Consider the following 72,089-nt stretch of genomic DNA (forward strand, 5'->3'; position numbering starts at 1 on the left):
CTGAAACTCTCTATCACTCTCTATCACTCTCTGACACTCTCTGACACTCTCTATCACTCTCTGACACTCTCTATCACTCTCTGACAATCTCTGACACTCACTATCACTCACTATCACTCTCGGACACTCTCTGACACTCTCTATCACTCTCTATCACTCTCTATCACTCTCTGACACTCTCTGACACTCTCTATTACTCTCTATCACTCTCTGACACTCTCAGACACTCTCTGACACTCTCTATCACTCTCTATCACTCTCTGACACTCTCAGACACGCTCTGACACTCTCTATCACTCTCTATCACTCTCTGACACTCTCTGACATTCACTATCACTCTCTGACACTCTCTGACACTCTCTGACACTCTCTATCACTCTCTATCACTCGCTGACACTCTCTGACACTCTCTATCACTCTCTATCACTCTCTGACACTGTCAGACACTCTCTGACACTCTCTGAAACTCTCTATCACTCTCTACACTCTCTGACACTCTCTGACACTCTCTGACACTCACTATCACTCTCAGACACTCTCTGACACTCTCTGACACTCTCTATCACTCTCTATCACTCTCTGACACTCTCTGACACTCTCTATCACTCCCTATCACTCTCTATCACTCTCTGACACTCTCTGACACTCTCTATCACTCTCTGACACTCTCTATCACTCTCTGATACTCTCTGACACTCACTATCACTCTCTGACACACTCTGACACTCTCTGACACTCTCTATCACTCTCTATCACTCTCTGACACTCTCTGACACTCTCTATCACTCTCTATCACTCTCTGACACTCTCAGACACTCTCTGACACTCTCTATCACTCTCTATCACTCTCTGACACTCTCTGACACTCTCTATCACTCTCTGACACTCTCTATCACTCTCTATCACTCTCTGACACACTCTGACACTCACTGTCACTCACTGACACTCTCTGACACTCTCTGACACTCTCTATCACTCTCTATCACTCTCTGACACTCTCTGACACTCTCTATCACTCTCTATCACTCTCTATCACTCTCTGACACTCACTATCACTCTCTGACACTCTCTGACACTCTCTGACACTCTCTGACACTCACTATCACTCTCTGACACTCTCTGACACTCTCTGACACTCTCTATCACTCTCTATCACTCTCTGACACTCTCTGACACTCTCTGACACTCTCTATCACTCTCTAACTCTTTCAGACACTCTCTGACACTCTCTGAAACTCTCTATCACTCTCTGACACTCTCTGACACACTCTATCACACTCTGACACTCTCAGACACTCTCTGACACTCTTTAACACTCTCTGAAACACTTCTATCACTCTCTATCACTCTCTGACACTCTCTGACACTCTCTGACACTCTCTATCACTCTCTGCCTCTCTCAGACACTCTTTGACACTCTCTGAATCTCTCTATCACTCTCTATCACTCTCTGACACTCTCTATCACTCTCTGACACTCTCTGACACACTCTATCACTCTCTGACACTCTCAGACACTCTCTGACACTCTTTAACACTCTCTGAAACACTTCTATCACTCTCTATCACTCTCTGACACTCTCTGACACTCTCTGACACTCTCTATCACTCTCTGCCTCTCTCAGACACTCTCTGACTCTCTCTGAATCTCTCTATCACTCTCTGACACTCTCAGACACTCTCTGACACTCTCTGACAGTCTCTGAAACTCTCTATCACTCTCTATCACTCTCTGACACTCTCTGACACTCTCAGACACTCTCTGACACTCTCTGAAACTCTCTATCACTCTCTATCACTCTCTGACACTCTCTGACACTCTCTATCACTCTCTGACAATCTCAGACACTCTCTGCCACTCTCTGACAGTCTCTGAAACGCTCTATCACTCTCTATCACTCTCTGACACTCTCAGACACTCTCTGACACTCTCTGACACTCTCTGAAACTCTCTATCACACTCTATCACTCTCTGACACTCTCTGACACTCTCTGACACTCTCTATCACTCGCTGACACTCTCAGACACTCACTATCACTCTCTGACACTCTCTGAGAATCTCTGGCACTCTCAGACACTCACTATCACTCTCTGACACTCACTGACACTCTCTGACACTCTCTATCACTCTCTATCACTCTCTGACACTCTCAGACACTCTCTGACACTCTCTCAAACTCTCTAACACTCTCTATCACTCTCTGACACCCTCTGACACTCTCAGACACTCTCTGACACACTCTGACATTCTCTGAAACTCTCTCTCACTCTCTATCACTCTCTAACACTCTCTGACACTCTCTGACACTCTCAGACACTCTCTGACACTCTCTATCACTCTCTATCACTCTCTGACACTCTCTGACACTCTCTGACACTCTCTATCACTCTCTGACACTCTCTGAAACTCTCTGACACTCTCTATCACTCTCTGACACTCTCTGACACTCTCTGACACTGTCTGAAACTCTCTATCACTCTCTATCACTCTCTGACACACTCTGACACTCTCAGACACTCTCTGACACACTCTGACATTCTCTGACTCTCTCTCTCACTCTCTATCACTCTCTAACACTCTCTGACACTCTCTGACACTCTCTATCACTCTCTATCACTCTCTGACACACTTCAGACACTCTTTGACACTCTCTGAAACTCTCTATCACTCTCTGACACTCTCTGACCCTCTCTGACACTCTCTGAAACTCTCTATCACTCTCTGACACTCTCTGACACTCTTTGAAACTCATTATCACTCTCTATCACTCTCTGACACTCTCTAACACTCTCTGACACTCACTATCACTCTCTGAAACTGTCTGACACTCTCTGTCACTCTCTATCACTCTCTGACACTCTCTGACACTCTCTATCACTCTCTATCACTCTCTGACACTCTCAGACACTCTCAGACACTCTCTGACACTCTCTGAAACTCTCTATCGCACTCTATCACTCTCTGACACTCTCAGACACTCACTATCACTCTCTGACACTCTGTGACACTCTCTGAAACTCTCTATCACTCTCTATCACTCTCTGACACTCTCTGACACTCTCTATCACTCTCTGAAACTCTCTATCACTCTCTATCACTCTCTGACACTCTCTGACACTCTCTGACAGTCTCTATCACTCCCTATCGCTCTCTGACACTCTCTATCACTCTCTATCACCCTCCATCACTCTCTGACACTCTCTGAAACTCTCAGACACTCTCTGAAACTCTCTATCACTCTCTATCACTCTCTATCACTCTCTATCACTCTCTGACACTCTCTGACACTCACTATCACTCTCTGACACTCTCTGACACTCTCTATCACTCTCTATCACTCTCTATCACTCTCTGACACTCTCTGACTCTCTCTATCACTCTCTATCACTCTCTGACACTCTCAGACACTCTCTGACACTCTCTGAAAGTCTCTATCACTCTCTATCACTCTCTGACACTCTCTGACACTCACTATCACTCTCTGACACTCTCTGACACTCTCTGACACTCTCTATCACTCTCTGACACTCTCTGACACTCTCTATCACTCTCTGACACTCTCAGACACTCTCTGAAATTCTCTATCACTCTATATCACTCTCTGACATTCTCTGACACTCTCTGACACTCACTATCACTCTCTGACACTCCCTGACACTCTCTGACACTCTCTATCAATCTCTATCACTAGCTGACACTCTCAGACATTCACTATCACTCTCTTAAACTCCATATCACTCTGTATCACTCTCTGACACTCTCTGACACTCACTATCACTCTCTGACACTCTCTGACACTCTCTATCACACTCTATCACTCTCTGACACTCGCAGACACTCTCTGACACTCTCTGAAACTCTCTATCACTCTCTGTCACTCTCTGACACTTTATGACACTCACTATCACTCTCTGACACTCTCTGACACTCTCTGACACCCTCTATCACTCTCTATCACTCTCTGACACTCTCTGACACTGTCTGTCACTCTCTGACACTCTCAGACACTCTCTGACACTCTCTGATACTCTCTATCACTCTCTATCACTCTCTGACACTCTCTGACACTCTCTATCACTCTCTGACACTCTCTATCACTCTCTGATACTCTCTGACACTCACTATCACTCTCTGACACTCTCTGACACTCTCTGACACTCTCTATCACTCTCTATCACTCTCAGACACTCTCTATCACTCTCTATCACTCTCTGACACTCTCAGACACTCTCTGACACTCTCTATCACTCTCTATCACTCTCTGACACTCTCTGACACTCTCTATCACTCTCTGACACTCTCTATCACTCTCTATCACTCTCTGACACTCTCTGACACTCACTATCACTCTCTGACAATCTCTGACACTCTCTATCACTCTCTATCACTCTCTGACACTCTCTGACACTCTCTATCACTCTCTATCACTCTCTGACACTCTCAGACACTCTCTGACACTCTCTGAAACTCTCTATCACTCTCTATCACTCTCTGACACTCTCTGACACTCTCTGACACTCACTATCACTCTCTGACACTCTCTGACACTCTCTGACACTCTATCACTCTCTATCACTCTCTGACACTCTCTGACACTCTCTATCACTCTCTGACACTCTCAGGCACTCTCTGACACTCTCTGAAACTCTCTATCACTCTCTATCACTCTCTGACACTCTCTGACACTCTTTATCACTCTCTGACACTCTCTATCACTCTCTGACACTCTCTGACACTCACTATCACTCTCTGACACTCTCTGACACTCTCTGACACTCTCTATCACTATCTATCACTCTCTGACACTCTCTGACACTCTCTATCACTCTCTATCACTCTCTGACACTCTCAGACACTCTCTGACTCTCTCTATCACTCTCTATCACTCTCTGACACTCTCTGACACTCTCCATCACTCTCTGACACTCTCTATCACTCTCTATCACTCTCTGACACTCTCTGACACTCACTATCACTCTCTGACACTCTCTGACACTCTCTGACACTCTCTATCACTCTCTATCAATCTCTGACACTCTCTGACACTCTCTATCACTCTCTATCACTCTCTGACACTCTCTGACACTCACTATCACTCTCTGACACTCTCTGACACTCTCTGACACTCTCTATCACTCTCTATCACTCTCTGACACTCTCAGACACTCTCTGACACTCTCTGAAACTCTCTATCACTCTCTATCACTCTCTGACACTCTCTGACACTCTCTATCACTCTCTGACACTCTCAGACACTCTCTGACACTCTTTAACACTCTCTGAAACACTTCTATCACTCTCTATCACTCTCTGACACTCTCTGACACTCTCTGACACTCTCTATCACTCTCTATCACTCTCTGACACTCTCTGACACTCTCTATCACTCTCTGACACTCTCAGACACTCTCTGACACTCTCTGAAACTCTCTATCACTCTCTATCACTCTCTGACACTCTCTGACACTCTCCATCACTCTCTGACACTCTCTATCACTCTCTGACACTCTCTGACACTCACTATCACTCTCTGACACTCTCTGACACTCTCTGACACTCTCTATCACTCTCTATCACTCTCTGACACTCTCTGACACTCTCTATCACTCTCTATCACTCTCTGACACTCTCTGACACTCTCTATCACTCTCTGACACTCTCTATCACTCTCTATCACTCTCTGACACTCTCTGACACTCACTATCACTCTCTGACACTCTCTGACACTCTCTGACACTCTCTATCACACTCTATCACTCTCTGACACTCTCTGACACTCTCTATCACTCTCTATCACTCTCTGACAATCTCAGACACTCTCTGACACTCTCTGAAACTCTCTATCACTCTCTATCACTCTCTGACACTCTCTGACACTCTCTGACACTCACTATCACTCTCTGACACTCTCTGACTCTCTCTGACACTCTCTATCACTCTCTATCACTCTCTGACACTCTCTATCACTCTCTGACACTCTCAGACACTCTCTGACACTCTCTGAAACTCTCTATCACTCTCTATCACTCCCTGACACTCTCTGACACTCTCTATCACTCTCTGACACTCTCTATCACTCTCTGACACTCTCTGACACTCACTATCACTCTCTGACACTCTCTGACTCTCTCTGACACTCTCTATCTCTCTCTATCACTCTCTGACACTCTCAGACACTCTCTGACACTCTCTGAAACTCTCTATCACTCTCTATCACTCTCTGACACTCTCTGACACTCACTATCACTCTCTGAAACTCTCTATCACTCTCTATCACTCCCTGACACTCTCTGACACTCTCTATCACTCTCTGACACTCTCTATCACTCTCTGACACTCTCCGACACTCACTATCACTCTCTGACACTCTCTGACATTTTCTATCACTCTCTATCACTCTCTGACACTCTCAGACACTCTCTGACACTCTCTGAAACTCTCTATCACTCTCTATCACTCTCTGACACTCTCTGACACTCTCTGACACTCACTATCACTCTCTGACACTCTCTGACTCTCTCTGACACTCTCTATCGCTCTCTATCACTCTCTGACACTCTCTATCACTCTCTGACAATCTCAGACACTCTCTGACACTCTCTATCACTCTCTATCACTCTCTGACACTCTCAGACACTCTCTGACACTCTCTGAAACTCTCTATTACTCTCTATCACTCTCTGACACTCTCTGACACTCTCTATCACTCTCTGACACTCTCTATCACTCTCTGACACTCTCTGACACTCACTATCACTCTCTGACACTCTCTGACACTCTCTGACACTCTCTATCACTCTCTATCACTCTCTGACACTCTCTGACACTCACTATCACTCTCTGACACTCTCTGACACTCTCTGACACTCTCTATCACACTCTATCACTCTCTGACACTCTCTGACACTCTCTATCACTCTCTATCACTCTCTGACACTCTCAGACACTCTCTGACACTCTCTGAAACTCTCTATCACTCTCTATCACTCTCTGACACTCTCTGACACTCTCTGACACTCACTATCACTCTCTGACACTCTCTGACTCTCTCTGACACTCTCTATCACTCTCTATCACTCTCTGACACTCTCTATCACTCTCTGACACTCTCAGACACTCTCTGACACTCTCTGAAACTCTCTATCACTCTCTATCACTCCCTGACACTCTCTGACACTCTCTATCACTCTCTGACACTCTCTATCACTCTCTGACACTCTCTGACACTCACTATCACTCTCTGACACTCTCTGACTCTCTCTGACACTCTCTATCTCTCTCTATCACTCTCTGACACTCTCAGACACTCTCTGACACTCTCTGAAACTCTCTATCACTCTCTATCACTCTCTGACACTCTCTGACACTCACTATCACTCTCTGACACTCTCTGACACTCTCTGACACTCTCTATCACTCTCTGACACACTCAGACACTCTCTGACACTCTCTATCACACTCTATCACTCTCTGACACTCTCTGACACTCTCTATCACTCTCTATCACTCTCTGACACTCTCAGACACTCTCTGACACTCTCTGAAACTCTCTATCACTCTCTATCACTCTCTGACACTCTCTGACACTCTCTGACACTCACTATCACTCTCTGACACTCTCTGACTCTCTCTGACACTCTCTATCACTCTCTATCACTCTCTGACACTCTCTATCACTCTCTATCACTCTCAGACACTCTCTGACACTCTCTGACACTCTCTGAAACTCTCTCTCAGTCTCAGACACTCTCTGACACTCTCTGACACTCTCTGACACTCTCTATCACTCTCTGACACTCTCAGACACTCTCAGACACTCTCTGACACCCTCTGAAACTCTCTCTCAGTCTCTATCACTCTCTGACACTCTCTGACACTCTCTGACACTCACTATCACTCTCTGACACTCTCTGACACTCTCTGACACTCTCTGACACTCTCTGTCACTCGCTGACACTCTCTGACACTCTCTGACACTCTCTATCACTCTCTGACACTCTCAGACACTCTCTGAAAATCTCTATCACTCTCTATCCCTCTCTGACACTCTCTGACACTCTCTATCACTCTCTGACACTCTCTGACACTCGCTATCACTCTCTGACACTCTCTGACACTCTCTGACACTCTCTATCACTCTCTATCACTCTCTGACACTCTCTGACACTCTCTGACACTCTCTATCACTCTCTGACACTCTCAGACACTCTCTGACACTCTCTATCACTCTCTATCACTCTCTGACACTCTCTGACACTCTCTATCACTCTCTGACACTCTCTATCACTCTCTGACACTCTCTGACACTCACAATCACTCTCTGACACTCTCTATCACTCTCTATCACTCTCTGACACTCTCTGACACTCTCTGACACTCTCTATCACTCTCTGACACTCTCAGACACTCTCTGACACTCTCTATCACTCTCTATCACTCTCTGACACTCTCTGACACTCTCTATCACTCTCTGACACTCTCAGACACTCTCTGACACTCTCTGAAACTCTCTATCACTCTCTATCACTCTCTGACACTCTCTGACACTCTCTGACACTCACTATCACTCTCTGACACTCTCTGACACTCTCTGACACTCTCTATCACTCTCTATCACTCTCTGACACTCTCTGACACTCTCTATCACTCTCTGACACTCTCAGACACTCTCTGACACTCTTTAACACTCTCTGAAACACTTCTATCACTCTCTATCACTCTCTGACACTCTCTGACACTCTCTGACACTCTCTATCACTCTCTATCACTCTCTGACACTCTCTGACACTCTCTATCACTCTCTGACACTCTCTATCACTCTCTGACACTCTCTATCACTCTCTGACACTCTCTGACACTCACTATCACTCTCTGACACTCTCTGACACTCTCTGACACTCTCTATCACTCTCTATCACTCTCTGACACTCTCTGACACTGTCTGAAACTCTCTATCACTCTCTATCACTCTCTGACACTCTCTGACACTCTCTGACACTCACTATCACTCTCTGACACTCTCTGACACTCTCTGACACTCTCTATCACTCTCTATCACTCTCTGACACTCTCTGACACTCTCTATCACTCTCTGACACTCTCAGACACTCTCTGACACTCTCTGAAACTCTCTATTACTCTCTATCACTCTCTGACACTCTCTGACACTCTCTATCACTCTCTGACACTCTCTGACACTCTTTAACACTCTCTGAAACACTTCTATCACTCTCTATCACTCTCTGACACTCTCTGACACTCTCTGACACTCTCTATCACTCTCTATCACTCTCTGACACTCTCTATCACTCTCTGACACTCTCTATCACTCTCTGACACTCTCTATCACTCTCTGACACTCACTATCACTCTCTGACACTCTCTGACACTCTCTATCACTCTCTGACACTCTCTGACACTCTCTATCACTCTCTATCACTCTCTGACACTCTCCGACACTCTCTGACACTCTCTATCACTCTCTATCACTCTGTGACAGTCTCTGACACTCTCTATCACTCTCTGACACTCTCTATCACTCTCTATCACTCTCTGACACTCTCTGACACTCACTATCACTCTCTGACACTCTCTGACACTCTCTGACACTCTCTATCACTCTCTATCACTCTCTGACACTCTCTGAAACTCTCTATCACTCTCTGTCACACTCTGACACTCTCAGGCACTCTCTGACACTCTCTGAAACTCTCTCTCACTCTCTATCACTCTCTGACACTCTCTGACACTCTCTGACACTCACTATCACTTTCTGACGCTCTCTGACACTCTCTGACACTCTCTATCACTCTCTATCACTCTCTGACACTCTCTGACACACTCTATCACTCTCTGACACTCTCAGACACTCTCTGACACTCTCTGAAATTCTCTATCTCTCTCTATCACTCTCTGACACTCTCTGACACTCTCTATCACTCTCTGACACTCTCTGACACTCACTATCACTCTCTGACACTCTCTGACACTCTCTGACACTCTCTATCACTCTCTATCACTCTCTGACACTCTCTGACACTCTCTATCACTCTCTATCACTCTCTGACACTCTCAGACACTCTCTGACACTCTCTATCACTCTCTGACACTCTCTGACACTCTCTATCACTCTCTGACACTCTCTATCACTCTCTATCACTCTCTGACACTCTCTGACACTCTCTATCACTCTCTATCACTCTCTGACACTCTCAGACACTCTCTGACACTCTCTGAAACTCTCTCTCACTCTCTATCACTCTCTGACACTCTCTGACACTCTCTATCACTCTCTGACACTCTCTGACACTCTCTGACACTCTCTATCACTCTCTGACACTCTCATATACTCTCTGACACTCTCTGAAACTCTCTATCACTCTCTATCACTCTCTGACACTCTCTGACACTCTCTATCACTCTCTGACACTCTCTGACACTCACTATCACTCTCTGACACTCTCTGACACTCTCTGACACTCTCTATCACTCTCTATCACTCCCTGACACTCTCTGACACTCTATATCACTCTCTGACACTCTCAGACACTCTCTGACACTCTCTATCACTCTCTATCACTCTCTGACACTCTCTGACACTCTCTATCACTCTCTGACACTCTCTATCAATCTCTATCACTCTCTGACACTCTCTGACACTCACTATCACTTTCTGACACTCTCTGACACTCTCTGACACTCTCTATCACTCTCTATCACTCTCTGACACTCTCTGACACTCTCTATCACTCTCTGAAACTCTCTGAAACTCTCTATCACTCTCTATCACTCTCTGACACTCTCTGACACTCTCTGACACTCTCTGACACTCAGTATCACTCTCTGACACTCCCTGACACTCTCTGACACTCTCTATCACTCTCTATCACTCTCTGACACTCTCTGACACTCTCTATCACTCTCTGACACTCTCAGACACTCTCTGACACTCTCTGAAACTCTCTATCACTCTCTATCACTCTCTGACACTCTCTGACACTCTCTATCACTCTCTGACACTCTCAGACAATCTCTGACACTCTTTAACACTCTCTGAAACACTTCTATCACTCTCTATCACTCTCTGACACTCTCTGACACTCTCTGACACTCTCTATCACTCTCTATCACTCTCTGACACTCTCTGACACTCTCTATCACTCTCTGACACTCTCTATCACTCTCTGACACTCTCTATCACTCTCTGACACTCTCTGACACTCACTATGACTCTCTGACACTCTCTGACACTCTCTGACACTCTCTATCAGTGTCTATCACTCTCTGACACTCTCAGACACTCTCAGACACTCTCTGACACCCTCTGAAACTCTCTCTCAGTCTCTATCACTCTCTGACACTCTCTGACACTCTCTGACACTCACTATCACTCTCTGACACTCTCTGACACTCTCTGACACTCTCTGACACTCTCTGTCACTCGCTGACACTCTCTGACACTCTCTGACACTCTCTATCACTCTCTGACACTCTCAGACACTCTCTGAAACTCTCTATCACTCTCTATCCCTCTCTGACACTCTCTGACACTCTCTATCACTCTCTGAAACTCTCTGACACTCACTATCACTCTCTGACACTCTCTGACACTCTCTGACACTCTCTATCACTCTCTATCACTCTCTGACACTCTCTGACACTCTCTATCACTCTCTGACACTCTCAGACACTCTCTGACACTCTCTATCACTCTCTATCACTCTCTGACACTCTCTGACACTCTTTATCACTCTCTGACACTCTCTATCACTCTCTGACACTCTCTGACACTCACAATCACTCTCTGACACTCTCTATCACTCTCTATCACTCTCTGACACTCTCTGACACTCTCTGACACTCTCTATCACTCTCTGACACTCTCAGACACTCTCTGACACTCTCTATCACTCTCTATCACTCTCTGACACTCTCTGACACTCTCTATCACTCTCTGACACTCTCAGACACTCTCTGACACTCTCTGAAACTCTCTATCACTCTCTATCACTCTCTGACACTCTCTGACACTCTCTGACACTCACTATCACTCTCTGACACTCTCTGACACTCTCTGACACTCTCTATCACTCTCTATCACTCTCTGACACTCTCTGACACTCTCTATCACTCTCTGACACTCTCAGACACTCTCTGACACTCTCTGAAACTCTCTATCAGACTCTATCACTCTATGACACTCTCTAACACTCTCTGACACTCTCAGACACTCTCTGACACTCTTTAACACTCTCTGAAACACTTCTATCACTCTCTATCACTCTCTGACACTCTCTGACACTCTCTGACACTCTCTATCACTCTCTATCACTCTCTGACACTCTCTGACACTCTCTATCACTCTCTGACACTCTCTATCACTCTCTGACACTCTCTATCACTCTCTGACACTCTCTGACACTCACTATCACTCTCTGACACTCTCTGACACTCTCTGACACTCTCTATCACTCTCTATCACTCTCTGACACTCTCTGACACTGTCTGAAACTCTCTATCACTCTCTATCACTCTCTGACACTCTCTGACACTCTCTGACACTCACTCTCACTCTCTGACACTCTCTGACACTCTCTGACACTCTCTATCACTCTCTATCACTCTCTGACACTCTCTGACACTCTCTATCACTCTCTGACACTCTCAGACACTCTCTGACACTCTCTGAAACTCTCTATTACTCTCTATCACTCTCTGACACTCTCTGACACTCTCTATCACTCTCTGACACTCTCAGACACTCTCTGACACTCTTTAACACTCTCTGAAACACTTCTATCACTCTCTATCACTCTCTGACACTCTCTGACACTCTCTGACACTCTCTATCACTCTCTATCACTCTCTGACACTCTCTATCACTCTCTGACACTCTCTATCACTCTCTGACACTCTCTATCACTCTCTGACACTCACTATCACTCTCTGACACTCTCTGACACTCTCTATCACTCTCTGACACTCTCTGACACTCTCTATCACTCTCTATCACTCTCTGACACTCTCAGACACTCTCTGACACTCTATATCACTCTCTATCACTCTGTGACAGTCTCTGACACTCTCTATCACTCTCTGACACTCTCTATCACTCTCTATCACTCTCTGACACTCTCTGACACTCACTATCACTCTCTGACACTCTCTGACACTCTCTGACACTCTCTATCACTCTCTATCACTCTCTGACACTCTCTATCACTCTCTGTCACACTCTGACACTCTCAGGCACTCTCTGACACTCTCTGAAACTCTCTCTCACTCTCTATCACTCTCTGACACTCTCTGACACTCTCTGACACTCACTATCACTCTCTGACGCTCTCTGACACTCTCTGACACTCTCTATCACTCTCTATCACTCTCTGACACTCTCTGACACACTCTATCACTCTCTGACACTCTCAGACACTCTCTGACACTCTCTGAAATTCTCTATCTCTCTCTATCACTCTCTGACACTCTCTGACACTCTCTATCACTCTCTGACACTCTCTGACACTCACTATCACTCTCTGACACTCTCTGACACTCTCTGACACTCTCTATCACTCTCTATCACTCTCTGACACTCTCTGACACTCTCTATCACTCTCTATCACTCTCTGACACTCTCAGACACTCTCTGACACTCTCTATCACTCTCTGACACTCTCTGACACTCTCTATCACTCTCTGACACTCTCTATCACTCTCTATCACTCTCTGACACTCTCTGACACTCTCTATCACTCTCTATCACTCTCTGACACTCTCAGACACTCTCTGACACTCTCTGAAACTCTCTCTCACTCTCTATCACTCTCTGACACTCTCTGACACTCTCTATCACTCTCTGACACTCTCTGACACTCTCTGACACTCTCTATCACTCTCTGACACTCTCATATACTCTCTGACACTCTCTGAAACTCTCTATCACTCTCTATCACTCTCTGACACTCTCTGACACTCTCTATCACTCTCTGACACTCTCTGACACTCACTATCACTCTCTGACACTCTCTGACACTCTCTGACACTCTCTATCACTCTCTATCACTCCCTGACACTCTCTGACACTCTCTGACACTCTATATCACTCTCTGACACTCTCAGACACTCTCTGACACTCTCTATCACTCTCTATCACTCTCTGACACTCTCTGACACTCTCTATCACTCTCTGACACTCTCTATCACTCTCTATCACTCTCTGACACTCTCTGACACTCACTATCACTTTCTGACACTCTCTGACACTCTCTGACACTCTCTATCACTCTCTATCACTCTCTGACACTCTCTGACACTCTCTATCACTCTCTATCACTCTCTATCACTCTCTGACACTCTCAGACACTCTCTGACACTCTCTGAAACTCTCTATCACTCTCTATCACTCACTGACACTCTCTGACACTCTCTGACACTCACTATCACTCTCTGACACTCCCTGACACTCTCTGACACTCTCTATCACTCTCTATCACTCTCTGACACTCTCTGACACTCTCTATCACTCTCTGACACTCTCAGACACTCTCTGACACTCTCTGAAACTCTCTATCACTCTCTATCACTCTCTGACACTCTCTGACACTCTCTATCACTCTCTGACACTCTCAGACAATTTCTGACACTCTTTAACACTCTCTGAAACACTTCTATCACTCTCTATCACTCTCTGACACTCTCTGACACTCTCTGACACTCTCTATCACTCTCTATCACTCTCTGACACTCTCTGACACTCTCTATCACTCTCTGACACTCTCTATCACTCTCTGACACTCTCTATCACTCTCTGACACTCTCTGACACTCACTATGACTCTCTGACACTCTCTATCAGTGTCTATCAATCTCTGACACTCTCTGACACTCTCTGAAACTCTCTATCACTCTCTATCACTCTCTGACACTCTCTGACACTCTCTGACACTCACTATCACTCTCTGACACTCTCTGACACTCTCTGACACTCTCTATCACTATCTATCACTCTCTGACACTCTCTGACACTCTCTATCACTCTCTGACACTCTCAGACACTCTCTGACACTCTCTGAAACTCTCTATCACTCTCTATCACTCTCTGACACTCTCTGACACTCTCTATCAATCTCTGACACACTCAGACACTCTCTGACACTCTTTAACACTCTCTGAAACACTTCTATCACTCTCTATCACTCTCTGACACTCTCTGACACTCTCTGACACTCTCTATCACTCTCTAACACTCTCTGACACTCTCTATCACTCTCTGACACTCTCTATCACTCTCTGACACACTCTGACACTCACTATCACTCTCTGACACTCTCTGACACTCTCTGACACTCTCTGACACTCTCTGGCACTCTCTATCACTCTCTGTCACTCTCTGACACTCTCAGACACTCTCTGACACTCTCTGACACTCTCTATCACTCTCTATCACTCTGTGACACTCTCTGACACTCTCTATCACTCTCTGACACTCTCTATCACTCTCTATCACTCTCTGACACTCTCTGACACTCACTATCACTCTCTGACACTCTCTGACACTCTCTGACACTCTCTATCACTCTCTGTCACTCTCTGACACTCTCTGACACTCTCTATCACTCTCTATCACACTCTGACACTCTCAGGCACTCTCTGACACTCTCTGAAACTCTCTCTCACTCTCTATCACTCTCTGACACTCTCTGACACTCACTATCACTCTCTGACACTCTCTGACACTCTCTGACACTCTCTATCACCCTCTATCACTCTCTGACACTCTCAGACACTCTCTGACACTCTCTGAAACTCTCTATCACTCTCTATCACTCTCTGACACTCTCTGACACTCTCTATCACTCTCTGACACTCTCTGACACTCACTATCACTCTCTGACACTCTCTGACACTCTCTGACACTCTCTGACACTCTCTATCACTCTATTACTCTCTGACACTCTCTGACACTCTCTATCACTCTCTATCACTCTCTGACACTCTCTGACACTCTCTATCACTCTCTGACACTCTCTATCACTCTCTATCACTCTCTGACACTCTCTGACACTCACTATCACTCTCTGACACTCTCTGACACTCTCTGACACTCTCTATCACTCTTTATCACTCTCTGACACTCTCTGACACTCTCTATCACTCTCTATCACTCTCTGACACTCTCAGACACTCTCTGACACTCTCTGAAACTCTCTATCAGTCTATATCACTCTCTGACACTCTCTGACACTCTCTGACACTCACTATCACTCTCTGACACTCTCTGACACTCTCTATCACTCTCTGACACTCTCTGACACTCTCTGACACTCTCTGACACTCACTATCACTCTCTGACACACTCTGACACTCTCTATCACTCTCTGACACTCTCTGACACTCTCTGACACTCTCTATCACTCTCTGACACTCTCAGACACTCTCAGACACTCTCTGACATCCTCTGAAACTCTCTCTCAGTCTCTATCACTCTCTGACACTCTCTGACACTCTCTGACACTCACTATCACTCTCTGACACTCTCTGACACTCTCTGACACTCTCTGACACTCTCTGTCACTCGCTGACACTCTCTGACACTCTCTGACACTCTCTATCACTCTCTGACACTCTCAGACACTCTCTGAAACTCTCTATCACTCTCTATCACTCTCTGACACTCTCTGACACTCTCTATCACTCTCTGACACTCTCTGACACTCACTATCACTCTCTGACACTCTCTGACACTCTCTGACACTCTCTATCACTCTCTATCACTCTCTGACACTCTCTGACACTCTCTGACACTTTCTATCACTCTCTGAGACACTCTCAGACACTCTCTGACACTCTCTATCACTCTCTATCACTCTCTGACACTCTCTGACACTCTCTATCACTCTCTGACACTCTCTATCACTCTCTGACACTCTCTGACACTCACTATCACTTTCTGACACTCTCTATCACTCTCTGACACTCTATCACTCTCTATCACTCTCTGACACTCTCAGACACTCTCTGACACTCTCTGAAACTCTCTATCACTCTCAATCACTCTCTGACAATCTCTGACACTCTCTGACACTCACTATCACTCTCTGACACTCTCTGACACTCTCTGACACTCTCTATCACTCTCTATCACTCTCTGACACTCTCTGACACTCTCTATCAATCTCTGACACACTCAGACACTCTCTGACACTCTTTAACACTCTCTGAAACACTTCTATCACTCTCTATCACTCTCTGACACTCTCTGACACTCTCTGACACTCTCTATCACTCTCTAACACTCTCTGACACTCTCTATCACTCTCTGACACTCTCTATCACTCTCTGACACACTCTGACACTCACTATCACTCTCTGACACTCTCTGACACTCTCTGACACTCTCTGACACTCTCTGGCACTCTCTATCACTCTCTGTCACTCTCTGACACTCTCAGACACTCACTGACACTCTCTGACACTCTCTATCACTCTCTATCACTCTGTGACACTCTCTGACACTCTCTATCACTCTCTGACACTCTCTATCACTCTCTATCACTCTCTGACACTCTCTGACACTCACTATCACTCTCTGACACTCTCTGACACTCTCTGACACTCTCTATCACTCTCTGTCACTCTCTGACACTCTCTGACACTCTCTATCACTCTCTATCACACTCTGACACTCTCAGGCACTCTCTGACACTCTCTGAAACTCTCTCTCACTCTCTATCACTCTCTGACACTCTCTGACACTCACTATCACTCTCTGACACTCTCTGACACTCTCTGACACTCTCTATCACCCTCTATCACTCTCTGACACTCTCAGACACTCTCTGACACTCTCTGAAACTCTCTATCACTCTCTATCACTCTCTGACACTCTCTGACACTCTCTATCACTCTCTGACACTCTCTGACACTCACTATCACTCTCTGACACTCTCTGACACTCTCTGACACTCTCTGACACTCTCTATCACTCTATTACTCTCTGACACTCTCTGACACTCTCTATCACTCTCTATCACTCTCTGACACTCTCTGACACTCTCTATCACTCTCTGACACTCTCTATCACTCTCTATCACTCTCTGACACTCTCTGACACTCACTATCACTCTCTGACACTCTCTGACTCTCTCTGACACTCTCTATCACTCTTTATCACTCTCTGACACTCTCTGACACTCTCTATCACTCTCTATCACTCTCTGACACTCTCAGACACTCTCTGACACTCTCTGAAACTCTCTATCAGTCTATATCACTCTCTGACACTCTCTGACACTCTCTGACACTCACTATCACTCTCTGACACTCTCTGACACTCTCTATCACTCTCTGACACTCTCTGACACTCTCTGACACTCTCTGACACTCACTATCACTCTCTGACACACTCTGACACTCTCTATCACTCTCTGACACTCTCTGACACTCTCTGACACTCTCTATCACTCTCTGACACTGTCAGACACTCTCAGACACTCTCTGACACCCTCTGAAACTCTCTCTCAGTCTCTATCACTCTCTGACACTCTCTGACACTCTCTGACACTCACTATCACTCTCTGACACTCTCTGACACTCTCTGACACTCTCTGACACTCTCTGTCACTCGCTGACACTCTCTGACACTCTCTGACACTCTCTATCACTCTCTGACACTCTCAGACACTCTCTGAAACTCTCTATCACTCTCTATCACTCTCTGACACTCTCTGACACTCTCTATCACTCTCTGACACTCTCTGACACTCACTATCACTCTCTGACACTCTCTGACACTCTCTGACACTCTCTATCACTCTCTATCACTCTCTGACACTCTCTGACACTCTCTGACACTCTCTATCACTCTCTGACACTCTCAGACACTCTCTGACACTCTCTATCACTCTCTATCACTCTCTGACACTCTCTGACACTCTCTATCACTCTCTGACACTCTCTATCACTCTCTGACACTCTCTGACACTCACTATCACTTTCTGACACTCTCTATCACTCTCTGACACTCTATCACTCTCTATCACTCTCTGACACTCTCAGACACTCTCTGACACTTTCTGAAACTCTCTATCACTCTCTATCACTCTCTGACAATCTCTGACACTCTCTGACACTCACTATCACTCTCTGACACTCTCTGACACTCTCTGACACTCTCTATCACTCTCTATCACTCTCTGACACTCTCTGACACTCTCTATCACTCTCTGACAGTCTCAGACACTCTCTGACACTCTCTGAAACTCTCTATCACACTCTATCACTCTATGACACTCTCTGACACTCTCTGACACTCTCAGACACTCTCTGACACTCTTTAACACTCTCTGAAACACTTCTATCACTCTCTATCACTCTCTGACACTCTCTGACACTCTCTGACACTCTCTATCACTCTCTATCACTCTCTGACACTCTCTGACACTCTCTATCACTCTCTGACACTCTCTATCACTCTCTGACACTCTCTATCACTCTCTGACACTCTCTGACACTCACTATCACTCTCTGACACTCTCTGACACTCTCTGACACTCTCTATCACTCTCTATCACTCTCTGACACTCTCTGACACTGTCTGAAACTCTCTATCACTCTCTATCACTCTCTGACACTCTCTGACACTCTCTGACACTCACTATCACTCTCTGACACTCTCTGACACTCTCTGACACTCTCTATCACTCTCTATCACTCTCTGACACTCTCTGACACTCTCTATCACTCTCTGACACTCTCAGACACTCTCTGACACTCTCTGAAACTCTCTATCACTCTCTATCACTCTCTGACACTCTCTGACACTCTCTATCACTCTCTGACACTCTCAGACACTCTCTGACACGCTTTAACACTCTCTGAAACACTTCTATCACTCTCTATCACTCTCTGACACTCTCTGACACTCTCTGACACTCTCTATCACTCTCTATCACTCTCTGACACTCTCTATCACTCTCTGACACTCTCTATCACTCTCTGACACTCTCTATCACTCTCTGACACTCTCTGACACTCACTATCACTCTCTGACACTTTCTGACACTCTCTGACACTCTCTATCACTCTCTGACACTCTCTGACACTCTCTATCACTCTCTATCACTCTCTGACACTCTCAGACACTCTCTGACACTCTCTATCACTCTCTATCACTCTGTGACAGTCTCTGACACTCTCTATCACTCTCTGACACTCTCTATCACTCTCTATCACTCTCTGACACTCTCTGACACTCACTATCACTCTCTGACACTCTCTGACACTCTCTGACACTCTCTATCACTCTCTATCACTCTCTGACACTCTCTGAAACTCTCTATCACTCTCTGTCACACTCTGACACTCTCAGGCACTCTCTGACACTCTCTGAAACTCTCTCTCACTCTCTATCACTCTCTGACACTCTCTGACACTCACTATCACTCTCTGACGCTCTCTGACACTCTCTGACACTCTCTATCACTCTCTATCACTCTCTGACACTCTCTGACACACTCGATCACTCTCTGACACTCTCAGACACTCTCTGACACTCTCTGAAATTCTCTATCTCTCTCTATCACTCTCTGACACTCTCTGACACTCTCTGACACTCACTATCACTCTCTGACACTCTCTGACACTCTCTGACACTCTCTATCACTCTCTATCACTCTCTGACACTCTCTATCACTCTCTATCACTCTCTGACACTCTCAGACACTCTCTGACACTCTCTATCACTCTCTGACACTCTCTGACACTCTCTATCACTCTCTGACACTCTCTATCACTCTCTATCACTCTCTGACACTCTCTGACAATCTCTATCACTCTCTATCACTCTCTGACACTCTCAGACACTCTCTGACACTCTCTGAAACTCTCTCTCACTCTCTATCACTCTCTGACACTCTCTGACACTCTCTGACACTCACTATCACTCTCTGACACTCTCTGACACTCTCTGACACTCTCTATCACTCTCTGACACTCTCAGATACTCTCTGACACTCTCTGAAACTCTCTATCACTCTCTATCACTCTCTGACACTCTCTGACACTCTCTATCACTCTCTGACACTCTCTGACACTCACTATCACTCTCTGACACTCTCTGACACTCTCTATCACTCTCTATCACTCTCTGACACTCTCTGACACTCTATATCACTCTCTGACACTCTCAGACACTCTCTGACACTCTCTATCACTCTCTATCACTCTCTGACACTCTCTGACACTCTCTATCACTCTCTGACACTCTCTATCACTCTCTATCACTCTCTGACACTCTCTGACACTCACTATCACTTTCTGACACTCTCTGACACTCTCTGACACTCTCTATCACTCTCTGACACTCTCTGACACTCTCTATCACTCTCTATCACTCTCTATCACTCTCTGACACTCTCAGACACTCTCTGACACTCTCTGAAACTCTCTATCACTCTCTATCACTCTCTGACACTCTCTGACACTCTCTGACACTCTCTGACACTCACTATCACTCTCTGACACTCTCTGACACTCTCTGACACTCTCTATCACTCTCTATCACTCTCTGACACTCTCTGACACTCTCTATCACTCTCTGACACTCTCAGACACTCTCTGACACTCTCTGAAACTCTCTATCACTCTCTATCACTCTCTGACACTCTCTGACACTCTCTATCACTCTCTGACACTCTCAGACACTCTCTGACACTCTTTAACACTCTCTGAAACACTTCTATCACTCTCTATCACTCTCTGACACTCTCTGACACTCTCTGACACTCTCTATCACTCTCTATCACTCTCTGACACTCTCTGACACTCTCTATCACTCTCTGACACTCTCTATCACTCTCTGACACTCTCTGACACTCACTATCACTCTCTGACACTCTCTGACACTCTCTGACACTCTCTATCACTCTCTATCACTCTCTGACACTCTCTGACACTCTCTGAAACTCTCTATCACGCTCTATCACTCTCTGACACTCTCTGACACTCTCTGACACTCACTATCACTCTCTGACACTCTCTGACACTCTCTGACACTCTCTATCACTATCTATCACTCTCTGACACTCTCTGACACTCTCTATCACTCTCTGACACTCTCAGACACTCTCTGACACTCTCTGAAACTCTCTATCACTCTCTATCACTCTCTGACACTCTCTGACACTCTCTATCACTCTCTGACACTCTCTATCACTCTCTGACACTCTCTATCACTCTCTGACACTCTCTGACACTCACTATCACTCTCTGACACTCTCTGACACTCTCTGACACTCTCTATCACTCTCTATCACTCTCTGACACTCTCTGACACTGTCTGAAACTCTCTATCACTCTCTATCACTCTCTGACACTCTCTGACACTCTCTGACACTCACTATCACTCTCTGACACTCTCTGACACTCTCTGACACTCTCTATCACTCTCTATCACTCTCTGACACTCTCTGACACTCTCTATCACTCTCTGACACTCTCAGACACTCTCTGACACTCTCTGAAACTCTCTATCACTCTCTATCACTCTCTGACACTCTCTGACACTCTCTATCACTCTCTGACACTCTCAGACACTCTCTGACACTCTTTAACACTCTCTGAAACACTTCTATCACTCTCTATCACTCTCTGACACTCTCTGACACTCTCTGACACTCTCTATCACTCTCTATCACTCTCTGACACTCTCTATCACTCTCTGACACTCTCTATCACTCTCTGACACTCTCTATCACTCTCTGACACTCTCTATCACTCTCTGACACTCTCTGACACTCACTATCACTCTCTGACACTTTCTGACACTCTCTGACACTCTCTATCACTCTCTGACACTCTCTGACACTCTCTATCACTCTCTATCACTCTCTGACACTCTCAGACACTCTCTGACACTCTCTATCACTCTCTATCACTCTGTGACAGTCTCTGACACTCTCTATCACTCTCTGACACTCTCTATCACTCTCTATCACTCTCTGACACTCTCTGAAACTCACTATCACTCTCTGACACTCTCTGACACTCTCTGACACTCTCTATCACTCTCTATCACTCTCTGACACTCTCTGAAACTCTCTATCACTCTCTGTCACACTCTGACACTCTCAGGCACTCTCTGACACTCTCTGAAACTCTCTCTCACTCTCTATCACTCTCTGACACTCTCTGACACTCACTATCACTCTCTGACGCTCTCTGACACTCTCTGACACTCTCTATCACTCTCTATCACTCTCTGACACTCTCTGACACACTCGATCACTCTCTGACACTCTCAGACACTCTCTGACACTCTCTGAAATTCTCTATCTCTCTCTATCACTCTCTGACACTCTCTGACACTCTCTATCACTCTCTGACACTCTCTGACACTCACTATCACTCTCTGACACTCTCTGACACTCTCTGACACTCTCTATCACTCTCTATCACTCTCTGACACTCTCTATCACTCTCTATCACTCTCTGACACTCTCAGACACTCTCTCTCACTCTCTATCACTCTCTGACACTCTCTGACACTCTCTATCACTCTCTGACACTCTCTATCACTCTCTATCACTCTCTGACACTCTCTATCACTCTCTGACACTCTCAGATACTCTCTGACACTCTCTGAAACTCTCTATCACTCTCTATCACTCTCTGACACTCTCTGACACTCTCTATCACTCTCTGACACTCTCTGACACTCACTATCACTCTCTGACACTCTCTGACACTCTCTATCACTCTCTATCACTCTCTGACACTCTCTGACACTCTATATCACTCTCTGACACTCTCAGACACTCTCTGACACTCTCTATCACTCTCTATCACTCTCTGACACTCTCTGACACTCTCTATCACTCTCTGACACTCTCTATCACTCTCTATCACTCTCTGACACTCTCTGACACTCACTATCACTTTCTGACACTCTCTGACACTCTCTGACACTCTCTATCACTCTCTATCACTCTCTGACACTCTCTATCACTCTCTGACACTCTCAGACACTCTCTGACACTCTCTGAAACTCTCTATCACTCTCTATCACTCTCTGACACTCTCTGACACTCTCTGACACTCTCTGACACTCACTATCACTCTCTGACACTCTCTGACACTCTCTGACACTCTCTAGCACTCTCTATCACTCTCTGACACTCTCTGACACTCTCTATCACTCTCTGACACTCTCAGACACTCTCTGACACTCTCTGAAACTCTCTATCACTCTCTATCACTCTCTGACACTCTCTGACACTCTCTATCACTCTCTGACACTCTCAGACACTCTCTGACACTCTTTAACACTCTCTGAAACACTTCTATCACTCTCTATCACTCTCTGACACTCTCTGACACTCTCTGACACTCTCTATCACTCTCTATCACTCTCTGACACTCTCTGACACTCTCTATCACTCTCTGACACTCTCTATCACTCTCTGACACTCTCTGACACTCACTATCACTCTCTGACACTCTCTGACACTCTCTGACACTCTCTATCACTCTCTATCACTCTCTGACACTCTCTGACACTCTCTGAAACTCTCTATCACGCTCTATCACTCTCTGACACTCTCTGACACTCTCTGACACTCACTATCACTCTCTGACACTCTCTGACACTCTCTGACACTCTCTATCACTATCTATCACTCTCTGACACTCTCTGACACTCTCTATCACTCTCTGACACTCTCAGACACTCTCTGACACTCTCTGAAACTCTCTATCACTCTCTATCACTCTCTGACACTCTCTGACACTCTCTATCACTCTCTGACACTCTCAGACACTCTCAGACACACTTTAACACTCTCTGAAACATTTCTATCACTCTCTATCACTCTCTGACAATCTCTGACACTCTCTATCACTCTCTATCACTCTCTGACACTCTCTATCACTCTCTGACACTCTCTATCACTCTCTGACACTCTCTGACACTCACTATCACTCTCTGACACTCTCTGACACTCTCTATCACTCTCTGACACTCTCTGGCACTCTCTATCACTCTCTGTCACTCTCTGACACTCTCAGACACTCTCTGACACTCTCTGACACTCTCTATCACTCTCTATCATTCTGTGACACTCTCTGACACTCTCTATCACTCTCTGACACTCTCTATCACTCTCTATCACTCTCTGACACTCTCTGACACTCACTATGACTCTCTGACACTCTCTGACACTCTCTGACACTCTCTATCACTCTCTGTCACTCTCTGACACTCTCTGACACTCTCTATCACTCTCTATCACACTCTGACACACTCAGGCACTCTCTGACACTCTCTGAAACTCTCTCTCACTCTCTATCACTCTCTGACACTCTCTGACACTCACTATCACTCTCTGACACTCTCTGACACTCTCTGACACTCTCTATCACTCTCTATCACTCTCTGACACTCTCAGACACTCTCTGACACTCTCTGAAACTCTCTATCACTCTCTATCACTCTCTGACACTCTCTGACACTCTCTATCACTCTCTGACACTCTCTGACACTCACTATCACTCTCTGACACTCTCTGACACTCTCTGACACTCTCTATCACTCTATTACTCTCTGACACTCTCTGACACTCTCTATCACTCTCTATCACTCTCTGACACTCTCTGACACTCTCTATCACTCTCTGACACTCTCTATCACTCTCTATCACTCTCTGACACTCTCTGACACTCACTATCACTCTCTGACACTCTCTGACACTCTCTGACACTCTCTGACACTCTCTATCACTCTCTATCACTCTCTGACACTCTCTGACACTCTCAATCACTCTCTATCACTCTCTATCACTCTCTGACACTCTCAGACTCTCTCTGACACTCTCTGAAACTCTCTATCACTCTCTATCACTCTCTGACACTCTCTGACACTCTCTGACACTCACTATCACTCTCTGACACTCTCTGACACTCTCTATCACTCTCTGACACACTCTGACACTCACTATCACTCTCTGACACTCTCTGACACTCTCTGACACTCTCTATCACTCTCTGACACTCTCTGACACTCTCTGACACTCTCTATCACTCTCTATCACTCTCTGACACTCTCTGACACTCTCTATCACTCTCTATCACACTCTATCACTCTCTGACACTCTCAGACACTCTCTGACACTCTCTGAAACTCTCTATCACTCTCTATCACTCTCTGACACTCTCTGACACTCTCTATCACTCTCTGACACTCTCTGAAACTCTCTCTCACTCTCTATCACTCTCTGACACTCTCTGACACTCTCTGACACTCTCTGACACTCACTATCACTCTCTGACACTCTCTGACACTCTCTGACACTCTCTATCACTCTCTATCACTCTCTGACACTCTCTGACACTCTCTATCACTCTCTGACACTCTCAGACACTCTCTGACACTCTCTGAAACTCTCTATCACTCTCTATCACTCTCTGACACTCTCGGACACTCTCTATCACTCTCTGACACTCTCGGACACTCATTAACACTCTCTGAAACACTTCTATCACTCTCTATCACTCTCTGACACTCTCTGACACTCTCTGACACTCTCTATCACTCTCTATCACTCTCTGACACTCTCTGACACTCTCTATCGCTCTCTGACACTCTCTATCACACTCTGACACTCTCTATCACTCTCTGACACTCTCTGACACTCACTATCACTCTCTGACACTCTCTGACACTCTCTGACACTCTCTATCACTCTCTATCACTCTCTGACACTCTCTGACACTCTCTGAAACTCTCTATCACTCTCTATCACTCTCTGACACTCTCTGACACTCACTATCACTCTCTGACACTCTCTGACACTCTCTGACACTCTCTATCACTATCTATCACTCTCTGACACTCTCTGACACTCTCTATCACTCTCTGACACTCTCAGACACTCTCTGACACTCTCTGAAACTCTCTATCACTCTCTATCAATCTCTGACACTCTCTGACACTCTCTATCACTCTCTGACACTCTCAGACACTCTCTGACACTCTTTAACACTCTCTGAAACACTTCTATCACTCTCTATCACTCTCTGACACTCTCTGACACTCTCTGGCACTCTCTATCACTCTCTATCACTCTCTGACACTCTCTATCACTCTCTGACACTCTCTATCACTCTCTGACACACTCTGACACTCACTATCACACTCTGACTCTCTCTGACACTCTCTGACACTCTCTATCACTCTCTGACACTCTCTGGCACTCTCTATCACTCTCTGTCACTCTCTGACACTCTCAGACACTCTCTGACACTCTCTGACACTCTCTATCACTCTCTATCACTCTGTGACACTCTCTGACACTCTCTATCACTCTCTGACACTCTCTATCACTCTCTATCACTCTCTGACACTCTCTGACACTCACTATCACTCTCTGACACTCTCTGACACTCTCTGACACTCTCTATCACTCTCTATCACTCTCTGACACTCTCTGACACTCTCTATCACTCTCTGTCACTCTCTGACACTCTCTGACACTCTCTATCACTCTCTATCACTCTCTGACACTCTCAGGCACTCTCTGACACTCTCTGAAACTCTCTCTCACTCTCTATCACTCTCTGACACTCTCTGACACTCACTATCACTCTCTGACACTCTCTGACACTCTCTGACACTCTCTATCACTCTCTATCACTCTCTGACACTCTCTGACACTCTCTATCACTCTCTGACACTCTCAGACACTCTCTGACACTCTCTGAAACTCTCTATCACTCTCTATCACTCTCTGACACTCTCTGACACTCTCTATCACTCTCTGACACTCTCTGACACTCACTATCACTCTCTGACACTCTCTGACACTCTCTGACACTCTCTGACACTCTCTATCACTCTATTACTCTCTGACACTCTCTGAAACTCTCTATCACTCTCTATCACTCTCTGACACTCTCTGACACTCTCTATCACTCTCTGACACTCTCTATCACTCTCTGACACTCTCTGACACTCACTATCACTCTCTGACACTCTCTGACACTCTCTGACACTCTCTATCACTCTCTATCACTCTCTGACACTCTCTGACACTCTCTATCACTCTCTATCACTCTCTATCACTCTCTGACACTCTCAGACACTCTCTGACACTCTCTGAAACTCTCTATCACTCTCTATCACTCTCTGACACTCTCTGACACTCTCTGACACTCACTATCACTCTCTGACACTCTCTGACACTCTCTATCACTCTCTATCACTCTCTGACACTCTCTGACACTCTCTATCACTCTCTGACACTCCCAGACACTCTCTGACACTCTCTGAAACTCTCTATCACTCTCTATCACTCTCTGACACTCTCTGACACTCTCTATCACTCTCTGACACTCTCTGACACTCTCTGAAACTCTCTATCACTCTCTGACACTCTCTGACACTCTCTATCACTCTCTATCACACTCTGACACTCTCAGGCACTCTCTGACACTCTCTGAAACTCTCTCTCACTCTCTATCACTCTCTGACACTCTCTGACACTCTCTGACACTCACTATCACTCTCTGACGCTCTCTGACACACTCTGACACTCTCTATCACTCTCTATCACTCTCTGACACTCTCTGACACTCTCTATCACTCTCTGACACTCTCTGACACTCTCTACCACTCTCTATCACTCTCTGACACTCTCAGACACTCTCTGACACTCTCTGAAACTCTCTCTCACTCTCTATCACTCTCTGACACTTTCTGACACTCTCTATCACTCTCTATCACTCTCTGACACTCTCTGACACTCTCTATCACTCTCTGACACTCTCTGAAACTCTCTATCACTCTCTATCACTCTCTGACACTCTCTGACACTCTCTATCACTCTCTGACACTCTCTGACACTCACTATCACTCTCTAACACTCTCTGACACTCTCTATCACTCTCTATCACTTTCTGACACTCTCTGACACTCTCTATCACTCTCTGACACTCTCAGACACTCTCTGACACTCTCTGAAACTCTCTATCACTCTCTATCACTCTCTGACACTCTCTGACACTCTCTATCACTCTCTGACACTCTCTGACACTCACTATCACTCTCTGACACTCTCTGACACTCTCTGACACTCTCTATCAGTCTATCACTCTCTGACACTCTCTGACACTCTCTATCACTCTCTATCACTCTCTGACACTCTCTGACACTCTCTATCACTCTCTGAAACTCTCTATCACTCTCTATCACTCTCTGACACTCTCTGACACTCACTATCACTCTCTGACACTCTCTGACACTCTGACACTCTCTATCACTCTCTATCACTCTCTGACACTCTCTGACACTCTCTATCACTCTCTATCACTCTCTATCACTCTCTGACACTCTCAGACACTCTCTGACACTCTCTGAAACTCTCTATCACTCTCTATCACTCTCTGACACTCTCTGACACTCTCTGACACTCACTATCACTCTCTGACACTCTCAGACACTCTCTGACACTCTCTGAAACTCTCTATCACTCTCTATCACTCTCTGACACTCTCTGACACTCTCTGTCACTCTCTGACACTCTCTGACACTCTCTGACACTCTCTATCACCGTCTATCACTCTCTGACACTCTCTGACACTCTCTATCACTCTCTATCACACTCTGACACTCTCAGGCACTCTCTGACACTCTCTGAAACTCTCTCTCACTCTCTAGCACTCTCTGACACTCTCTGACACTCTCTGACACTCACTATCACTCTCTGACGCTCTCTGACACTCTCTGACACTCTCTATCACTCTCTATCACTCTCTGACACTCTCTGACACTCTCTATCACTCTCTGACACTCTCAGACACTCTCTGACACTCTCTGAAACTCTCTACCACTCTCTATCACTCTCTGACACTCTCTATCACTCTCTGACACTCTCTGACACTCACTATCACTCTCTGACACTCTCTGACACTCTCTGACACTCTCTATCACTCTCTATCACTCTCTGACACTCTCTGACACACTCTATCACTCTCTATCACTCTCTGACACTCTCTGACACTCTCTGACACTCACTATCACTCTCTGACACTCTCAGATACTCTCTGACACTCTCTGAAACTCTCTATCACTCTCTATCACTCTCTGACACTCTCTGACACTCTCTATCACTCTCTGACACTCTCAGATACTCTCTGACACTCTCTGACACTCTCTATCACTGTCTATCACTCTCTGACACTCTCTGACACTCTCTGACACTCTCTATCACTCTCTGACACTCTCATACACTCTCTGACACTCTCTATCACTCTCTGACAATCTCTATCACTCTCTGACACTCTCTATCACTCTCTATCACTCTCTGACACTCTCTGACACTCACTATCACTTTCTGACACTCTCTGACACTCTCTATCACTCTCTATCACTCTCTGACACTCTCTGACACTCTCTATCACTCTCTATCACTCTCTATCACTCTCTGACACTCTCAGACACTCTCTGACACTCTCTGAAACTCTCCATCACTCTCTATCACTCTCTGACACTCTCTGACACTCACTGACACTCACTATCACTCTCTGACACTCTCTGACACTCTCTGACACTCTCTATCACTCTCTATCACTCTCTGACACTCTCTGACACTCTCTATCACTCTCTGACACTCTCAGACACTCTCTGACACTCTCTGAAACTCTCTATCACTCTCTATCACTCTCTGACACTCTCTATCACTCTCTGACACTCTCAGACACTCTCTGACACTCTTTAACACTCTCTGAAACACTTCTATCAATCTCTATCACTCTCTGACACTCTCTGACAATCTCTGACACTCTCTATCACTCTCTATCACTCTCTGACACTCTCTGACACTCTCTATCACTCTCTGACACTCTCTATCACTCTGACACTCTCTATCACTCTCTATCACTCTCTGACACTCTCTGACACTCTCTATCACTCTCTGACACTCTCAGACACTCTCTGACACTCTTTAACACTCTCTGAAACACTTCTATCACTCTCTATGACTCTCTGACACTCTCTGACACTCTCTGACACTCTCTATCACTCTCTATCACTCTCTGACACTCTCTATCACTCTCTGACACTCTCTAACACTCTCTGACGCTCTCTGACACTCACTATCACTCTCTGACACTCTCTGACACTCTCTGACACTCTCTATCACTCTCTGACACTCTCTGGCACTCTCTATCACTCTCTGTCACTCTCTGACACTCTCAGACACTCTCTGACACTTTCTATCACTCTCTATCACTCTGTGACACTCTCTGACACTCTCTATCACTCTCTAACACTCTCTATCACTCTCTATCACTCTCTGACACTCTCTGACACTCACTATCACTCTCTGACACTCTCTGACACTCTCTGACACTCTCTATCACTCTCTATCACTCTCTGACACTCTCTGACACTCTCTATCACTCTCTATCACACTCTGACACTCTCAGGCACTCTCTGACACTCTCTGAAACTCTCTCTCACTCTCTATCACTCTCTGACACTCTCTGACACTCTCTGACACTCACTATCACTCTCTGACACTCTCTGACACTCTCTGACACTCTCTATCACTCTCTATCACTCTCTGACACTCTCTGACACTCTCTGACACTCTCTATCACTCTCTATCACTCTCTGACACTCTCTGACACTCTCTATCACTCTCTGACACTCTCAGACACTCTCTGACACTCTCTGAAACTCTCTATCACTCTCTATCACTCTCTGACACTCTCTGACACTCTCTATCACTCTCTGACACTCTCTGACACTCACTATCACTCTCTGACACTCTCTGACACTCTCTGACACTCTCTATCACTCTATCACTCTCTGACACTCTCTGACACTCTCTATCACTCTCTATCACTCTCTGACACTCTCAGACACTCTCTGACACTCTCTATCACTCTCTATCACTCTCTGACACTCTCTGACACTCTCTATCACTCTCTGACACTCTCTATCACTCTCGATCACTCTCTGACACTCTCTGACACTCACTATCACTCTCTGACACTCTCTGACACTCTCTGTCACTCTCTATCACTCTCTGACACTCTCTGACACTCTCTATCACTCTCTATCACTCTCTATCACTCTCTGACACTCTCAGACACTCTCTGACACTCTCTGAAACTCTCTATCACTCTCTATCACTCTCTGACACTCTGTGACACTCACTATCACTCTCTGACACTCTCTGACACTCTCTGACACTCTCTATCACTCTCTATCACTCTCTGACACTCTCTGACACTCTCTATCAACCTCTGACACTCTCAGACACTCTCTGACACTCTCTGAAACTCTCTATCACTCTCTATCACTCTCTGACACTCTCTGACACTCTCGATCACGCTCTGACACTCTCAGACACTCTCTGACACTCTTTAACACTCTCTGAAACACTTCTATCACTCTCTGTCACTCTCTGACACTCTCTGACACTCTCTGACACTCTCTATCACTCTCTGACACTCTCTGACACTCGCTGACACTCTCTGAAACTCTCTGACACTCTCTGACACTCTTTAACACTCTCTGAAACACTTCTATCACTCTCTGTCACTCTCTATCACTCTCTGACACTCTCTGACACTCTCCATCACTCTCTGACACTCTCTATCACTCTCTGACACTCTCTGACACTCACTATCACTCTCTGACACTCTCTGACACTCTCTATCACTCTCTATCACTCTCTGACACTCTCTGACACTCTCTATAACTCTCTATCACTCTCTGACACTCTCAGACACTCTCTGACACTCTCTATCACTCTCTATCACTCTCTGACACTATCTATCACTCTGTGACACTCTCTATCACTCTCTATCACTCTCTGACACTCTCTGACACTCACTATCACTCTCTGACACTCTCTGACACTCTCTGACACTCTCTATCACTCTCTATCACTCTTTGACACTCTCTGACACTCTCTATCACTCTCTATCACTCTCTGACACTCTCAGACACTCTCTGACACTCTCTGAAACTCTCTATCACTCTCTATCACTCTCTGACACTCTCTGACACTCTCTGACACTCACTATCACTCTCTGACACTCTCTGACACTCTCTATCACTCTCTGACACTCTCAGACACTCTCTGACACTCTCTGAAACTCTCTATCACTCTCTATCACTCTCTGACACTCTCTGACACTCTCTATCACTCTCTGACACTCTCTATCACTCTCTGACACTCTCTGACACTCACTATCACTCTCTGACACTCTCTGACACTCTCTGACACTCTTTATCACTCTCTATCACTCTCTGACACTCTCTGACACTCTCTATCACTCTCTATCACTCTCTGACACTCTCAGACACTCTCTGACACTCTCTATCACTCTCTATCACTCTCTATCACTCTCTGACACTCTCTGACACTCTCTATCACTCTCTGACACTCTCTATCACTCTCTATCACTCTCTGACACTCTCTGACACTCACTATCACTCTCTGACACTCTCTGACACTCTCTATCACTCTCTATCACTCTCTGACACTCTCTGACACTCTCTATCACTCTCTATCACTCTCTATCACTCTCTGACACTCACTATCACTCTCTGACACTCTCTGACACTCTCTGACACTCACTATCACTCTCTGACACTCTCTGACACTCTCTGACACTCTCTATCACTCTCTATCACTCTCTGACACTCTCTGACACTCTCTATCACTCTCTGACACTCTCAGACACTCTCTGACACTCTTTGAAACTCTCTATCACTCTCTATCACTCTCTGACACTCTCTGACACTCTCTATCACTCTCTGACACTCTCTGACACTCTCTATCACTCTATCACTCTCTGACACTCTCTGACACTCTCTATCACTCTCTATCACTCTCTGACACTCTCTGACACTCTCTATCACTCTCTATCACTCTCTATCACTCTCTGACACTCACTATCACTCTCTGACACTCTCTGACACTCTCTGACACTCACTATCACTCTCTGACACTCTCTGACACTCTCTGACACTCTCTATCACTCTCTATCACTCTCTGACACTCTCAGACACTCTCTGACACTCTCTATCACTCTCTATCACTCTCTATCACTCTCTGACACTCTGTGACACTCACTATCACTCTCTGACACTCTCTGACACTCTCTGACACTCTCTATCACTCTCTATCACTCTCTGACACTCTCTGACACTCTCTATCACTCTCTGACACTCTCAGACACTCTCTGACACTCTCTGAAACTCTCTATCACTCTCTATTACTCTCTGACACTCTCTGACACTCTCGATCACTCTCTGACACTCTCAGACACTCTCTGACACTCTTTAACACTCTCTGAAACACTTCTATCACTCTCTGTCACTCTCTGACACTCTCTGACACTCTCTGACACTCTCTATCACTCTCTGACACTCTCTGACACTCGCTGACACTCTCTGAAACTCTCTGACACTCTCTGACACTCTTTAACACTCTCTGAAACACTTCTATCACTCTCTGTCACTCTCTATCACTCTCTGACACTCTCTGACACTCTCCATCACTCTCTGACACTCTCTATCACTCTCTGACACTCTCTGACACTCACTATCACTCTCTGACACTCTCTGACACTCTCTATCACTCTCTATCACTCTCTGACACTCTCTGACACTCTCTATAACTCTCTATCACTCTCTGACACTCTCAGACACTCTCTGACACTCTCTATCACTCTCTATCACTCTCTGACACTATCTATCACTCTGTGACACTCTCTATCACTCTCTATCACTCTCTGACACTCTCTGACACTCACTATCACTCTCTGACACTCTCTGACACTCTCTGACACTCTCTATCACTCTCTATCACTCTCTGACACTCTCTGACACTCTCTATCACTCTCTATCACTCTCTGACACTCTCAGACACTCTCTGACACTCTCTGAAACTCTCTATCACTCTCTATCACTCTCTGACACTCTCTGACACTCTCTGACACTCTCTATCACTCTCTATCACTCTCTGACACTCTCTGACACTCTCTATCACTCTCTGACACTCTCAGACACTCTCTGACACTCTCTGAAACTCTCTATCACTCTCTATCACTCTCTGACACTCTCTGACACTCTCTATCACTCTCTGACACTCTCTATCACTCTCTGACACTCTCTATCACTCTCTGACACTCTCTGACACTCACTATCACTCTCTGACACTCTCTGACACTCTCTGACACTCTTTATCACTCTCTATCACTCTCTGACACTCTCTGACACTCTCTATCACTCTCTATCACTCTCTGACACTCTCAGACACTCTCTGATACTCTCTATCACTCTCTATCACTCTCTATCACTCTCTGACACTCTCTGACACTCTCTATCACTCTCTGACACTCTCTATCACTCTCTATCACTCTCTGACACTCTCTGACACTCACTATCACTCTCTGACACTCTCTGACACTCTCTATCACTCTCTATCACTCTCTGACACTCTCTGACACTCTCTATCACTCTCTATCACTCTCTATCACTCTCTGACACTCACTATCACTCTCTGACACTCTCTGACACTCTCTGACACTCACTATCACTCTCTGACACTCTCTGACACTCTCTGACACTCTCTATCACTCTCTATCACTCTCTGACACTCTCTGACACTCTCTATCACTCTCTGACACTCTCAGACACTCTCTGACACTCTTTGAAACTCTCTATCACTCTCTATCACTCTCTGACACTCTCTGACACTCTCTATCACTCTCTGACACTCTCAGACACTCTCTGACACCCTTTAACTCTCTCTGAAACACTTCTATCACTCTCTATCACTCTCTGACACTCTCTGACACTCTCTGACACTCTCTGCCTCTCTCAGACACTCTCTGACACTCTCTGAATCTCTCTATCACTCTCTATCACTCTCTGACACTCTCTGACACTCTCTATAACTCTCTGACAATCTCAGACACTCTCTGCCACTCTCTGACACTCTCTGAAACTCACTATCACTCACTATCACTCTCTGACACTCTCTGACACTCTCTGACACTCTCTGACACTCTCTATCACTCTCTATACCTCTCTGACACTCTCTGACACTCTCTGAAACTCGCTATCACTCTCTGACACTCTCTGACACTCTCTGACACTCACTATCACTCTCTGACACTCTCTGACACTCTCTGACACTCTCTATCACTCTCTGACACTCTCTGACACTCTCTATCACTCTCTGACACTCTCAGACACTCTCTGACACTCTCTGAAACTCTCTATCACTCTCTGACACTCTCAGACACTCTCTGACAGTCTTTAATACTCTCTGAAACACTTCTATCACTCTCTATCACTCTCTGACACTCTCTGACACTCTCTGACACTCTCTATCACTCTCTATCACTCTCTGACACTCTCTATCACTCTCTGACACTCTCTATCACTCTCTGACACTCTCTATCACTCTCTGACACTCTCTGACACTCACTATCACTCTCTGACACTCTCTGACACTCTCTGACACTCTCTATCACTCTCTGACACTCTCTGACACTCTCTATCACTCTCTATCACTCTCTGACTCTCTCAGACACTCTCTGACACTCTCTATCACACTGTGACACTCTCTGACACTCTCTATCGCTCTCTGACACTCTCTATCACTCTCTATCACTCTCTGACACTCTCTGACACTCACTATCACTCTCTGACACTCTCTGACACTCTCTGACACTCTCTATCACTCTCTATCACTCTCTGACACTCTCTGACACTCTCTATCACTCTCTAACACACTCTGACACTCTCAGGCACTCTCTGACACTCTATGAAACTCTCTCTCACTCTCTATCACTCTCTGACACTCTCTGACACTCTCTGACAACCTCTGACACTCACTATCACTCTCTGACACTCTCTGACACTCTCTGACACTCTCTATCACTCTCGATCACTCTCTGAAACTCTCTGACACTCTCTATCACTCTCTGACACTCTCAGACACTCTCTGACACTCTCTGAAACTCTCTATCACTCTCTATCACTCTCTGACACTCTCTGACACTCTCTATCACTCTCTGACTCTCTCTGACACTCACTATCACTCTCTGACACTCTCTGACACTCTCTGACACTCTCTGACACTCACTATCACTCTCTGACACTCTCTGACACTCTCTGACACTCTCTATCACTCTCTATCACTCTCTGACACTCTCTGACACTCTCTATCACTCTCTGACACTCTCAGACACTCTCTGACACTCTTTGAAACTCTCTATCACTCTCTATCACTCTCTGACACTCTCTGACACTCTCTATCACTCTCTGACACTCTCAGACACTCTCTGACACCCTTTAACTCTCTCTGAAACACTTCTATCACTCTCTATCACTCTCTGACACTCTCTGACACTCTCTGACACTCTCTGCCTCTCTCAGACACTCTCTGACACTCTCTGAATCTCTCTATCACTCTCTATCACTCTCTGACACTCTCTGACACTCTCTATAACTCTCTGACAATCTCAGACACTCTCTGCCACTCTCTGACACTCTCTGAAACTCACTATCACTCACTATCACTCTCTGACACTCTCTGACACTCTCTGACACTCTCTGACACTCTCTATCACTCTCTATACCTCTCTGACACTCTCTGAAACTCGCTATCACTCTCTGACACTCTCTGACACTCTCTGACACTCACTATCACTCTCTGACACTCTCTGACACTCTCTGACACTCTCTATCACTCTCTGACACTCTCTGACACTCTCTATCACTCTCTGACACTCTCAGACACTCTCTGACACTCTCTGAAACTCTCTATCACTCTCTGACACTCTCAGACACTCTCTGACAGTCTTTAATACACTCTGAAACACTTCTATCACTCTCTATCACTCTCTGACACTCTCTGACACTCTCTATCACTCTCTATCACTCTCTGACACTCTCTATCACTCTCTGACACTCTCTATCACTCTCTGACACTCTCTATCACTCTCTGACACTCTCTGACACTCACTATCACTCTCTGACACTCTCTGACACTCTCTGACACTCTCTATCACTCTCTGACACTCTCTATCACTCTCTATCACTCTCTGACTCTCTCAGACACTCTCTGACACTCTCTATCACACTGTGACACTCTCTGACACTCTCTATCACTCTCTGACACTCTCTATCACTCTCTATCACTCTCTGACACTCTCTGACACTCACTATCACTCTCTGACACTCTCTGACACTCTCTGACACTCTCTATCACTCTCTATCACTCTCTGACACTCTCTGACACTCTCTATCACTCTCTAACACACTCTGACACTCTCAGGCACTCTCTGACACTCTATGAAACTCTCTCTCACTCTCTATCACTCTCTGACACTCTCTGACACTCTCTGACAACCTCTGACACTCACTATCACTCTCTGACACTCTCTGACACTCTCTGACACTCTCTATCACTCTCGATCACTCTCTGACACTCTCTGACACTCTCTATCACTCTCTGACACTCTCAGACACTCTCTGACACTCTCTGAAACTCTCTATCACTCTCTATCACTCTCTGACACTCTCTGACACTCTCTATCACTCTCTGACTCTCTCTGACACTCACTATCACTCTCTGACACTCTCTGATACTCTCTGACACTCTCTGACACTCTCTATCACTCTCTATCACTCTCTGACACTCTCTGACACTCTCTATCACTCTCTATCACTCTCTGACACTCTCAGACACTCTCTGACACTCTCTATCACTCTCTATCACTCTCTGACACTCTCTGACACTCTCTATCACTCTCTGACACTCTCTATCACTCTCTATCACTCTCTGACACTCTCTGACACTCACTATCACTCTCTGACACTCTCTGACACTCTCTGACACTCTCTATCACTCTCTATCACTCTCTGACACTCTCTGACACTCTATATCACTCTCTATCACTCTCTATCACTCTCTGACACTCTCAGACACTCTCTGACACTCTCTGAAACTCTCTATCACTCTCTATCACTCTCTGACACTCTCTGACACTCTCTGACACTCACTATCACTCTCTGACACTCTCTGACACTCTCTATCACTCTCTATCACTCTCTATCACTCTCTGACACTCTCTGACACTCTCTAACTCTCTCTGACATTCTCTGACACTCTCTGACACTCTCTGAAACTCTCTATCACTCTCTATCACTCTCTGACACTCTCTGACACTCTCTATTACTCTCTGACACTCTCAGACACTCTCTGACAAGCTTTAAAACTCTCTGAAACACTTCTATCACTCTCTATCACTCTCTGACACTCTCTGACACTCTCTGACACTCTCTATCACTCTCTATCACTCTCTGACACTCTCTGACACTCTCTATCACTCTCTGACACTCTCAGACACTCGCTGACACTCTCTGAAACTCTCTATCACTCTCTATCACTCTCTGACACTCTCTGACACTCTCTATCACTCTCTGACACTCTCTATCACTCTCTGACACTCTCTATCACTCTCTATCACTCTCTGATACTCTCTGACACTCTCTATCACTCTCTATCACTCTCTGACACTCTCTGACACTCTCTATCACTCTCTATCACTCTCTGACACTCTCAGACACTCTCTGACACTCTCTATCACTCTCTATCACTCTCTGACACTCTCTGACACTATCTATCACTCTCTGACACTCTCTATCACTCTCTATCACTCTCTGACACTCTCTGACACTCACTATCACTCTCTGACACTCTCTGACACTCTCTGACACTCTCTATCACTCTCTATCACTCTCTGACACTCTCTGACACTCTCTATCACTCTCTATCACTCTCTGACACTCTCAGACACTCTCTGACACTCTCTGAAACTCTCTATCACTCTCTATCACTCTCTGACACTCTCTGACACTCTCTGACACTCTCTATCACTCTCTATCACTCTCTGACACTCTCTGACACTCTCTATCACTCTCTGACACTCTCAGACACTCTCTGACACTCTCTGAAACTCTCTATCACTCTCTATCACTCTCTGACACTCTCTGACACTCTCTATCACTCTCTGACACTCTCTATCACTCTCTGACACTCTCTATCACTCTCTGACACTCTCTGACACTCACTATCACTCTCTGACACTCTCTGACACTCTCTGACACTCTCTATCACTCTCTATCACTCTCTGACACTCTCTGACACTCTCTATCACTCTCTATCACTCTCTGACACTCTCAGACACTCTCTGATACTCTCTATCACTCTCTATCACTCTCTATCACTCTCTGACACTCTCTGACACTCTCTATCACTCTCTGACACTCTCTATCACTCTCTATCACTCTCTGACACTCTCTGACACTCACTATCACTCTCTGACACTCTCTGACACTCTCTATCACTCTCTATCACTCTCTGACACTCTCTGACACTCTCTATCACTCTCTATCACTCTCTATCACTCTCTGACACTCACTATCACTCTCTGACACTCTCTGACACTCTCTGACACTCACTATCACTCTCTGACACTCTCTGACACTCTCTGACACTCTCTATCACTCTCTATCACTCTCTGACACTCTCTGACACTCTCTATCACTCTCTGACACTCTCAGACACTCTCTGACACTCTTTGAAACTCTCTATCACTCTCTATCACTCTCTGACACTCTCTGACACTCTCTATCACTCTCTGACACTCTCAGACACTCTCTGACACCCTTTAACTCTCTCTGAAACACTTCTATCACTCTCTATCACTCTCTGACACTCTCTGACACTCTCTGACACTCTCTGCCTCTCTCAGACACTCTCTGACACTCTCTGAATCTCTCTATCACTCTCTATCACTCTCTGACACTCTCTGACACTCTCTATAACTCTCTGACAATCTCAGACACTCTCTGCCACTCTCTGACACTCTCTGAAACTCACTATCACTCACTATCACTCTCTGACACTCTCTGACACTCTCTGACACTCTCTGACACTCTCTATCACTCTCTATACCTCTCTGACACTCTCTGACACTCTCTGAAACTCGCTATCACTCTCTGACACTCTCTGACACTCTCTGACACTCACTATCACTCTCTGACACTCTCTGACACTCTCTGACACTCTCTATCACTCTCTGACACTCTCAGACACTCTCTATCACTCTCTATCACTCTCTGACTCTCTCAGACACTCTCTGACACTCTCTGAAACTCTCTATCACTCTCTATCACTCTCTGACACTCTCTGACACTCTCTATCACTCTCTGACTCTCTCTGACACTCACTATCACTCTCTGACACTCTCTGACACTCTCTGACACTCTCTGACACTCACTATCACTCTCTGACACTCTCTGACACTCTCTGACACTCTCTATCACTCTCTATCACTCTCTGACACTCTCTGACACTCTCTATCACTCTCTGACACTCTCAGACACTCTCTGACACTCTTTGAAACTCTCTATCACTCTCTATCACTCTCTGACACTCTCTGACACTCTCTATCACTCTCTGACACTCTCAGACACTCTCTGACACCCTTTAACTCTCTCTGAAACACTTCTATCACTCTCTATCACTCTCTGACACTCTCTGACACTCTCTGACACTCTCTGCCTCTCTCAGACACTCTCTGACACTCTCTGAATCTCTCTATCACTCTCTATCACTCTCTGACACTCTCTGACACTCTCTATAACTCTCTGACAATCTCAGACACTCTCTGCCACTCTCTGACACTCTCTGAAACTCACTATCACTCACTATCACTCTCTGACACTCTCTGACACTCTCTGACACTCTCTGACACTCTCTATCACTCTCTATACCTCTCTGACACTCTCTGAAACTCGCTATCACTCTCTGACACTCTCTGACACTCTCTGACACTCACTATCACTCTCTGACACTCTCTGACACTCTCTGACACTCTCTATCACTCTCTGACACTCTCTGACACTCTCTATCACTCTCTGACACTCTCAGACACTCTCTGACACTCTCTGAAACTCTCTATCACTCTCTGACACTCTCAGACACTCTCTGACAGTCTTTAATACACTCTGAAACACTTCTATCACTCTCTATCACTCTCTGACACTCTCTGACACTCTCTATCACTCTCTATCACTCTCTGACACTCTCTATCACTCTCTGACACTCTCTATCACTCTCTGACACTCTCTATCACTCTCTGACACTCTCTGACACTCACTATCACTCTCTGACACTCTCTGACACTCTCTGACACTCTCTATCACTCTCTGACACTCTCTATCACTCTCTATCACTCTCTGACTCTCTCAGACACTCTCTGACACTCTCTATCACACTGTGACACTCTCTGACACTCTCTATCACTCTCTGACACTCTCTATCACTCTCTATCACTCTCTGACACTCTCTGACACTCACTATCACTCTCTGACACTCTCTGACACTCTCTGACACTCTCTATCACTCTCTATCACTCTCTGACACTCTCTGACACTCTCTATCACTCTCTAACACACTCTGACACTCTCAGGCACTCTCTGACACTCTATGAAACTCTCTCTCACTCTCTATCACTCTCTGACACTCTCTGACACTCTCTGACAACCTCTGACACTCACTATCACTCTCTGACACTCTCTGACACTCTCTGACACTCTCTATCACTCTCGATCACTCTCTGACACTCTCTGACACTCTCTATCACTCTCTGACACTCTCAGACACTCTCTGACACTCTCTGAAACTCTCTATCACTCTCTATCACTCTCTGACACTCTCTGACACTCTCTATCACTCTCTGACTCTCTCTGACACTCACTATCACTCTCTGACACTCTCTGATACTCTCTGACACTCTCTGACACTCTCTATCACTCTCTATCACTCTCTGACACTCTCTGACACTCTCTATCACTCTCTATCACTCTCTGACACTCTCAGACACTCTCTGACACTCTCTATCACTCTCTATCACTCTCTGACACTCTCTGACACTCTCTATCACTCTCTGACACTCTCTATCACTCTCTATCACTCTCTGACACTCTCTGACACTCACTATCACTCTCTGACACTCTCTGACACTCTCTGACACTCTCTATCACTCTCTATCACTCTCTGACACTCTCTGACACTCTATATCACTCTCTATCACTCTCTATCACTCTCTGACACTCTCAGACACTCTCTGACACTCTCTGAAACTCTCTATCACTCTCTATCACTCTCTGACACTCTCTGACACTCTCTGACACTCACTATCACTCTCTGACACTCTCTGACACTCTCTATCACTCTCTATCACTCTCTATCACTCTCTGACACTCTCTGACACTCTCTAACTCTCTCTGACATTCTCTGACACTCTCTGACACTCTCTGAAACTCTCTATCACTCTCTATCACTCTCTGACACTCTCTGACACTCTCTATTACTCTCTGACACTCTCAGACACTCTCTGACAAGCTTTAAAACTCTCTGAAACACTTCTATCACTCTCTATCACTCTCTGACACTCTCTGACACTCTCTGACACTCTCTATCACTCTCTATCACTCTCTGACACTCTCTGACACTCTCTATCACTCTCTGACACTCTCAGACACTCGCTGACACTCTCTGAAACTCTCTATCACTCTCTATCACTCTCTGACACTCTCTGACACTCTCTATCACTCTCTGACACTCTCTATCACTCTCTGACACTCTCTATCACTCTCTATCACTCTCTGATACTCTCTGACACTCTCTATCACTCTCTATCACTCTCTGACACTCTCTGACACTCTCTATCACTCTCTATCACTCTCTGACACTCTCAGACACTCTCTGACACTCTCTATCACTCTCTATCACTCTCTGACACTCTCTGACACTATCTATCACTCTCTGACACTCTCTATCACTCTCTATCACTCTCTGACACTCTCTGACACTCACTATCACTCTCTGACACTCTCTGACACTCTCTGACACTCTCTATCACTCTCTATCACTCTCTGACACTCTCTGACACTCTCTATCACTCTCTATCACTCTCTGACACTCTCAGACACTCTCTGACACTCTCTGAAACTCTCTATCACTCTCTATCACTCTCTGACACTCTCTGACACTCTCTATCACTCTCTATCACTCTCTGACACTCTCTGACACTCTCTATCACTCTCTGACACTCTCAGACACTCTCTGACACTCTCTGAAACTCTCTATCACTCTCTATCACTCTCTGACACTCTCTGACACTCTCTATCACTCTCTGACACTCTCTATCACTCTCTGACACTCTCTATCACTCTCTGACACTCTCTGACACTCACTATCACTCTCTGACACTCTCTGACACTCTCTGACACTCTCTATCACTCTCTATCACTCTCTGACACTCTCTGACACTCTCTATCACTCTCTATCACTCTCTGACACTCTCAGACACTCTCTGATACTCTCTATCACTCTCTATCACTCTCTATCACTCTCTGACACTCTCTGACACTCTCTATCACTCTCTGACACTCTCTATCACTCTCTATCACTCTCTGACACTCTCTGACACTCACTATCACTCTCTGACACTCTCTGACACTCTCTATCACTCTCTATCACTCTCTGACACTCTCTGACACTCTCTATCACTCTCTATCACTCTCTATCACTCTCTGACACTCACTATCACTCTCTGACACTCTCTGACACTCTCTGACACTCACTATCACTCTCTGACACTCTCTGACACTCTCTGACACTCTCTATCACTCTCTATCACTCTCTGACACTCTCTGACACTCTCTATCACTCTCTGACACTCTCAGACACTCTCTGACACTCTTTGAAACTCTCTATCACTCTCTATCACTCTCTGACACTCTCTGACACTCTCTATCACTCTCTGACACTCTCAGACACTCTCTGACACCCTTTAACTCTCTCTGAAACACTTCTATCACTCTCTATCACTCTCTGACACTCTCTGACACTCTCTGACACTCTCTGCCTCTCTCAGACACTCTCTGACACTCTCTGAATCTCTCTATCACTCTCTATCACTCTCTGACACTCTCTGACACTCTCTATAACTCTCTGACAATCTCAGACACTCTCTGCCACTCTCTGACACTCTCTGAAACTCACTATCACTCACTATCACTCTCTGACACTCTCTGACACTCTCTGACACTCTCTGACACTCTCTATCACTCTCTATACCTCTCTGACACTCTCTGACACTCTCTGAAACTCGCTATCACTCTCTGACACTCTCTGACACTCTCTGACACTCACTATCACTCTCTGACACTCTCTGACACTCTCTGACACTCTCTATCACTCTCTGACACTCTCAGACACTCTCTGACACTCTCTGAAACTCTCTATCACTCTCTGACACTCTCAGACACTCTCTGACAGTCTTTAATACTCTCTGAAACACTTCTATCACTCTCTATCACTCTCTGACACTCTCTGACACTCTCTGACACTCTCTATCACTCTCTATCACTCTCTGACACTCTCTATCACTCTCTGACACTCTCTATCACTCTCTGACACTCTCTATCACTCTCTGACACTCTCTGACACTCACTATCACTCTCTGACACTCTCTGACACTCTCTGACACTCTCTATCACTCTCTGACACTCTCTGACACTCTCTATCACTCTCTATCACTCTCTGACTCTCTCAGACACTCTCTGACACTCTCTATCACACTGTGACACTCTCTGACACTCTCTATCGCTCTCTGACACTCTCTATCACTCTCTATCACTCTCTGACACTCTCTGACACTCACTATCACTCTCTGACACTCTCTGACACTCTCTGACACTCTCTATCACTCTCTATCACTCTCTGACACTCTCTGACACTCTCTATCACTCTCTAACACACTCTGACACTCTCAGGCACTCTCTGACACTCTATGAAACTCTCTCTCACTCTCTATCACTCTCTGACACTCTCTGACACTCTCTGACAACCTCTGACACTCACTATCACTCTCTGACACTCTCTGACACTCTCTGACACTCTCTATCACTCTCGATCACTCTCTGAAACTCTCTGACACTCTCTATCACTCTCTGACACTCTCAGACACTCTCTGACACTCTCTGAAACTCTCTATCACTCTCTATCACTCTCTGACACTCTCTGACACTCTCTATCACTCTCTGACTCTCTCTGACACTCACTATCACTCTCTGACACTCTCTGACACTCTCTGACACTCTCTGACACTCACTATCACTCTCTGACACTCTCTGACACTCTCTGACACTCTCTATCACTCTCTATCACTCTCTGACACTCTCTGACACTCTCTATCACTCTCTGACACTCTCAGACACTCTCTGACACTCTTTGAAACTCTCTATCACTCTCTATCACTCTCTGACACTCTCTGACACTCTCTATCACTCTCTGACACTCTCAGACACTCTCTGACACCCTTTAACTCTCTCTGAAACACTTCTATCACTCTCTATCACTCTCTGACACTCTCTGACACTCTCTGACACTCTCTGCCTCTCTCAGACACTCTCTGACACTCTCTGAATCTCTCTATCACTCTCTATCACTCTCTGACACTCTCTGACACTCTCTATAACTCTCTGACAATCTCAGACACTCTCTGCCACTCTCTGACACTCTCTGAAACTCACTATCACTCACTATCACTCTCTGACACTCTCTGACACTCTCTGACACTCTCTGACACTCTCTATCACTCTCTATACCTCTCTGACACTCTCTGACACTCTCTGAAACTCGCTATCACTCTCTGACACTCTCTGACACTCTCTGACACTCACTATCACTCTCTGACACTCTCTGACACTCTCTGACACTCTCTATCACTCTCTGACACTCTCTGACACTCTCTATCACTCTCTGACACTCTCAGACACTCTCTGACACTCTCTGAAACTCTCTATCACTCTCTGACACTCTCAGACACTCTCTGACAGTCTTTAATACACTCTGAAACACTTCTATCACTCTCTATCACTCTCTGACACTCTCTGACACTCTCTATCACTCTCTATCACTCTCTGACACTCTCTATCACTCTCTGACACTCTCTATCACTCTCTGACACTCTCTATCACTCTCTGACACTCTCTGACACTCACTATCACTCTCTGACACTCTCTGACACTCTCTGACACTCTCTATCACTCTCTGACACTCTCTATCACTCTCTATCACTCTCTGACTCTCTCAGACACTCTCTGACACTCTCTATCACACTGTGACACTCTCTGACACTCTCTATCACTCTCTGACACTCTCTATCACTCTCTATCACTCTCTGACACTCTCTGACACTCACTATCACTCTCTGACACTCTCTGACACTCTCTGACACTCTCTATCACTCTCTATCACTCTCTGACACTCTCTGACACTCTCTATCACTCTCTAACACACTCTGACACTCTCAGGCACTCTCTGACACTCTATGAAACTCTCTCTCACTCTCTATCACTCTCTGACACTCTCTGACACTCTCTGACAACCTCTGACACTCACTATCACTCTCTGACACTCTCTGACACTCTCTGACACTCTCTATCACTCTCGATCACTCTCTGACACTCTCTGACACTCTCTATCACTCTCTGACACTCTCAGACACTCTCTGACACTCTCTGAAACTCTCTATCACTCTCTATCACTCTCTGACACTCTCTGACACTCTCTATCACTCTCTGACTCTCTCTGACACTCACTATCACTCTCTGACACTCTCTGATACTCTCTGACACTCTCTGACACTCTCTGACACTCTCTATCACTCTCTATCACTCTCTGACACTCTCTGACACTCTCTATCACTCTCTATCACTCTCTGACACTCTCAGACACTCTCTGACACTCTCTATCACTCTCTATCACTCTCTGACACTCTCTGACACTCTCTATCACTCTCTGACACTCTCTATCACTCTCTATCACTCTCTGACACTCTCTGACACTCACTATCACTCTCTGACACTCTCTGACACTCTCTGACACTCTCTGACACTCTATATCACTCTCTATCACTCTCTATCACTCTCTGACACTCTCTATCACTCTCTGACACTCTCAGACACTCTCTGACACTCTCTGAAACTCTCTATCACTCTCTATCACTCTCTGACACTCTCTGACACTCTCTGACACTCACTATCACTCTCTGACACTCTCTGACACTCTCTATCACTCTCTATCACTCTCTATCACTCTCTGACACTCTCTGACACTCTCTAACTCTCTCTGACATTCTCTGACACTCTCTGACACTCTCTGAAACTCTCTATCACTCTCTATCACTCTCTGACACTCTCTGACACTCTCTATTACTCTCTGACACTCTCAGACACTCTCTGACAAGCTTTAAAACTCTCTGAAACACTTCTATCACTCTCTATCACTCTCTGACACTCTCTGACACTCTCTGACACTCTCTATCACTCTCTATCACTCTCTGACACTCTCTGACACTCTCTATCACTCTCTGACACTCTCAGACACTCGCTGACACTCTCTGAAACTCTCTATCACTCTCTATCACTCTCTGACACTCTCTGACACTCTCTATCACTCTCTGACACTCTCTATCACTCTCTATCACTCTCTGATACTCTCTGACACTCTCTATCACTCTCTATCACTCTCTGACACTCTCTGACACTCTCTATCACTCTCTGACACTCTCAGACACTCTCTGACACTCTCTATCACTCTCTATCACTCTCTGACACTCTCTGACACTATCTATCACTCTCTGACACTCTCTATCACTCTCTATCACTCTCTGACACTCTCTGACACTCACTATCACTCTCTGACACTCTCTGACACTCTCTATCACTCTCTATCACACTCTGACACTCTCAGACACTCTCTGACACTCTCTATCACTCTCTATCACTCTCTGACACTCTCTGACACTATCTATCACTCTCTGACACTCTCTATCACTCTCTATCACTCTCTGACACTCTCTGACACTCTCTGACACTCACTATCACTCTCTGACACTCTCTGACACTCTCTATCACTCTCTATCACTCTCTATCACTCTCTGACACTCTCTGACACTCTCTAACTCTCTCTGACATTCTCAGACACTCTCTGACACTCTCTGAAACTCTCTATCACTCTATATCACTCTCTGACACTCTCTATTACTCTCTGACACTCTCAGACACTCTCTGACACGCTTTAAAACTCTCTGAAACACTTATATCACTCTCTATCACTCTCTGACACTCTCTGACACTCCCTGACACTCTCTATCACTCTCTATCACTCTCTGACACTCTCTGACACTCTCTATCACTCTCTGACACTCTCAGACACTCGCTGACACTCTCTGAAACTCTCTATCACTCTCTATCACTCTCTGACACTCTCTGACACTCTCTATCACTCTCTGACACTCTCTATCACTCTCTGACACTCTCTGACACTCACTATCACTCTCTGACACTCTCTGACACTCTCTATCACTCTCTATCACTCTCTGACACTCTCTGACACTCTCTATCACTCTCTATCACTCTCTGACACTCTCAGACACTCTCTGACAATCTCTATCACTCTCTATCACTCTCTGACACTCTCTGACACTATCTATCACTCTCTGACACTCTCTATCACTCTCTATCACTCTCTGACACTCTCTGACACTCACTATCACTCTCTGACACTCTCTGACACTCTCTGACACTCTCTATCACTCTCTGACACTCTCTGACACTCTCTATCACTCTCTATCACTCTCTGACACTCTCAGACACTCTCTGACACTCTCTGAAACTCTCTATCACTCTCTATCACTCTCTGACACTCTCTGACACTCTCTGACACTCACTATCACTCTCTGACACTCTCAGACACTCTCTGACACTCTCTATCACTCTCTATCACTCTCTGTCACACTCTGACACTCTCTGACACTCTCTATCACTCTCTGACACTCTCAGACACTCTCTGACACTCTCTGACACTCTCAGACACTCTCTGACACTCTCTGAAACTCTCTATCACTCTCTGACACTCTCTGATACTCTCTATCACTCTCTGACACTCTCTGACACTCTCTGACACTCTCTGACACTCTCTGAAACTCTCTATCACTCTCTGACACTCTCTGACACTCTCTGACACTCTCTGAAACTCTCTATCACTCTCTATCACTCTCTGACACTCTCTGACACTCTCTGACACTCTCTATCCCACTCTATCGCTCTCTGACACTCTCTGACACTCTCTGACACTCTCTATCACTCTCTATCACTCTCTGACACTCTCTATCACTCTCTGACACTCTCAGACACTCTCTGACACTCTCTGACACTCTCTGAAACTCTCTATCACTCTCTGAAACTCTCTGACACTCTCTGAAACTCTCTATCACTCTCTATCACTCTCTGACACTCTCTGACACTCTCTATCCCAACTCTATCGCTCTCTGACACTCTCTGACACTCTCTGAAACTCTCTATCACTCTCTATCACTCTCTGACACTCTCTGACACTCTCTATCACTCTCTATCACTCTCTATCACTCTCTGACACTCACTATCACTCTCTGACACTCTCTGACACTCTCTGACACTCTCTGACACTCACTATCACTCTCTGACACTCTCTGACACTCTCTGACACTCTCTATCACTCTCTATCACTCTCTGACACTCTCTGACACTCTCTATCACTCTCTGACACTCTCAGACACTGTCTGACACTCTCTGAAACTCTCTATCACTCTCTATCACTCTCTGACACTCTCTGACACTCTCTATCACTCTCTGACACTCTCAGACACTCTCTGACACCCTTTAACACTCTCTGAAACACTTCTATCACTCTCTATCACTCTCTGACACTCTCTGACACTCTCTGACACTCTCTATCACTCTCTGCCTCTCTCAGACACTCTCTGACACTCTCTGAATCTCTCTATCACTCTCTATCACTCTCTGACACTCTCTGACACTCTCTATCACTCTCTGACAATCTCAGACACTCTCTGACACTCTCTGACACTCTCTATCACTCTCTGCCTCTCTCAGACACTCTCTGACACTCTCTGAATCTCTCTATCACTCTCTATCACTCTCTGACACTCTCTGACACTCACTATCACTCTCTGACACTCTCTGACACTCTCTATCACTCTCTATCACACTCTGACACTCTCAGACACTCTCTGACACTCTCTATCACTCTCTATCACTCTCTGACACTCTCTGACACTATCTATCACTCTCTGACACTCTCTATCACTCTCTATCACTCTCCGACACTCTCTGACACTCTCTGACACTCACTATCACTCTCTGACACTCTCTGACACTCTCTATCACTCTCTATCACTCTCTATCACTCTCTGACACTCTCTGACACTCTCTAACTCTCTCTGACATTCTCAGACACTCTCTGACACTCTCTGAAACTCTCTATCACTCTCTATCACTCTCTGACACTCTCTATTACTCTCTGACACTCTCAGACACTCTCTGACACGCTTTAAAACTCTCTGAAACACTTCTATCACTCTCTATCACTCTATGACACTCTCTGACACTCCCTGACACTCTCTATCACTCTCTATCACTCTCTGACACTCTCTGACACTCTCTATCACTCTCTGACACTCTCAGACACTCGCTGACACTCTCTGAAACTCTCTATCACTCTCTATCACTCTCTGACACTCTCTGACACTCTCTATCACTCTCTGACACTCTCTATCACTCTCTGACACTCTCTGACACTCACTATCACTCTCTGACACTCTCTGACACTCTCTATCACTCTCTATCACTCTCTGACACTCTCTGACACTCTCTATCACTCTCTATCACTCTCTGGCACTCTCAGACACTCTCTGACAATCTCTATCACTCTCTATCACTCTCTGACACTCTCTGACACTATCTATCACTCTCTGACACTCTCTATCACTCTCTATCACTCTCTGACACTCTCTGACACTCACTATCACTCTCTGACACTCTCTGACACTCTCTGACACTCTCTATCACTCTCTGACACTCTCTGACACTCTCTATCACTCTCTATCACTCTCTGACACTCTCAGACACTCTCTGACACTCTCTGAAACTCTCTATCACTCTCTATCACTCTCTGACACTCTCTGACACTCTCTGACACTCACTATCACTCTCTGACACTCTCAGACACTCTCTGATACTCTCTATCACTCTCTATCACTCTCTGTCACACTCTGACACTCTCTGACACTCTCTATCACTCTCTGACACTCTCAGACACTCTCTGACACTCTCTGACACTCTCTGACACTCACTATCACTCTCTGACACTCTCTGACACTCTCTGACACTCACTATCACTCTCTGACACTCTCTGACACTCTCTATCACTCTCTATCACTCTCTATCACTCTCTGACACTCTCTGACACTCTCTAACTCTCTCTGACATTCTCTGACACTCTCTGACACTCTCTGAAACTCTCTATCACTCTCTATCACTCTCTGACACTCTCTGACACTCTCTATTACTCTCTGACACTCTCAGACACTCTCTGACAAGCTTTAAAACTCTCTGAAACACTTCTATCACTCTCTATCACTCTCTGTCACTCTCTGACACTCTCTGACACTCTCTATCACTCTCTATCACTCTCTGACACTCTCTGACACTCTCTATCACTCTCTGACACTCTCAGACACTCGCTGACACTCTCTGAAACTCTCTATCACTCTCTATCACTCTCTGACACTCTCTGACACTCTCTATCACTCTCTGACACTCTCTATCACTCTCTGATACTCTCTATCACTCTCTATCACTCTCTGATACTCTCTGACACTCTCTATCACTCTCTATCACTCTCTGACACTCTCTGACACTCTCTATCACTCTCTATCACTCTCTGACACTCTCAGACACTCTCTGACACTCTCTATCACTCTCTATCACTCTCTGACACTCTCTGACACTATCTATCACTCTCTGACACTCTCTATCACTCTCTATCACTCTCTGACACTCTCTGACACTCACTATCACTCTCTGACACTCTCTGACACTCTCTATCACTCTCTATCACACTCTGACACTCTCAGACACTCTCTGACACTCTCTATCACTCTCTATCACTCTCTGACACTCTCTGACACTATCTATCACTCTCTGACACTCTCTATCACTCTCTATCACTCTCTGACACTCTCTGACACTCTCTGACACTCACTATCACTCTCTGACACTCTCTGACACTCTCTATCACTCTCTATCACTCTCTATCACTCTCTGACACTCTCTGACACTCTCTAACTCTCTCTGACATTCTCAGACACTCTCTGACACTCTCTGAAACTCTCTATCACTCTCTATCACTCTCTGACACTCTCTATTACTCTCTGACACTCTCAGACACTCTCTGACACGCTTTAAAACTCTCTGAAACACTTATATCACTCTCTATCACTCTCTGACACTCTCTGACACTCCCTGACACTCTCTATCACTCTCTATCACTCTCTGACACTCTCTGACACTCTCTATCACTCTCTGACACTCTCAGACACTCGCTGACACTCTCTGAAACTCTCTATCACTCTCTATCACTCTCTGACACTCTCTGACACTCTCTATCACTCTCTGACACTCTCTATCACTCTCTGACACTCTCTGACACTCACTATCACTCTCTGACACTCTCTGACACTCTCTATCACTCTCTATCACTCTCTGACACTCTCAGACACTCTCTGACAATCTCTATCACTCTCTATCACTCTCTGACACTCTCTGACACTATCTATCACTCTCTGACACTCTCTATCACTCTCTATCACTCTCTATCACTCTCTGACACTCTCTGACACTCACTATCACTCTCTGACACTCTCTGACACTCTCTGACACTCTCTATCACTCTCTGACACTCTCTGACACTCTCTATCACTCTCTATCACTCTCTGACACTCTCAGACACTCTCTGACACTCTCTGAAACTCTCTATCACTCTCTATCACTCTCTGACACTCTCTGACACTCTCTGACACTCACTATCACTCTCTGACACTCTCTGACACTCACTATCACTCTCTGACACTCACTATCACTCTCTGACACTCTCTGACACTCTCTGACACTCTCTATCACTCTCTGACACTCTCTGACACTCTCTATCACTCTCTATCACTCTCTGACACTCTCAGACACTCTCTGACACTCTCTGAAACTCTCTATCACTCTCTATCACTCTCTGACACTCTCTGACACTCTCTGACACTCACTATCACTCTCTGACACTCTCAGACACTCTCTGACACTCTCTATCTCTCTCTATCACTCTCTGTCACACTCTGACACTCTCTGACACTCTCTATCACTCTCTGACACTCTCAGACACTCTCTGACACTCTCTGACACTCTCAGACACTCTCTGACACTCTCTGAAACTCTCTATCACTCTCTGACACTCTCTGATACTCTCTATCACTCTCTGACACTCTCTGACACTCTCTGACACTCTCTGACACTCTCTGAAACTCTCTATCACTCTCTGACACTCTCTGACACTCTCTGACACTCTCTGAAACTCTCTATCACTCTCTATCACTCTCTGACACTCTCTGACACTGTCTGACACTCTCTATCCCACTCTATCGCTCTCTGACACTCTCTGACACTCTCTGACACTCTCTATCACTCTCTATCACTCTCTGACACTCTCTATCACTCTCTGACACTCTCAGACACTCTCTGACACTCTCTGACACTCTCTGAAACTCTCTATCACTCTCTGACACTCTCTGACACTCTCTGAAACTCTCTATCACTCTCTATCACTCTCTGACACTCTCTGACACTCTCTATCCCAACTCTATCGCTCTCTGACACTCTCTGACACTCTCTGAAACTCTCTATCACTCTCTATCACTCTCTGACACTCTCTGACACTCTCTATCACTCTCTATCACTCTCTATCACTCTCTGACACTCACTATCACTCTCTGACACTCTCTGACACTCTCTGACACTCTCTGACACTCACTATCACTCTCTGACACTCTCTGACACTCTCTGACACTCTCTATCACTCTCTATCACTCTCTGACACTCTCTGACACTCTCTATCACTCTCTGACACTCTCAGACACTGTCTGACACTCTCTGAAACTCTCTATCACTCTCTATCACTCTCTGACACTCTCTGACACTCTCTATCACTCTCTGACACTCTCAGACACTCTCTGACACCCTTTAACACTCTCTGAAACACTTCTATCACTCTCTATCACTCTCTGACACTCTCTGACACTCTCTGACACTCTCTATCACTCTCTGCCTCTCTCAGACACTCTCTGACACTCTCTGAATCTCTCTATCACTCTCTATCACTCTCTGACACTCTCTGACACTCTCTATCACTCTCTGACAATCTCAGACACTCTCTGACACTCTCTGACACTCTCTATCACTCTCTGCCTCTCTCAGACACTCTCTGACACTCTCTGAATCTCTCTATCACTCTCTATCACTCTCTGACACTCTCTGACACTCACTATCACTCTCTGACACTCTCTGACACTCTCTATCACTCTCTATCACACTCTGACACTCTCAGACACTCTCTGACACTCTCTATCACTCTCTATCACTCTCTGACACTCTCTGACACTATCTATCACTCTCTGACACTCTCTATCACTCTCTATCACTCTCCGACACTCTCTGACACTCTCTGACACTCACTATCACTCTCTGACACTCTCTGACACTCTCTATCACTCTCTATCACTCTCTATCACTCTCTGACACTCTCTGACACTCTCTAACTCTCTCTGACATTCTCAGACACTCTCTGACACTCTCTGAAACTCTCTATCACTCTCTATCACTCTCTGACACTCTCTATTACTCTCTGACACTCTCAGACACTCTCTGACACGCTTTAAAACTCTCTGAAACACTTCTATCACTCTCTATCACTCTCTGACACTCTCTGACACTCTCTATCACTCTCTGACACTCTCAGACACTCGCTGACACTCTCTGAAACTCTCTATCACTCTCTATCACTCTCTGACACTCTCTGACACTCTCTATCACTCTCTGACACTCTCTATCACTCTCTGACACTCTCTGACACTCACTATCACTCTCTGACACTCTCTGACACTCTCTATCACTCTCTATCACTCTCTGACACTCTCTGACACTCTCTATCACTCTCTATCACTCTCTGGCACTCTCAGACACTCACTGACAATCTCTATCACTCTCTATCACTCTCTGACACTCTCTGACACTATCTATCACTCTCTGACACTCTCTATCACTCTCTATCACTCTCTGACACTCTCTGACACTCACTATCACTCTCTGACACTCTCTGACACTCTCTGACACTCTCTATCACTCTCTGACACTCTCTGACACTCTCTATCACTCTCTATCACTCTCTGACACTCTCAGACACTCTCTGACACTCTCTGAAACTCTCTATCACTCTCTATCACTCTCTGACACTCTCTGACACTCTCTGACACTCACTATCACTCTCTGACACTCTCAGACACTCTCTGACACTCTCTATCACTCTGTATCACTCTCTGTCACACTCTGACACTCTCTGACACTCTCTATCACTCTCTGACACTCTCAGACACTCTCTGACACTCTCTGACACTCTCAGACACTCTCTGACACTCTCTGAAACTCTCTATCACTCTCTGACACTCTCTGATACTCTCTATCACTCTCTGACACTCTCTGACACTCTCTGACACTCTCTGACACTCTCTGAAACTCTCTATCACTCTCTGACACTCTCTGACACTCTCTGACACTCTCTGAAACTCTCTATCACTCTCTATCACTCTCTGACACTCTCTGACACTCTCTGACACTCTCTATCCCACTCTATCGCTCTCTGACACTCTCTGACACTCTCTGACACTCTCTATCACTCTCTATCACTCTCTGACACTCTCTATCACTCTCTGACACTCTCAGACACTCTCTGACACTCTCTGACACTCTCTGAAACTCTCTATCACTCTCTGACACTCTCTGACACTCTCTGAAACTCTCTATCACTCTCTATCACTCTCTGACACTCTCTGACACTCTCTATCCCAACTCTATCGCTCTCTGACACTCTCTGACACTCTCTGAAACTCTCTATCACTCTCTATCACTCTCTGACACTCTCTGACACTCTCTATCACTGTCTATCACTCTCTATCACTCTCTGACACTCACTATCACTCTCTGACACTCTCTGACACTCTCTGACACTCTCTGACACTCACTATCACTCTCTGACACTCTCTGACACTCTCTGACACTCTCTATCACTCTCTATCACTCTCTGACACTCTCTGACACTCTCTATCACTCTCTGACACTCTCAGACACTGTCTGACACTCTCTGAAACTCTCTATCACTCTCTATCACTCTCTGACACTCTCTGACACTCTCTATCACTCTCTGACACTCTCAGACACTCTCTGACACCCTTTAACACTCTCTGAAACACTTCTATCACTCTCTATCACTCTCTGACACTCTCTGACACTCTCTGACACTCTCTATCACTCTCTGCCTCTCTCAGACACTCTCTGACACTCTCTGAATCTCTCTATCACTCTCTATCACTCTCTGACACTCTCTGACACTCTCTATCACTCTCTGACAATCTCAGACACTCTCTGCCACTCTCTGACACTCTCTGAAACTCACTATCACTCTCTATCACTCTCTGACACTCTCAGACACTCTCTGACACACTCTGACACTCCCTGAAACTCTCTATCACTCTCTATCACTCTCTGACACTCTCTGACACTCTCTGACACTCTCTATCACTCTCTGACACTCAGACACTCTCTGACACTCTCTGAAACTCTCTATCACTCTCTATCACTCTCTGACACTCTCAGACACTCACTATCACTCTCTGATATTCTCTGACAATCTCTGACACTCTCAGACACTCACTATCACTCTCTGACACTCTCTGACACTCTCTGAAACTCTCTATCACTCTCTATCACTCTCTGACACTCTCAGACACTCTCTGACACACTCTGACATTCTCTGAAACTCTCTCTCACTCTCTATCACTCTCTGACACTCTCTGGCACTCTCTATCACTCTCTATCACTCTCCATCACTCTCTGACACTCTTTGACACTCTTTGACACTCTCAGACAGTCACTAACACTCTCTGACACTCACTATCACTCTCTGACACTCTCTATCACTCTCTATCACTCTCTGACACTCTCTGACACTCTCTGACACTCTCTATCACTCTCTGACACTCTCAGACACTCTCTGACACTCTCTGAAACTCTCTATCACTCTCTATCACTCTCTGACACTCTCAGACACTCACTATCACTCTCTGATATTCTCTATCAATCTCTGACACTCTCTGACACTCACTATCACTATCTGACACTCTGACACTCTCTATCACTCTCTATCACTCTCTGACACCCTCTGACACTCTCAGACACTCTCTGACACACTCTGACATTCTCTGAAACTCTCTCTCACTCTCTATCACTCTCTGACACTCTCTGGCACTCTCTATCACTCTCTATCACTCTCCATCACTCTCTGACACTCTTTGACACTCTTTGACACTCTCAGACAGTCACTAACACTCTCTGACACTCACTATCACTCTCTGACACTCTCTGACACTCTCAGACACCCTCTGACACTCTCTATCACTCTCTATCACTCTCTGACACTCTCTGACACTCTCTGAAACTCTCTATCACTCTCTGACACACTCTGACACTCTCTGACACTCTCTATCACTCTCTGACACTCTCAGACACTCTCTGACACTCTCTGACACTCTCAGACACTCTCTGACACTCTCTGAAACTCTCTATCACTCTCTGACACTCACTGACACTCTCTATCACTCTCTGACACTCTCTGACACTCTCTGACACTCTCTGACACTCTCTGAAACTCTCTATCACTCTCTGACACTCTCTGACACTCTCTGAAACTCTCTATCACTCTCTATCACTCTCTGACACTCTCTGACACTCTCTGACACTCTCTATCCCACTCTATCGCTCTCTGACACTCTCTGACACTCTCTGACACTCTCTATCACTCTCTATCACTCTCTGACACTCTCTATCACTCTCTGACACTCTCAGACACTCTCTGACACTCTCTGACACTCTCTGAAACTCTCTATCACTCTCTGACACTCTCTGACACTCTCTGAAACTCTCTATCACTCTCTATCACTCTCTGACACTCTCTGACACTCTCTATCCCAACTCTATCGCTCTCTGACACTCTCTGACACTCTCTATCACTCTCTATCACTCTCTATCACTCTTAGACACTCTCTGACAGTCTCTATCACTCTCTATCACTCTCAGACAATCTCAGACACACTCTGACACTCTCTGACACTCTCTGAAACTCTCTATCACTCTCTATCACTCTCTGACACTCTCTGACGCTCTCTGACACTCTCTATCACTCTCTATCGCTCTCTGACTCTCTCTGACACTCTCTGACACTCTCAGACACTCACTATCACTCTCTGACACTCTCTGACACTCTCTGAAACTCTCTATCACTCTCTATCACTCTCTGACACTCTCTGACACTCTCTATCACTCTCTATCACTCTCCATCACTCTCTGACACTCTCTGACACTCTCTGACACTCTCAGACACTCACTATCACTCTCTGACACTCTCTGAAACTCTCTATCACTCTCTATCACTCTCTGACACTCTCTGGCACTCTCTATCACTCTCTATCACTCTCCATCACTCTCTGACTCTGTTTGACACTCTCTGACACTCTCAGACAGTCACTAACACTCTCTGACACTCTCTGACACTCTCTGACACTCTCTATCACTCTCTATCACTCTCTGACACTCTCTGACACTCTCTATCACTCTCTGAAACTCTCTATCACTCTCTATCACTCTCTGACACTCTCTGACACTCTCTATCACTCTCTATCACTCTCTGACACTCTCTGACACTCTCTATCACTCTCTATCACACTCTGACACTCTCAGGCACTCTCTGACACTCTCTGAAACTCTCTCTCACTCTCTATCACTCTCTGACACTCTCTGACACTCACTATCACTCTCTGACACTCTCTGACACTCTCTGACACTCTCTGACACTCTCTATCACTCTATCACTCTCTGACACTCTCTGACACTCTCTATCACTCTCTATCACTCTCTGACACTCTCTGACACTCTCTGACACTCTCTATCACTCTCTATCACTCTCTGACACTCTCTGACACTCTCTATCACTCTCTGACACTCTCTATCACTCTCGATCACTCTCTGACACTCTCTGACACTCACTATCACTCTCTGACACTCTCTGACTGTCTCTATCACTCTCTATCACTCTCTGACACTCTTTGACACTCTCTATCACTCTCTATCACTCTCTATCACTCTCTGACACTCTCAGACACTCTCTGACACTCTCTGAAACTCTCTATCACTCTCTATCACTCTCTGACACTCTCTGACACTCACTATCACTCTCTGACACTCTCTGACACTCTCTGACACTCTCTATCACTCTCTATCACTCTCTGACACTCTCTATCACTCTCTGACACTCTCAGACACTCTCCGACACTCTCTGAAACTCTCTATCACTCTCTATCACTCTCTGACACTCTCTGACACTCTCTATCACTCTCTGACACTCTCAGACACACTCTGACACTCTTTAACACTCTCTGAAACACTTCTATCACTCTCTGTCACTCTCTGACACTCTCTGACACTCTCTGACACTCTCTATCACTCTCTGACACTCTCAGACACTCGCTGACACTCTCTGAAACTCTCTATCACTCCCTATCACTCTCTGACACTCTCTGACACTCTCTGTCACTCTCTGACACTCTCTGTCACTCTCTGACACTCTCTGACACTCACTATCACTCTCTGACACTCTCTGACACTCTCTATCACTCTCTATCACTCTCTGACACTCTCTGACACTCTCTATCACTCTCTATCACTCTCTGACACTCTCAGACACTCTCTGACACTCTCTATCACTCTCTATCACTCTCTGACACTCTCTGACACTATCTATCACTCTGTGACACTCTCTATCACTCTCTATCACTCTCTGACACTCTCTGACACTCACTATCACTCTCTGACACTCTCTGACACTCTCTATCACTTTCTATCACTCTCTGACACTCTCTGACACTCTCTATCACTCTCTATCACTCTCTGACACTCTCAGACACTCTCTGACACTCTCTGAAAATCTCTATCACTCTCTATCACTCTCTGACACTCTCTGACACTAACTATCACTCTCTGACACTCTCTGACACTCTCTGACACTCTCTATCACTCTCTATCACTCTCTGACACTCTCTGACACTCTCTATCACTCTCTGACACTCTCTGACACTCTCTGACACTCTCTGAAACTCTCTATCACTCTCTGACACTCTCTGACACTCTCTATCACTCTCTGACACTCTCTATCACTCTCTGACACTCTCTGACACTCACTATCACTCTCTGACACTCTCTGACACTCTCTGACACTCTCTATCACTCTCTATCACTCTCTGACACTCTCTGACACTCTCTATCACTCTCTATCACTCTCTGACACTCTCAGACACTCTCTGACACTCTCTATCACTCTCTATCACTCTCTATCACTCTCTGACACTCTCTGACACTCTCTATCTCTCTCTGACACTCTCTATCACTCTCTATCACTCTCTGACACTCTCTGACACTCACTATCACTCTCTGACACTCTCTGACACTCTCTGACACTCTCTATCACTCTCTATCACTCTCTGACACTCTCTGACACTCTCTATCACTCTCTATCACTCTCTATCACTCTCTGACACTCACTATCACTCTCTGACACTCTCTGACACTCTCTGACACTCACTATCACTCTCTGACACTCTCTGACACTCTCTGACACTCTCTATCACTCTCTATCACTCTCTGACACTCTCTGACACTCTCTATCACTCTCTGACACTCTCAGACACTCTCTGACACTCTCTGAAACTCACTATAACTCACTATCACTCTCTGACACTCTCTGACACTCTCTGACACTCTCTATCACTCTCTATCACTCTCTGACACTCTCTGACACTCTCTGAAACTCGCTATCACTCTCTGACACTCTCTGACACTCTCTGACACTCACTATCACTCTCTGACACTCTCTGACACTCTCTGACACTCTCTATCACTCTCTATCACTCTCTGACACGCTCTGACACTCTCTATCACTCTCTGACACTCTCAGACACTCTCTGACACTCTCTGAAACTCTCTATCACTCTCTGACACTCTCAGACACTCTCTGACAGTCTTTAACACTCTCTGAAACACTTCTATCACTCTCTATCACTCTCTGACACTCTCTGACACTCTCTGACACTCTCTATCCCACTCTATCGCTCTCTGACACTCTCTGACACTCTCTGACACTCTCTATCACTCTCTATCACTCTCTGACACTCTCTATCACTCTCTGACACTCTCAGACACTCTCTGACACTCTCTGACACTCTCTGAAACTCTCTATCACTCTCTATCACTCTCTGACACTCTCTGACACTCTCTATCCCAACTCTATCGCTCTCTGACACTCTCTGACACTCTCTGACACTCTCTATCACTCTCTATCACTCTCAGACACTCTTAGACACTCTCTGACAGTCTCTATCACTCTCTATCACTCTCAGACAATCTCAGACACACTCTGACACTCTCTGACACTCTCTGAAACTCTCTATCACTCTCTATCACTCTCTGACACTCTCAGACACTCTCTGACACTCTCTGACACTCTCTGAAACTCTCTATCACTCTCTGACACTCTCTGACACTCTCTGAAACTCTCTATCACTCTCTATCACTCTCTGACACTCTCTGACACTCTCTATCCCAACTCTATCGCTCTCTGACACTCTCTGACACTCTCTATCACTCTCTATCACTCTCTATCACTCTTAGACACTCTCTGACAGTCTCTATCACTCTCTATCACTCTCAGACAATCTCAGACACACTCTGACACTCTCTGACACTCTCTGAAACTCTCCTTCACTCTCTATCACTCTCTGACACTCTCTGACACTCTCTGACACTCTCTATCACTCTCTATCGCTCTCTGACTCTCTCTGACACTCTCTGACACTCTCAGACACTCACTATCACTCTCTGACACTCTCTGACACTCTCTGAAACTCTCTATCACTCTCTATCACTCTCTGACACTCTCTGACACTCTCTATCACTCTCTATCACTCTCCATCACTCTCTGACACTCTCTGACACTCTCTGACACTCTCAGACAATCACTATCACTCTCTGACACTCTCTGACACTCTCTGAAACTCTCTATCACTCTCTATCACTCTCTGACACTCTCTGGCACTCTCTATCACTCTCTATCACTCTCCATCACTCTCTGACACTCTTTGACACACTCTGACACTCTCATACAGTCACTAACACTCTCTGACACTCACTATCACTCTCTGACACTCTCTGACACTCTCTGAAACTCTCTATCACTCTCTATCACTCTCTGACACTCTCTGGCACTCTCTATCACTCTCTATCACTCTCCATCACTCTCTGACTCTGTTTGACACTCTCTGACACTCTCAGACAGTCACTATCACTCTCTGACACTCTCTGACACTCTCTATCACTCTCTATCACTCTCTGACACTCTCTGACACTCTCTATCACTCTCTGAAACTCTCTATCACTCTCTATCACTCTCTGACACTCTCTGACACTCTCTATCACTCTCTATCACTCTCTGACACTCTCTGACACTCTCTATCACTCTCTATCACACTCTGACACTCTCAGGCACTCTCTGACACTCTCTGAAATTCTCTCTCACTCTCTATCACTCTCTGACACTCTCTGACACTCACTATCACTCTCTGACACTCTCTGACACTCTCTGACACTCTCTGACACTCTATCACTCTCTGACACTCTCTGACACTCTCTATCACTCTCTATCACTCTCTGACACTCTCTGACACTCTCTATCACTCTCTGACACTCTCTATCACTCTCGATCACTCTCTGACACTCTCTGACACTCACTATCACTCTCTGACACTCTCTGACTTTCTCTATCACTCTCTATCACTCTCTGACACTCTTTGACACTCTCTATCACTCTCTATCACTCTCTATCACTCTCTGACACTCTCAGACACTCTCTGACACTCTCTGAAACTCTCTATCACTCTCTATCACTCTCTGACACTCTCTGACACTCACTATCACTCTCTGACACTCTCTGACACTCTCAGACACTCTCTATCACTCTCTATCACTCTCTGACACTCTCTGACACTCTCTATCACTCTCTGACACTCTCAGACACTCTCTGACACTCTCTGAAACTCTCTATCACTCTCTATCACTCTCTGACACTCTCTGACACTCTCTATCACTCTCTGACACTCTCAGACACTCTCTGACACTCTTTAACACTCTCTGAAACACTTCTATCACTCTCTGTCACTCTCTGACACTCTCTGACACTCTCTATCACTCTCTGACACTCTCAGACACTCGCTGACACTCTCTGAAACTCTCTATCACTCTCTATCACTCTCTGACACTCTCTGACACTCTCTCTCACTCTCTGACACTCTCTGTCACTCTCTGACACTCTCTGACACTCACTATCACTCTCTGACACTCTCTGACACTCTCTATCACTCTCTATCACTCTCTGACACTCTCTGACACTCTCTATCACTCTCTATCACTCTCTGACACTCTCAGACACTCTCTGACACTCTCTATCACTCTCTGACACTCTCTGACACTATCTATCACTCTGTGACACTCTCTATCACTCTCTATCACTCTCTGACACTCTCTGACACTCACTATCACTCTCTGACACTCTCTGACACTCTCTGACACTCTCTATCACTTTCTATCACTCTCTGACACTCTCTGACACTCTCTATCACTCTCTATCACTCTCTGACACTCTCAGACACTCTCTGACACTCTCTGAAACTCTCTATCACTCTCTATCACTCTCTGACACTCTCTGACACTCACTATCACTCTCTGACACTCTCTGACACTCTCTGACACTCTCTATCACTCTCTATCACTCTCTGACACTCTCTGACACTCTCTATCACTCTCTGACACTCTCTGACACTCTCTGACACTCTCTGAAACTCTCTATCACTCTCTATCACTCTCTGACACTCTCTGACACTCTCTATCACTCTCTGACACTCTCTATCACGCTCTGACACTCTCTGACACTCACTATCACTCTCTGACACTCTCTGACACTCTCTGACACTCTCTGACACTCTCTATCACTCTCTATCACTCTCTGACACTCTCTGACACTCTCTATCACTCTCTATCACTCTCTGACACTCTCAGACACTCTCTGACACTCTCTATCACTCTCTATCACTCTCTATCACTCTCTGACACTCTCTGACACTCTCTATCTCTCTCTGACACTCTCTATCACTCTCTATCACTCTCTGACACTCTCTGACACTCACTATCACTCTCTGACACTCTCTGACACTCTCTGACACTCTCTATCACTCTCTATCACTCTCTGACACTCTCTGACACTCTCTATCACTCTCTATCACTCTCTATCACTCTCTGACACTCACTATCACTCTCTGACACTCTCTGACACTCTCTGACACTCACTATCACTCTCTGACACTCTCTGACACTCTCTGACACTCTCTATCACTCTCTATCACTCTCTGACACTCTCTGACACTCTCTATCACTCTCTGACACTCTCAGACACTCTCTGACACTCTCTGAAACTCACTATCACTCACTATCACTCTCTGACACTCTCTGACACTCTCTGACACTCTCTATCACTCTCTATCACTCTCTGACAATCTCTGACACTCTCTGAAACTCGCTATCACTCTCTGACACTCTCTGACACTCTCTGACACTCACTATCACTCTCTGACACTCTCTGACACTCTCTGACACTCTCTATCACTCTCTATCACTCTCTGACACGCTCTGACACTCTCTATCACTCTCTGACACTCTCAGACACTCTCTGACACTCTCTGAAACTCTCTATCACTCTCTGACACTCTCAGACACTCTCTGACAGTCTTTAACACTCTCTGAAACACTTCTATCACTCTCTATCACTCTCTATCACTCTCTGACACTCTCTGACACTCTCTATCACTCTCTATCACTCTCTGACACTCACTATCACTCTCTGACACTCTCTGACACTCTCTGACACTCACTATCACTCTCTGACACTCTCTGACACTCTCTGACACTCTCTATCACTCTCTATCACTCTCTGACACTCTCTGACACTCTCTATCACTCTCTGACACTCTCAGACACTCTCTGACACTCTCTGAAACTCACTATCACTCACTATCACTCTCTGACACTCTCTGACACTCTCTGACACTCTCTATCACTCTCTATCACTCTCTGACACTCTCTGAAACTCGCTATCACTCTCTGACACTCTCTGACACTCTCTGACACTCACTATCACTCTCTGACACTCTCTGACACTCTCTGACACTCTCTATCACTCTCTATCACTCTCTGACACGCTCTGACACTCTCTATCACTCTCTGACACTCTCAGACACTCTCTGACACTCTCTGAAACTCTCTATCACTCTCTGACACTCTCAGACACTCTCTGACAGTCTTTAACACTCTCTGAAACACTTCTATCACTCTCTATCACTCTCTGACACTCTCTGACACTCTCTGAAACTCTCTATCACTCTCTATCACTCTCTGACACTCTCTGACACTCTCTATCACTCTCTATCACTCTCCATCACTCTCTGACACTCTCTGACACTCTCTGACACTCTCAGACACTCACTATCACTCTCTGACACTCTCTGACACTCTCTGAAACTCTCTATCACTCTCTATCACTCTCTGACACTCTCTGGCACTCTCTATCACTCTCTATCACTCTCCATCACTCTCTGACACTCTTTGACACACTCTGACACTCTCATACAGTCACTAACACTCTCTGACACTCACTATCACTCTCTGACACTCTCTGACACTCTCTGAAACTCTCTATCACTCTCTATCACTCTCTGACACTCTCTGGCACTCTCTATCACTCTCTATCACTCTCCATCACTCTCTGACTCTGTTTGACACTCTCTGACACTCTCAGACAGTCACTATCACTCTCTGACACTCTCTGACACTCTCTGACACTCTCTATCACTCTCTATCACTCTCTGACACTCTCTGACACTCTCTATCACTCTCTGAAACTCTCTATCACTCTCTATCACTCTCTGACACTCTCTGACACTCTCTATCACTCTCTATCACTCTCTGACACTCTCTGACACTCTCTATCACTCTCTATCACACTCTGACACTCTCAGGCACTCTCTGACACTCTCTGAAACTCTCTCTCACTCTCTATCACTCTCTGACACTCTCTGACACTCACTATCACTCTCTGACACTCTCTGACACTCTCTGACACTCTCTGACACTCTCTATCACTCTATCACTCTCTGACACTCTCTGACACTCTCTATCACTCTCTATCACTCTCTGACACTCTCAGACACTCTCTGACACTCTCTATCACTCTCTATCACTCTCTGACACTCTCTGACACTCTCTATCACTCTCTGACACTCTCTATCACTCTCGATCACTCTCTGACACTCTCTGACACTCACTATCACTCTCTGACAATCTCTGACTTTCTCTATCACTCTCTATCACTCTCTGACACTCTCTGACACTCTCTGACACTCACTATCACTCTCTGACACTCTCTGACACTCTCTGACACTCTCTATCACTCTCTATCACTCTCTGACACTCTCTGACACTCTCTATCACTCTCTGACACTCTCAGACACTCTCTGACACTCTCTGAAACTCTCTATCACTCTCTATCACTCTCTGACACTCTCTGACACTCTCTATCACTCTCTGACACTCTCAGACACTCTCTGACACTCTTTAACACTCTCTGAAACACTTCTATCACTCCCTGTCACTCTCTGACACTCTCTGACACTCTCTGACACTCTCTATCACTCTCTGACACTCTCAGACACTCGCTGACACTCTCTGAAACTCTCTATCACTCTCTATCACTCTCTGACACTCTCTGACACTCTCTCTCACTCTCTGACACTCTCTGTCACTCTCTGACACTCTCTGACACTCACTATCACTCTCTGACACTCTCTGACACTCTCTATCACTCTCTATCACTCTCTGACACTCTCTGACACTCTCTGAAACTCGCTATCACTCTCTGACACTCTCTGACACTCTCTGACACTCACTATCACTCTCTGACACTCTCTGACACTCTCTGACACTCTCTATCACTCTCTATCACTCTCTGACACGCTCTGACACTCTCTATCACTCTCTGACACTCTCAGACACTCTCTGACACTCTCTGAAACTCTCTATCACTCTCTGACACTCTCAGACACTCTCTGACAGTCTTTAACACTCTCTGAAACACTTCTATCACTCTCTATCACTCTCTGACACTCTCTGACACTCTCTGACACTCTCTATCCCACTCTATCGCTCTCTGACACTCTCTGACACTCTCTGACACTCTCTATCACTCTCTATCACTCTCTGACACTCTCTATCACTCTCTGACACTCTCAGACACTCTCTGAAACTCTCTATCACTCTCTATCACTCTCTGACACTCTCAGACACTCTCTATCCCAACTCTATCGCTCTCTGACACTCTCTGACACTCTCTGACACTCTCTATCACTCTCTATCACTCTCAGACACTCTTAGACACTCTCTGACAGTCTCTATCACTCTCTATCACTCTCAGACAATCTCAGACACACTCTGACACTCTCTGACACTCTCTGAAACTCTCTATCACTCTCTATCACTCTCTGACACTCTCTGACACTCTCTGACACTCTCTGACACTCTCTATCACTCTCTATCGCTCTCTGACTCTCTCTGACACTCTCTGACACTCTCAGACACTCACTATCAATCTCTGACACTCTCTGACACTCTCTGAAACTCTCTATCACTCTCTATCACTCTCTGACACTCTCTGACACTCTCTATCACTCTCTATCACTCTCCATCACTCTCTGACACTCTCTGACACTCTCTGACACTCTCAGACACTCACTATCACTCTCTGACACTCTCTGACACTCTCTGAAAATCTCTATCACTCTCTATCACTCTCTGACACTCTCTGGCACTCTCTATCACTCTCCATCACTCTCTGACACTCTTTGACACACTCTGACACTCTCAGACAGTCACTAACACTCTCTGACACTCACTATCACTCTCTGACACTCTCTGACACTCTCTGAAACTCTCTATCACTCTCTATCACTCTCTGACACTCTCTGGCACTCTCTATCACTCTCTATCACTCTCCATCACTCTCTGACTCTGTTTGACACTCTCTGACACTCTCAGACAGTCACTATCACTCTCTGACACTCTCTGACACTCTCTGACACTCTCTATCACTCTCTATCACTCTCTGACACTCTCTATCACTCTCTGAAACTCTCTATCACTCTCTATCACTCTCTGACACTCTCTGACACTCTCTATCACTCTCTATCACTCTCTGACACTCTCTGACACTCTCTATCACTCTCTATCACACTCTGACACTCTCATGCACTCTCTGACACTCTCTGAAACTCTCTCTCACTCTCTATCACTCTCTGACACTCTCTGACACTCTCTGACACTCACTATCACTCTCTGACACTCTCTGACACTCTCTGACACTCTCTATCAATCTCTATCACTCTCTGACACTCTCTGACACTCTCTATCACTCTCTGACACTCTCAGACACTCTCTGACACTCTCTGAAACTCTCTATCACTCTCTATCACTCTCTGACACTCTCTGACACTCTCTATCACTCTCTGACACTCACTATCACTCTCTGACACTCTCTGACACTCTCTGACACTCTCTGACACTCTCTATCACTCTATCACTCTCTGACACTCTCTGACACTCTCTATCACTCTCTATCACTCTCTGACACTCTCAGACATTCTCTGACACTCTCTATCACTCTCTATCACTCTCTGACACTCTCTGACACTCTCTATCACTCTCTGACACTCTCTATCACTCTCGATCACTCTCTGACACTCTCTGACACTCACTATCACTCTCTGACACTCTCTGACACTCTCTATCACTCTCTATCACTCTCTGACACTCTCTGACACTCTCTATCACTCTCTATCACTCTCTGACACTCTCAGACACTCTCTGACACTCTCTGAAACTCTCTATCACTCTCTATCACTCTCTGACACTCTCTGACACTCTCTGACACTCACTATCATTCTCTGACACTCTCTGACACTCTCTGCCACTCTCTATCACTCTCTATCACTCTCTGACACTCTCTGACACTCTCTATCACTCCCTGACACTCTCAGACACTCTCTGACACTCTCTGAAACTCTCTATCACTCTCTATCACTCTCTGACACTCTCTGACACTCTCTATCACTCTCTGACACTCTCAGACACTCTCTGACACTCTTTAACACTCTCTGAAACACTTCTATCATTCTCTGACACTCTCTGACACTCTCTATCACTCTGACACTCTCAGACACTCGCTGACACTCTCTGAAACTCTCTATCACTCTCTATCACTCTCTGACACTCTCTGACACTCTCTATCACTCTCTGACACTCTCTATCACTCTCTGACACTCTCTGACACTCACTATCACTCTCTGACACTCTCTGACACTCTCTATCACTCTCTATCACTCTCTGACACTCTCTGACACTCTCTATCACTCTCTATCACTCTCTGACACTCTCAGACACTCTCTGACACTCTCTATCACTCTCTATCACTCTCTGACACTCTCTGACACTATCTATCACTCTGTGACACTCTCTATCACTCTCTATCACTCTCTGACACTCTCTGACACTCACTATCACTCTCTGACACTCTCTGACACTCTCTGACACTCTCTATCAAACTCTATCACTCTCTGACACTCTCTGACACTCTCTATCACTCTCTATCACTCTCTGACACTCTCAGACACTCTCTGACACTCTCTGAAACTCTCTATCACTCTCTATCACTCTCTGACACTCTCTGACACTCTCTGACACTCACTATCACTCTCTGACACTCTCTGACACTATCTGACACTCTCTATCACTCTCTATCACTCTCTGACACTCTCTGACACTCTCTATCACTCTCAGACACTCTCTGACACTCTCTGACACTCTCTGAAACTCTCTATCACTCTCTGACACTCTCTGACACTCTCTGACACTCTCTATCACTCTCTGACACTCACTATCACTCTCTGACACTCTCTATCACTCTCTATCACTCTCTGACACTCTCTGACACTCTCTATCACTCTCTATCACTCTCTGACACTCTCTATCACTCTCTATCACTCTCTGACACTCTCTGACTCTCTCTATCACTCTCTGACTCTCTCTATCACTCTCTATCACTCTCTATCACTCTCTATCACTCTCTGACACTCTCTGACACTCTCTGACACTCTCTGACACTCACTATCACTCTCTGACACTCTCTGACACTCTCTGACACTCTCTATCACTCTCTATCACTCTCTATCACTCTCTGACACTCTCTGACACTCTCTATCACTCTCTATCACTCTCTGACACTCACTATCACTCTCTGACACTCTCTGACACTCTCTGACACTCACTATCTCTCTCTGACACTCTCTGACACTCTCTATCACTCTCTATCACTCTCTGACACTCTCTGACACTCTCTATCACTCTCTGACACTCTCAGACACTCTCTGACACTCTCTGAAACTCTCTATCACTCTCTATCACTCTCTGACACTCTCTGACACACTCTATCACTCTCTGACACTCTCAG

This window comes from Heterodontus francisci, chromosome 24 (assembly GCF_036365525.1).
Source record: "Heterodontus francisci isolate sHetFra1 chromosome 24, sHetFra1.hap1, whole genome shotgun sequence".
In the NCBI taxonomy this organism is placed as follows: Eukaryota; Metazoa; Chordata; class Chondrichthyes; order Heterodontiformes; family Heterodontidae; genus Heterodontus; species Heterodontus francisci.